Source organism: Pinus tabuliformis, chromosome 8 (assembly GCF_031772625.1).
Source record: "Pinus tabuliformis cultivar Carrire ecotype Pingquan chromosome 8, CPIR1, whole genome shotgun sequence".
NCBI classification, from domain to species: domain Eukaryota; kingdom Viridiplantae; phylum Streptophyta; class Pinopsida; order Pinales; family Pinaceae; genus Pinus; species Pinus tabuliformis.
The window spans coordinates 1,990,642,299-1,990,714,387 of NC_142294.1; the positions used below are offsets into that span (position 1 = coordinate 1,990,642,299).

The 72,089-nt window shown below is 38.6% G+C and overlaps 2 protein-coding genes across 4 annotated transcripts; both read right to left on the minus strand.

Moving 5' to 3' along the window:
- Positions 1 to 9,435: 9,435 nt before the first annotated feature.
- On the minus strand, positions 9,436 to 14,622 carry LOC149244430 (uncharacterized). Of its 2 annotated transcripts, none has more exons than XM_089374855.1 (4): positions 10,375 to 11,203; positions 10,186 to 10,272; positions 10,000 to 10,092; positions 9,436 to 9,827 (listed from the first exon to the last, which is right to left on the minus strand). In XM_089374855.1, the coding sequence occupies exons 1-4, from the start codon at positions 10,495 to 10,497 to the stop codon at positions 9,630 to 9,632; spliced, it is 501 nt and encodes a 166-aa protein (XP_089230981.1). In that variant the 5' UTR covers positions 10,498 to 11,203; the 3' UTR covers positions 9,436 to 9,629. The 2 variants fall into 2 exon arrangements, with proteins under 2 accessions (XP_089230981.1, XP_089230982.1); XM_089374856.1 differs by lacking the exon at positions 10,375 to 11,203 and adding an exon at positions 14,492 to 14,622 and having other exon boundaries at positions 9,515 to 9,827.
- On the minus strand, positions 14,519 to 20,570 carry LOC149244431 (ran-binding protein 1 homolog c-like). 2 transcript variants are annotated; one of them, XM_089374858.1, is made up of 2 exons: positions 20,082 to 20,529; positions 14,519 to 14,651 (listed from the first exon to the last, which is right to left on the minus strand). In XM_089374858.1, the coding sequence occupies exons 1-2, from the start codon at positions 20,255 to 20,257 to the stop codon at positions 14,618 to 14,620; spliced, it is 210 nt and encodes a 69-aa protein (XP_089230984.1). In that variant the 5' UTR covers positions 20,258 to 20,529; the 3' UTR covers positions 14,519 to 14,617. The 2 variants fall into 2 exon arrangements, with proteins under 2 accessions (XP_089230984.1, XP_089230983.1); XM_089374857.1 differs by lacking the exon at positions 14,519 to 14,651 and adding an exon at positions 14,759 to 15,023 and having other exon boundaries at positions 20,082 to 20,570.
- Positions 20,571 to 72,089: the final 51,519 nt, after the last annotated feature.

Consider the following 72,089-nt stretch of genomic DNA (forward strand, 5'->3'; position numbering starts at 1 on the left):
GTTTATAGATTGAACATTTGGTTTCAAATACTAGATCAGTTCCTCTTACCAAATAAGTCTTTAAGAAAGTTTAAATCCCATATCTAAAACCTCTTAAAGAAACTGTTGAAGTTGTATTGTCAACCCATTTACAGAAAAAACCAAAAATATACCTAGAAACCTGGCTTCAGAAAGGATTCATTATACCAGATCTAATCCTGATCCAAATCCACCACCTGTGTTTGAAAATCCTAATCTGATTCCTAGGATTCTTAGGAGACAAGAGAGCCAAGAAAGTTCTGCTAGTTCTCGGCCTCTATACAAATCAAGATCCTGTCCTGTGAAGTGGATTTACCTTGAGGACGAACCTTTTGATGAGTTTTTTGAAACTTCTTTATTTGTAACCTTTTCTGACTCAGGGTTAGCCCACACAGTTCATGATCCAATATTTATTGAAAACTTGCAACTTGAAGTTGTCACTTCACATCTTGACAGACATTTGCAGAACTCCATCCAATCTGAGCTTACCTCTGAAAGAACACCAAACCTTTCTGTGATCACTACAACCTCTCCAAGTTCACCATCAACACCTCAAACTTCCCAACCTCAAGTTACCCCTTCCACCCCTCCATCCACAACTCATATTCCCATTGTTATTCCTACCACACCAGTTGTCACATCTATTCCTGCTGCCATGGCCAATAGGTATACCCCTCTGCACTTACCTGCCAATCCAAGGGCTATGCCCCAAGACTATCAAAGTAAAATCACTCCTTTTGATGGCACTGGCACATACACAACTCAACAACATACCAAAAAAATGACCGACTACTTTGAGATATATGAGGTTGATGCTGATGATGTTAGAATGAGGGTATTTGTTCAAAGTTTGACTGGGGATGTTAGAACTTGGTTTAGAGCCCTCCCTGCAAACAGTATCAATGACCTACAAGCCCTTTATCAGACATTCTTGAATAGATGGGAAAATAAAAATGATCCTCTCCACATTTTATCAGAATATGAAAACCTAAAAAGAGGTACACAAGAAACTGTTCAAGATTATTGCACTAGGTTCAATAATGTTTACAATGCTGTCCCTCTGTTATCACTCAGGATGTCCTTAAGCTCCGGAAAAGGATACGGCCGAGGTAACCACAGACCAACTTTGGACTGCAGATTCTAGCCAACCTGCAATCAGAGAGGTCTCTCTCTTTTAGGTTTAGCTTTGTTTAAAATGATTTTAGGCTAGTTATCGAGTTCAGGGGTTTTTGTTTTGTTTTTGGTGGGAAGGATGATGTTTTCAAGTAGAGAGGCAAAACATAGTCTGGTAAGTTTCAAACCATTGGGCGTGGAGTCAAGGAGTCGGACTGCTGGTGCGTTTTCTTGGTCACAAGAGAAATAAGGAGCAAAGTAGCTGCTCATGAAACAACACTTAAAGCTTAAAAGGATGGAATGAGGGATAAGGAATGAGAGGCAACAAAGAATCTCTCACTATGCTTAAAGGGGGAAGGTGAATGAGCTCTATCTAGGAGCAATTAAGAATTCCTAGACAACTGTCAAAGATGAATGGATTAGGGGAAATATGAGCCGAAGGGAATTCATATTCATGACTGATCCAGAGGAAAACATAAAGAAACAGCAGAAAATGAGCATAGAGGGCAATTAAACCAATTCTAGACTATTGTTTCTTTCTGCTATTTAGACGGTATATCAATGGAAAAAACAGAGATAGGAAAACTTATTGAGTCATGTTGCAGCACATGAATTCCAAATTCACTTCTTCAAACCATTAAACACAGAGCAGACAGTCTTTCCTCCAAGCTTTTCAACAGTCTTTGATTACAGAAAACATATCAGGTATACAGTGCGAGTCTTCACTGAAAAACTATCAACCAACCGACCCTTTAAACAATACAGAGGGTGGCATATATAGGGAAGATTTTTTCCAAAATTTATCTTTTACAGCAGACCTAACAGGTATGACAGAAAACTGATTACTTTAACCTAATCTTATCTAGAAATAAATGCAAGAAAATATCTTTGAGCTATGCTGGGGGCAGCTGTATCAAAATGAGTTAATATCTGTCCTGGTGGCTGTGTGCTGTTCATCTTTCATAACTGTGCATTGGTCTTTGCACCCTTGCTGTTCGGCGGCATTGAATGCTTCTGACTATGATTTGAGAGCTAGGATGGGCTTACTCCTCTTGATTTGACTTTCTGGGGGGCTCATTAATGTTTAAGTGCTTCGAGCCCCTAAAAAATCTTCGGCTGATACTCTTTGGCTCTCCTTCTTCCTCTGATACCCTTTGGCAGTAAATTGATGCTGTTCTGAGGTGCTGTGGGTCTTATTCACAAATAAATGGCCGCTGTTCGGCCTCTGTTTCTTTCAAAACTGTTTTTTGCTCCTTCCGGCAAGCTTCGCGAAGAAAAATGGGTCATTTGGCGCCTTTCGGGCTTGCTAGGGGCCGCATAATGAAAAGATTCCCTGAAGATTCCCTATTTAGGCCCAAAAAATCTAGCGCCTATCAAAAACTGCCTCAGAATCGGATTCTGGGGCTCCGAAGTGCGATTTTTTGCCCTTCGCGCCAAAAAGGTGCTGATGACGTCAGCATGATGTGACATTGTACGGCGGGTGACATCAGCAGGACGACGTGGCAGGATGACTTCAGCATGACGTCATCATGTACGGATGGTGACGTGGCAGGTACGGTGGCAGGGATACGTGGCAGTGACGTGGCAGGAGGCCACGCAGGCAGGTGACTCGACATAGTGACTAGGCAGGGGGGTGACGTCACTGGGCAGGCGGGTGACGCAGGCAGGGGCGGTTTCCGGTTTTGGGCGCACCGCTTATGGACAAAGGTGGTTTCGGGAAAGAGGGCTCCGCCACAGCCCAACGCCTGACGCGTGGCGGGAGGTACGGCAGCAATACCGCCCATCTCCCGGACGCTGAAGCTCGGGCGCTTTGGAGATGGGACGGCCTGCCCACCGTCGATCTGCGGGGCGGACGATCCAACGGTTGGCGGTAGACGCGAGGCGGCGGCGGGTTAGTGGGCGGGGATATTCGTGGGAATATTCCCATTTAAATATAGCGCGCGGTGGGTTTAGACTTAGGAAATGGCGGGTTTATGGGTTTTTTGAGCGCGGGTTAGCAATTTATGCCCAAAACTTGGGGTAAAGGGATAAAAAGTGGGTTTTTGAGGGTTTTAGAGTTAGGGAAGAGGTTATTAGTCTGACCAGGTGTCAGACTAGCTCCTTAATGACTCGGATGGGCTAAAGACAGCCCCAAATGGACTGTGATTTCCCGGACTTAGTAGAATTATGGCTATACTGCCAGGGAGGGGATATTTACATAGGGGAGTTTTATATGCATAGTTTAATAGGGGAATGGGAAAACTGATAGGGATTTATATAATACTATTAGTAGTTAATATGAAGGTGACCAGCAAGCGCTAAGGTCAGGGACCTTAGGCTAAATTTGGAAAAAAGAACTTGTAGAGAACTGAGATCCTTGAGTGAAGCAGATCTTCACCAAGGCAACTGATATGGAGTATGATGGGACTAAGAGGCAAGCAGATCTTGACCTCTTTGGGAAGTTATTAAGTGGCTTTGGGGAATTTAGAAGAAAGGGGAGTTAGTGATGTTCACATTTGATCCCTTTTGCATAAAACTGCCTGCACTGTGATCTGAAAAGATAAAATGCTTTGTACCACAAAACTGATCACAAATTATCATTTTGCAACCACACAGCTACCTACCCAGCCTACTTTTCTAACATTTTTTCTTCTTTTATGGGTGGGTGCATTTAGACTTGCAGACCCAGCTTTACAATTTTTCTTTTTTCAATTTTTCCTATCTAAATCTACACTTATTTCTGCCAGGGCCTAGATTAAACAGTTGGGTCCCTTTGATTCTCTACTTATCTACAAATCTGCCAAGATTTAGCTGTTTGGACAGATACATTCTCTATATTCTACAACAGGAAATTGAAATCTAGGGAGACCAAGATTTAGCTGTTTGGCCTTCCCTTAACTGAAAAACTCATCAAAAATGGAATACAGCAGTGGCATTTGGACCAGCACACTTTCATTGCTTCTTGTGGAAATATGGAACACTGCAGCTTGCAGAGTATGACATATTTGGCATGTAAAAATGTCAATCATGAAAAATGAATACCTGCTGCAGCAGGAGGCTAACAGTGGCTCCACTTGGGGATGGCTTTTCCTTGTGAAAAGCCAAGAACAGCAGATCAGACTGCCTTGTTTTCAATTGCTGTTGTATTCTGCAAAATTTGCTTGGCTGGTTGCCTTGTTAATCCTACCTACCTACCCTAACCAGTACTTACTTTGTCGTTAGGTGAAATGAAACAGCCAATGTAGCCACTTAAGCATTATAAATATGAATGGCCCCTGCTGCTTGTGCTTGTTGTTACCTGAAATGGAGATTTTGCAATCTGATATGGCTTTATTAATCTTTGAGAAGATCAGGAAGCTGCTGACCTTCTTTGCTGAAACAAGAAACTGTACAAAAGGGTCCTGGAGCATATATACATTATTGCTGGACTTACTTGAAGAACTGTACAAAAGTTTGGGATAGCTATCATGCTTTGAAATTGGGGAACCATTAACATCTTGATATTGTCCTTTGCAGCCTTGTAGCGGAGAAGAGCAGTGAGTTACCTCATCACACAGCTTGCCGTCAGATGAATTATGCAAAACATGGGATGGAAGCTGTAATTCTTTGAAAGCCTGCTCAAATGGCACCTGACAGATTTGTGTTGACTGTTCTTTTTCTTCTTCAAATATCTGAGATGGCTACAAACCCAATGGCAGGGAATCCAGTTGGATTATCTGGTCACATGCTGCCACTTCTGAGTCTTCCTCAATCTGACATTCACTGGAACTTTGGGGCTACAAATCTAGTGTTGATGCTTTAGGAGCAGGGCCTGGACTTTCCTCAAGCTAATCAGTAACAGAACACGGTGACACTTGATTATTAATAGCATGATAATTTTCCCTAATAAACTGAAAAGACCTGAAACAAAATGGTAAAGTTCCTTCACTGAAATCAACACATTCTGCGCTTTCTTCCTTTTCTTCATGGCTGAGATGGGCATTCTGATCATTGTGTTCAGGCAGCTGAACCTGAACTATGCTTTCTGCCAAAATAATGTCTGACTCCTCTGTAAGGCTGATTTGGTCGTCAGGCTCATAATCATCATCATACTGATCATATTTGGGCAGACAGTTGAAAGAAGAGAAGCTATTATATTCATACATTATATCAACAGACTGCTCCATCATGTATGGCGGTATGAATATGTCATTTGTTTTGTGATAGGTTTGTTCATGAATATCATTCCTTTCCTTTTGCAAAACAGATCTGTTCTGGTGCTCTAAACGTTCAACTTCTGTTGTGCACATCTGCTTTAATTCCTCTGCTTTCTTTACAAAGATATCAAGTTCATCCCCTTTTTCTGCTTTCAACTTCCCCTCCCTAACTTTCAGATTAACCTCTACATCTACTGCCATGTTCTGCATCTGTTGCATAGTAGAGGGGCTTCTTTCTCTCAGATGGAATTCTATTTCTGGATCAAATGCTGCTGGATAATGTAATAGGGCCAAATCAGGGGGAGGTCTTATATTCAATGGTATAGAATGATAAACTTGATTGAATCGGTCAGAAAATTGCTGAACAGATTCATTTGGAATCCTTTTTAACTGATTATATTCTTCTATGAGCATGAGGAAATTGACTTTGATCATCCATCTATCAAGGAAGAGTTTGAATAACTGCTGGAGATTTGAGATGCTTGCCTCAGGCAATGCTTTAAACCAAGTCCTAACTTCACTTTGCAAAGAAAGGGCAAACAGCCTAACACTAACATCCTCATCTTCTACTTCAAAAATGTTTAAATAATCATCAAAAGCCTGGATATGCTTTTGGGCAGTAACTCCATTCTCTCCATCAAATCTTGGGAGATACATGGGATGATTTTTGGGCAAAGGTTTAAGCACGGGAGGCAAAATGAGTGGCTTATATCTATCAGGGACCTTACGAGGCAGGGGATTGTGTACAGGGGCTAAATGATTGGGTTCGGTGTGAACAGGGATAGGATGATTTGATTTGACAATAGTGTCCCCCTTGACTATAAGGTGAGCATCAGCAGCATTTAGAGGCTGTTGTTCTAATGTGCAAGGAGGGTTTTCTTCAGCATTTTCAAAAGGAAAATCATAAAAGTTGAATTTAAACAATATGTACAGCAAAATTTTATGGAAGAGAAAGAACATGACCTCTTGGATCATAATCCAGGTCAAAAGCCTGATCTGCTCATAAATTTCTTTTGGGTTCATTTCTCCGGTGGAGTCTTTATTATGAGGATGATGTGGAGTCGCCAGGTGGATATATTAACTTTGAGTGCCTGATCTCTGTCCACCATCAAAGATCAGAACTAGACTTGAAAAATGGTTGTGAAGGTTTGGTTCTTCCCAGTGGAGCTTTCCAACTTTCTTTGTGAAACTATCTGAGGAAGATCCCCAGTGGAGTCTCCATTATGTTATCACTCGGGTTGTCCTTAAGCTCCGGAAAAGGATACGGCCGAGGTAACCACAGACCAACTTTGGACTGCAGGTTCTAGCCAACCTGCAATCAGAGAGGGCTCTCTCTTTTAGGTTTAGCTTTGTTTAAAATGATTTTAGGCTAGTTATCGAGTTCAGGGGTTTTTGTTTTGTTTTTGGTGGGAAGGATGATGTTTTGAGGTAGAGAGGCAAAACATAGTCTGGTAAGTTTCAAACCATTGGGCGTGGAGTCAAGGAGTCGGACTGCTGGTGCGTTTTCTTGGTCACAAGAGAAATAAGGAGCAAGGTAGCTGCTCATGAAACAACACTTAAAGCTTAAAAGGATGGAATGAGGGATAAGGAATGAGAGGCAACAAAGAATCTCTCACTATGCTTAAAGGGGGAAGGTGAATGAGCTCTATCTAGGAGCAGTTAAGAATTCCTAGACAACTGTCAAAGATGAATGGATTAGGGGAAATATGAGCCGAAGGGAATTCATATTCATGACTGATCCAGAGGAAAACATAAAGAAACAACAGAAAATGAGCATAGAGGGCAATTAAACCAATTCTAGACTATTCTTTCTTTCTGCTATTTAGACGGTATATCAATGGAAAAAACAGAGATAGGAAAACTTATTGAGTCATGTTGCAGCACATGAATTCCAAATTCACTTCTTCAAACCATTAAACACAGAGCAGACAGTCTTTCCTCCAAGCTTTTCAGCAGTCTTTGATTACAGAAAACATATCAGGTATACAGTGCGAGTCTTCACTGAAAAACTATCAACCAACCGACCCTTTAAACAATACAGAGGGTGGCATATATAGGGAAGATTTTTTCCAAAAATATCTTTTACAGCAGACCTAACAGGTCTGTAAGAAAACTGACTACTTTAACCTAATCTTATCTAGAAATAAATGCCAGAAAATAGCTTTGAGCTATGCTGGGGGCAGCTGTATCAAAATGAGTTAATATCTGTCCTGGTGGCTGTGTGCTATTCATCTTTCATAACTGTGCATTGGTCTTTGCACCCTTGCTGTTCGGCGGCATTGAATGCTTCTGACTGTGATTTGAGAGCTACACTACAACAAAACCAGCGATTTGCACCAGATTTAGCGCCAGATTTTAGTGCATTTTTTTTGTAATTGTGATGAGCAACCTGGCGCTAAATCTGGCTCTATTGTACAATTTTTAAAGCGTCCTTTTTTGCACCTGATTTTGCATCCTTTTTCACGCTAGATTTTGCATAATTTTTTACACCAAACTATGCATCATTTTTTGCGTCAAATTTTGAACCAAGATTTGCATCTTATTTTATGACAGGTTTTGCTTCTAGTTTTGTGTCATTTTTTGCATCTATTTTTCATTCTCTTTTGCTTCCTATTTTGTGTCATTCTTTGCTTCCATTTTTGCACCATCATTTGCATCAAGTTTACACTGTATTTTGAATCCAATTTAACGTCTTTTTATGCATCTATTTTGTGTCAGTTTTTGCATCTAGTCTTACGCCAGGTTTTGTATCTAGTCTTACACTAGTTTTTGCTTCTATTTTTGCACCAGCTTTGGTGCCTATCTTTGCACCATGTGTTGAATTTGATTTAGCACCAAATTTTGCATCCATTTTTGTGCCCATTTTTGCATCTTTTTTTGGACCATTTTTTACATCCACATTTACGTTTGATTTGTCTCCATTTTTCCCATCTCATTTTGCACCATATTTTGCATCATTTGTTTCATCCAATTTTGCATCATTTTTAACACCATCTCTTGCATCTAATGTTACATCATTTTGAGCATCCAAATTTGCATTTATATTTGCATCTTATGTTGAGTCATGTGTTGTGTCCACCTTTGCATCTTATTTTGTGTCTAATGGTACATTCAATTTAGAGCCATTTTTTACGTCTACTTTTGTATTTGTTTTTGCACCAAGTTTTGCATCCAATTTTAAGCTATTTTATGCCCCTTTTTGCACCATTTTTTTGTGTCTACTTGTGTCGAATGTTGCACCATTATTTACACTGACTTTTTCATCCAATTTTGCATTTTTTTGGTGTCTAGTTTTACATCGTTTTCACCATCCAAATTTGCATCTTTTTTTGCCTCATTTTGTGTCCACATTTGCATATAATTTTGTGTTTGAGTTCGAGCCTAAATTTTCATGTGATTAGGAATCATTTTTTACATCCAATATGACATCCTTGGTTTCACCTTTTTCAGCCCCATTTTGCATCTTGTTTTATGTCTTTTCTTACATCTTTTTTTTTCCTTTTTTGCACCCAAGTTTGCATCCCAAATTTGCATCCCAAATTTACACCATTATTTGCATCATCATTTGGCATATTAATTTGTAACGTTTTTTGCTTCTTTTTAACGCTCAACTTTGCATCTTATTTTACATCTAGTTGTTGTCTTTTTTTGCATCTAATTTGGTGCCCATTTATGTGTCCTTGTTTTTGCCCAATTTGATATCCTTTTGTATGCCATGTTTTGTTCCCTTCTTTGTGTCAACTATTGCACAATTTTTCACTTCTAATTTAAAACACTTTGTATGTCAATTGTTTGCATTTTGTATTAATTCCTAGTTTAACATCCAATTTTACTTTCAATTTTGCATCCATGGTTACATCCGCATTTGACTTCTTATATAGAGTATATTTTTCTTTACATATATGACCCCCTTTATAGATTCATAGTGAAATATATGATAGTTTCTAAATATCATTAAAGCAGATATCACAATTCAAAATCATATTTAAAGAAATTTAAGAGAAATTGACAACATCCATCCAAAAAAATAACAATGTGTCATTAACAATTTTCAAAACATGTATAAAATAGCAACATAATACTAATAAAATCAGTATTATTTTTAATCAAAACAAGTAAAATTCAAATATGATTAACAAATCAAAATATTTCATGAATATCGTTATTCTACGATAAATTAACAACATACATAAATCAAACTCATCGTATGATTACAAAATCAAAATGTCTCATTGATATAGGGTAAATTCACAACACCCATCTAAACATAGCAATGTCATTCTACACAATAATTTCTTCATAAAAAACAATGCATGTGCATGCCTAGCTACCACCACCAAGATCATCCTCATGATCATCTTGACCATCCTCATTACTCTGATCCACATCATCACCAACACCGCAACTATCATCATCATCTCCTCCTTCACCACCATCATCCCCATCCTCATCCTCATCATCTCCTGATATATGTTGAACATAATTTGGATCATTGTCTTGGCAATCATTACCTATAGCATTCTGACAAAAAAAATCAATATTACATGTTAGTATTAATTACATAACACAACGCATGTTTTTGTTATACAATGTTAACCATAAAATGAGGTAAGATATAATATCTAATAGTACTAAAAAATAAAATGAAAATATGGTTTAAAAGTATATTGGAAATCCAACTAAGATTACATACCATAGAGTCCATCCAAACAACAAATTCAACCCATCTCTTTTGCTGCAGCACCTCCTTTTCCAAATGATTTGGAGGTCTTCCATATTTTAGTTCCTATCAATCAGTAAATAGGGAGAAATTAGATAACAATGACTTTCTTCTAGTACAAAATTTATTAAAAAAATATCACATGTTTAATATACTTACAAAGGTTGTTATCAGTGCTTTTAAACCTTTCTGGCCACTACGATGAGTGACTTTTGTCTTGGTTAACCTCGCCTTGGATGCCTTGTCCTTAAACATAAACCAATTCAATTTATTTTCACACAAATACATGTCTAAGATACTTATAAGTATTAATACATTCTAAATAATGTTTAATGAAAAATTCAATACCTGAATGCTCTCATTGTCGACTTTTCTTTGTGCATCCAACTTCTCATATGATTTTACAAGTTCTTTCCATACTTTAAAAGGTATGTCAATAGGTCTTTGTTTTAGTCTTTGATCTTGAGGCATTTTTTAAATTTTTCTTGTTTGGTTAAAAAAAACCGAACAAGTAATTCACATCAATGGCATGGGGACTCTATGGATATGTGTAAAAAAATGGCTATAAAGAAAACATCCAAAAAACATATGAGCTCTCCCTTTGATGGTCACTTGGGGCATATGGCTGGAAAGGAACAACTCCATTTTCGAAAATCAAGGACAATCCTTTCTCAAAGTCCTTCCTAATATTTGCTCCAAATGTCTTAAAATGAAAAACAAAATTCAAACGTCATCCTTAAACATCTCCCTTAATTATAACGTTGGACCATAAATTCTTCACTTTTATTGTTATCGGCTCTGGAATGAAATATGTGTGCACTAATGAAAAAACATTGAGTTTCATTTTTCATAATCACAAACAATGAAAAAAGAATCACACGTAACTAGCATCATTTTGGAAATTTTATATTTATTAAAAATCTTTAACATGTTTTCCTCCCATATCTCATAAAAAGGTGTGAAATTTTTTATATACTCTCCAATAAGCACTACAACAAAACCAGCGATTTGGAGGTTTTACACTAAGTTTTTCAACATCGAGCTTACTAGGGCTTGCACCACCAGGGTTATTAGTAAGAATCTCATGAGGTTTGCATAGCCATGATTATTAGAATCAAAATAGTAGGATTTGCACTAAAAAACAGTTCATAGAGCTTTCCTGCTGGGGAGAAAATCACAAGTTCAACTTTTGCAGTGCAGAGCACCGAGAGCTCGTAAGCTTTCTTTAGCAATCCACCTACGTTTCGAAAATGTAGCCTGCCTGCTGACGATGTTCTCAATCCTCTTCCTCTGCATCTTTCCCCTCCCTATTCTTGTATGTCCTCTTTCGTTTTTCCCTCCAAACAAACCCTCTCAAATTGAGAAAGCAGAACAACTCACTCGATGAGAATCCGAATCCAATTATCGCTTCTAACAATAACCCAATACAATACCAGAAGTGATTACACAAAACCTGATTGACTCTTCATTTGTTTGGAAAAGAGCCAAGCATATACTTCTGACGAGGGTTTCCGTCTCAAGTCTGGCTCGCAGGACGTCGCTTAGTCAATTGCGAGAAACGTTTTCCACCAGACTGTCACATACGGTTTGTCACACTATATATTAAAATAAGGTTGATCATACTAACAATAAGGTTGTATAGTTTAAAAGGAGGGCTCTCCTGACTGCATTTGGTTGGTTTATAGAAAAGATTGCTAGAATGTGTAATGTGAATGCTCTGCTAACTGTTTTTTAAGCATTTGGAAGTATTAAAACCCCCTAGGATAATTAATGTAAGACCTGTTAATTAATGTGTAAAGATGGCTATTGTCCTTGGGCTACCTTAGCTGTTCGTGTTTAGTGATCTGTGGTATTATGACTCCTCAAGTCACTATTAAACCATGAGAACCATGCCCAGGCATACTAGTGTGACATTGTGGATGAGAACCAAAACTAGACTCCTATAACCTCCTTTTTCATCCTTTAAATTGCAGAATTAACTGACTGTTCTAGTAATCGTTCTTGAGCACCTGAAGATGTGCACCCTAAATAATAAGAATAATACCCTGTAACATATGAATAGTCCATCCTGTGCATGTAGGATATGCACATGAGGTCCAATAAAATCACTAACCAGAATACCAGGTGTTATTAAAGCCTCTACAGGTTGATATATATGAATGTTACAGTGTGCAGGAGTATGATTCAATTCCATACGAAAATACAAAACATCTGATAGGATTTCCTTATACCTCATAGGCAAACAACCATTGTCCCTTCTATAGATGAGCAGAATAAGTGCTTGGTTCTCTACACTAAATAAAGACAAAGTATAGTACTTATTGCTGACAAAATAGGATTTAAATCGTGGTTCAATTGCTTGACATTCAGCTGGTCACAGAATTGTAGAGTGCATAATCATAAGTGATGTTGCGAGCCAGTAGAAGTGCTCTCCTACAAAAGCCTGATCTAGCATATCTCTTACCTTTATTTAGTTGGGATCAACAAGGTAGTTTTGGGCTAGCATACTGATTTTCACATGAGTTAGTTGAGGCCAACAAGAAGACCTAAACCTGGTTAGGTACAGCTAGGTGATTTCTGTTGTAAAACTGTTTGTAATTTGTGACACTGAGAGAGGTATGCTCCCGTAACTGTGCTCCCTTATCATATCATTAGCCCTGCTTGGGTGTAACAGTCATGTAGGAATGTCTACGGCTGGGAGGTGAATCCATCCTTTGGCAACTTGTTTGACAGCCCTTGTCTTTTAAATGATAGGTATTGCGGTCCGGAGCCCATTTTGCATGTTGCTATGTAATTTATATTATGGTTAGAGATGAACTATATCAATGTGCTTAATCATTTGAGATGTTATAACTGGAATGTAATAGTTGATTTACGCTTCTTATATTCTTTCACGGTTACTAGTCTAGAATTGCATTATTGTTCACGCAATTATTAAGTTGGAACTTGGCACCAAAGCTGCTTATGAGAGCTAAGATTTAGGTCTGTGTTCCAGTTGGGCTGCCAGACCTAGTTAAGTGAATTTGGTTCTGTTATGAAAGTGAAGTTTTCATGAGCCCATTGTGATCTGGTTTTGAGAGTGCATTAGAGTTTGTCTATGTGAGAATCATTAGAAAGTTGTATGTGTATGTGTGTGAGAGCTCAATACGTTATAGAAGAAAGCGACAACTAGTGACTAAGACTTTAGTTGGTGTACGTCAGTCCAGACTGTTGGGTCGTAACCCTTCATAGTCACATGATCCAGAATGTTGGATCAACATGTTATATGTTGTCAGTCATTGTACCCAATGTGCTCAACCAATGAAGTCTATAAAACAAACACCTCAAAATGGCTGACCATAGCATCTGTCTGATTATGACATTCACCCTATATTTTGATCAACCAATTAGGATGCCTTCTATATCGAGCACAGTGTTGAAAAAATTGGCATCGGTAAAAAATCGGCAGAGGGTATAGAAAATATCTTCTCGGAAACATCGGCAAAAAAAATTGGCAAAAATTGGCAAACTGCGGCTCGGATGGTACCGATGAAAAACCAATGATACCAATTTCATATCCCATGACGTTATTCAAGTTTCGATTGGACTCATGTAACAAATATGGGTGTTCCTGACAATCAGAGAACCTAGGGCTGCATGGCCTTGGCAAGCTCAAGATTAGCATGACATCTCCCCCTAAACACAGGGATAAGCGAAGGATGACCTTCTAATTGTTGGTTGGCAAAATGATCCAGCAGCAGTAGATGCACCGAATAAAATTGTGTCTATAAATGTTAAAAGCCATATACTGCAGCAACTACTTGTAACAAATTAACGTCATCAAATAAGGAAGATATTAGGCCATAGAGCAGCATCATTGAAATTGTAACACCACCCAACAACCCAACATGGTCTCAATGGGTGACGCAGATATATAATCTCCTTAAACTATGGATTCTAACTACATCATAGAGGAAGTTATTAGTTTGGTGCAAAAATCGGTAGGGGTCATCAACTCGGAAAGCTCAGGAGAAAATTAGCAAAAACTGGGAAATCATAAACTCGGAAAACCCAGGATAAATCAAAGAGTTTTGCAACTCAGTGAAAAGTTAAAACATTGTACTGTATGCCAATAGACCAACATGATCTGAATGCTGGATATATATACAGTTTACCTCAAAGAACTAAGGAATATAATGACAGAGAAGCCAGATCACCAAATAACTTCTGTTTCCCAAATTTCCACTCAAATCAAGAACTTATACAGCATGAAAATAACCTAGTTTAAACTTTGACCTTTGTATTGAGGTCTTGAGATTCTATGAACTATTTTATTAGCTTCAGTAACTCGTTGAGCTTCTCAGATGTAAGTACCTGCTGGAGAGAGCTGTTCTTAGTTATAGTGTAGTGGACTATCAGATTTCCAAAACTACTAATAAAATAGAGCTGGTACAGACACATGGAAAGCCAAAATATAAGGATGTACCTGATATTGACTCCTCCATTGAAAGCATAGCATACGACATTGTCACGAACCCACATGTCAGCAGCTTCAGAAGACGAACTGAGAGTTTCCAGCAAGTCATTAGTAATGCCGACCATGACTTGAATATCAGAGCCGATCAGAGCCTCCAAGACCTTGGGATCTGCATCAAAGAGCTTCACTTTCATAATGTGATTGGCCTGTAGCAGCTTCACAACAATAGAGGGAGCCAGTCTTTGTGATGACAGAATTCCCCAGTTCACACCAATGTCACCCAACACACCAAAGCTGGATGCCCAGATTATCCATGTGAATGATACCAGTGTTCTTGCATTGTAATAAAACATCTTCATATGCTCTGTATGCCACAATGTCAATGTGCAAACTGCATTTCATGCTGTTTGTGAGGAAGACAGGGTATATGCTATAGCGTAAGATGTTTGGAGAGACCCACATTGCTGTGAATATCAGGTATGATATCCCCATCTGAATGAAACTGACCCACAAGCTTCCATTGGGACTTGGGCATGGTTCACTGTGACCCACAGTAAGCATAGTTTTATTACGTTCTATGATTGAAGGTGAAACTTTACAAACTTCCATGGGATCTGGAAATAGTTTTAAAAATGACACACTAACCATAGATTTATTATTTTTTAACTGTATGATTTAAGGTGATACTTTACACGAGGAACTACATATGTTCATCAATTTGTCAAGAAGCATGGCCTACAATTCAATTGCTCTAAGCCTATCACTTCTTCCACCTGTCAAATAAATTGTTTCCTGTTTGTTTAGTTGACTATGGTTCTAATAAATATACTATTGTTTGATGTAAAAAGACAAAACAAAACAAAAAATATGGAAAGTTGTGACCCCATTTTCTAACTACAAATTGAAATCGGATTACCATAGTGACCACCTCTGCTTATTGGAATCAAAAAGGGGGTGGGTTAACCCAATACGATACCAGAAGTGATTACACAAAACCTCATTGACTCTTCATTTGTTTGGAAAAGAGCCAAGCATATACTTCTGACGAGGGTTTCCGTCTCAAGTCTGGCTCGCAGGACGTCGCTTAGTCAATTGCGAGAAAAGTTTTCCATCTGCCTGTCACATACGGTTTGTCACACTATATATTAAAATAAGGTTGATCATACTAACAATAAGGTTGTATAGTTTAAAAGGAGGGCTCTCCTAACTGCATTTGGTTGGTTTATAGAAAAGATTGCTAGAATGTGTAATGTGAATGCTCTGCTAACTGTTTTTTAAGCATTTGGAAGTATTAAAACCCCCTAGGATAATTAATGTAAGACCTGTTAATTAATGTGTAAAGATGGTTATTGTCCTTGGGCTACCTTAGCTGTTCGTGTTTAGTGATTTGTGGTATTATGACTCCTCAAGTCACTATTAAACCATTAGAACCATGCCCAGGCAGACTAGTGTGACATTGTGGATGAGAACCAAAACTAGACTCCTATAACCTCCTTTTTCATCCTTTAAATTGTAGAATTAACTGATTGTTCTAGTAATCTTTCTTGAGCACCTGAAGATGTGCACCCTAAATAATAAGAATAATACCCTGTAACATATGAATAGTCCATCCTGTGCATGTAGGATATGCACATGAGGTCCAATAAAATCACTAACCAGAATACCAGGTGTTATTAAAGCCTCTACAGGTTGATATATATGAATGTTACAGTGTGCAGGAGTATGATTCAATTCCATACGAAAATACAAAACATCTGATAGGATTTCCTTATACCTCATAGGCAAACAACCATTGTCCTTTCTATAGATGAGCAGAATAAGTGCTTGGTTCTCTACACTAAATAAAGACAAAGTATAGTACTTATTGCTGACAAAATAGGATTTAAATCGCGGTTCAATTGCTTGACATTCAGCTGGTCACAGAATTGTAGAGTGCATAATCATAAGTGATGTTGCGAGCCTCATTGCTCAAAGTCTAAGGGTCTTGCGAGCCATAATCACAGCCATGTATGGCATATCTTGTGATTATGGCATTTTATGAGGTCAATTCTTGTGAAGACATTTCAGTTTATAATAAATTTTGAACCTCAACAGAGTTTTGGCAAGACCTGGTTGAGCTAGGACATCAACAACACAGCTGATATGAATGACATAATCTAGCCTCAAGAGGGAGCCTCTTTTGTTTCATCACTCTAACAATCTATGAAGTGGTGGAAAGCATAACAACTTCCCCTTGAATATGACACCTAAACTGAGTACAAATCCTAAATGATGCAGCCCTGGGGTGCATGTCTCTCAAAGTATCGATATTTCAAATGTTGAAAGCTCTTGTGCCCATTTGATATGCATTCGATTGCAGTTCCCCTGAAGAAAGAATCTTATAAAGGTGAGGCCATGGCCAATATGTTAGCCATATCCATTGGAGTTGCCATTGCTTGACAACTTATCAGTCCCACCATGATTCACATGGGCTTCTACTCAACACTGGTTGTTGCTATTGTAAGAGTCTTCAAGCTCGTTGAACCCATAGTATTGATAAGTGTATTCTTTGGGTCTCTGGTTTTCAAATTCTGCCTATGTTTTCCTCTCAGTATCATTATTTCAAATGCTGAAAGCTCTAATTCCCATTGCTGTGTATTTGATTGTGGTTTCCCTGAAGAAAGAAGCTTATAAAGGTGAGCCCAAGGCCAATATGTTGGCCATATCCATTGGAGTTACTATTTCAGATTATGGGGAGGCCAAGATGAATGCATGGGAGGTGATTCTCCAGTTAAGTGCAGTTGCATGTGAGACTACCCAATTGGTTCTCATACAAATTCCACGAACATCAAAAGGGATTAAGTTGAATCCCATCACATCTTTGTTGCTCCTTGTTGCCTTGTTTTTCTCAGCACCCCCTGGGCCTTAGTAGAATACCCATTTCTGATAATCAGGGCCTCTTCCTTTGATTTGGATTACATGACATTTCTGCTTGTGCCTTGGCTCTTAATCTTGCAGTGTTTCTTCTGATAGGAAAGACTTCAGCCTTGACTATGAATGTTGCTGGTCTTGTCAAGGACTGGATGCTCATAACATAATCTTTGTCTGTAATAAATGAAAAGGTTACAGTCATAAACTTGAGTGGGTGTGGACTGGCTTTTCTGGCTGTCTGTTACTATAATCATTTGAAACTTCAAGCTCTCAAGTCCAATGACAACCAACCAAAGTACCTCAGTAGTGCAGCTGATGCCAATGATGAAGGAGAAGGTTTGATAATGACGAGTGGGAGATTCTCAATCAGAGATTCAAAACCAGTAGAGAAAAATCAAACTCAAGCTTCAGGATTAGGTATTTAGATCATTAATATTGTCTTGTGCTAGAGATTACAGTTCTTGGATTGGCTCCTCTATGCCCAGATCTATTTGCAGGGAACAGGCCAGTCATTCACAGTGAAGAAGATAATGACAAGATTAGTGTATAATGATGGACAGGATGGTGCCATGGTGTCAACCTAAATCTCAAGTAAGGAGACATCTGTTCATCAATTTGTCAAGAAGCATGGCCTACAATTCAATTGCTCTAAGCCTATCACTTCTTCCACCTGTCAAATAAATTGTTTCCTGTTTGTTTAGTTGACTATGGTTCTAATAAATATACTATTGTTTGATGTAAAAAGACAAAACAAAACAAAAAATATGGAAAGTTGTGACCCCATTTTCTAACTACAAATTGAAATCGGATTACCATAGTGACCACCTCTGCTTATTGGAATCAAAAAGGGGGTGGGTTATGCACAATCCTCCGTATCATTTGCTATTACCAGAGATAATTAAAGCCACCCTAAACTCAAGTCTTAACTACGCTGATAGGGTGTTTGGGGAGGGGGATCCCTTACCAACCCACTATAATCTGCACAAAAGCATCCTAAGAACATATGCAAAATCAACCCTTCAATGAAATGATCCAAGAATATAGGTACTCAAACATTGATTTTATCAAAGAAAAATACAAGACAGAAAGAAAAGATCATAACAAGGATTAGAAGAGTCTAAGAACAGTGCTCACTGTCTACAGAGCCAAGACGAATGCAGAAGAGTTCTTCCTTCAGTTCCCCATCTGAGAAATCAGTTGCATGCCAGACCCAAGTTTTATCACTACCTGCGTGCTCCTGAAGTGACATTGGGGAATGAACTGCAAGGCAAAAAAAAACAATATAATCCAGATAATAAGGATCAACACAAATTCTCAGCACAGAAAGCCTCTTAAAACTTGGACGTAAGATAAGCTATTACAATCTCAAGGGGGAAATTACACAAAAAAAAAACAAACAAACAAATTTACATACTTAAATGGTTTGCACATATTTTCAATGTCTTGGATTGCCTCATGACCAGCCGAACCTTTGTAGTATCCTTGTGCTTAAGAAACTTTACTGTTCCTACACCATGCTCCTTCCATTGATTCCCATCCTTGTCAAACCTGTACAGCTTCGCCTTCCTGCAGGGTCAAACATATAAAAAAGAATGGGAATATTAATAAACAATGAAACTGCATTAGGATCATTTTAAGAGCCCATGGCATCCATTAGAAGTAACGTCCGCAATATCCCACCATATCAAATGCATTCAAAGATAAATTACCAACGACCTATTAAAAACACAAGAGATATTCCTTAACATTACCAAGAAGGATCCCACAAAAAAGCTCAATAATAACATCAAACATGTAAGAATACAAATCATCAACTATTTAATAACAAAAGAATGCTCATCCCATACATCCCCATAAAGTACAGAAATGATCAACAGCCTGTTCAAAACATCATAGAAAGTCAACGAAAACAGTTGACAGAAGACCAAAACAGACATATGCCTGAATCATACCACCTCACAACATAAAAAGACAAATCACCCTAATGCCAATAACCAAAAGACAGATTATCAAATAGGCCCAATTCAGTATTTAATGGCTAATCCAAAAACCAAAAAATACGAAACCCCGTATGCTTAACAATAACAAATGACCATCACACCCCCCACTAAACCAGAATAACAGAGAAACCATCATAGATTCTTCAAAGACATTGAAAAAAGGATGGCCTATAGTTCAACAAAATATAAAAATACTCGTCAAAATACAAAACCCCCAATGATAACAAATAAACCATCAAATGCATCCCCGAAAAAATCTTCATCGGCAGCCTATCAACATAGGAAAACAATTATTACAGACCATAATGAGATCAAAAAATGCTGATCAAAATATCAATGGGACATCAAAACAACAAGAAACTCACAAAATACACAGAAAAGCAAAACCCTAATTACCCGATAAAACAAACCATAGCCCGCTAAATGCATCTACCATAGAGTTTCTTCAGCACCCCATTGAAATGACAAATCCGATCATCATCAACAGGCGAACAAAACATCGAGAACCCGATAAAAACAGATCTTACTAAAAAGGAGAAAAATTAGAAGTAAATAACTGCCCAAATGCATCTTCCTTATAGTCAAGGTCCCATTTATGTGCACAGGAAAAGGGCCACCGAAGAGGCCATGAAAACAAATTTCAACTGAGAAAACAAAATCATGAAATAGCCATGGATTAAGAAATTTACATGTCAAGAAGGACATCCTCCTCTTCTTCGCTCGTGGTGACAGTAACCTCCTCAAGCTTAACAATGGGTGCAACCTGAGCTCCAGTGTCCTCTTCCTTTCCGGCATCATCCTCGTTCTCTCTCGAATCGTCATCTACTGCCCGTGTAAGAACAGGATCCTCCTGAGTTCCAGCCATCCCAATACCATATAGTGCACAGAGGGAGGGCTCGAATGAAATCGATGGATCCAAAATATGCCAGAAACTCGCCCAATATCAGACACGAATGCGAAACCCCGAGGATTTTGGACAAAGGATTTAACTGTGCAAAAATGCTTCGAAGGCAAAGGGCAAAGAGGTCGACGGAGAGAAAACACTCTATATAAGGGTTTTTGAGGTCGATGGAGAGAAAACACTCTATATAAGGGTTTTGAAGAGGGAAGGCCGGTAGCTGTTAAAGATTGAGAGTAAAAGTAGCATCGTTAAAGATAATATAATAAATTATTACAGGGATGGTTGGGGGGTTTCAAAGGGAGAGAAGGCCATGGAATAACCCCTAAATCATCTCCAACATGAGAGGCCTACTTCATTCATGTTGTCATGTTGGGACCAGAGGTTGTTGTGCGTTTTTTGTTTTCGCAATTTTGAACTCTTTCCTCGGTGATATATTATTGTGTTTATTGTAATAATAATGGGATGGGGTTGAGGGGTTTGTAAATGAGATAAATATGGAAAAGTAATTAGAAATATTGGTTTTAAATTATTATAATAAGTATTGTTGTGGTTGATCCATGATAAGTTGTAGGGTAGTTGGTTTGTATGGGGTTTAGTTGTTACGAGGTCTTAAGTTCAAATGTCATGGGGAGGGGTTGAGAATGGAAGTCATTTTGGGGGCATCAAAACTATTCTAAGGGGCATCTTCCACTGAGCTTTACACAATCCTCGATGTTGAGGATGAAAATAATATGAATATGCCAAGCTCACTCTACAGCCTAGTATGGTTACAGCCATGTTTGTCCATCATTCCAAGGGGCATCTTCCACTGAGCTTTACACAATCCTCAATGTTGAGGATGAAAATAATATGAATATGCCAAGCTCACTCTACAGCCTAGTATGGTTACAGCGATGTTTGTCCATCATCAAAGTTGAAATTTTGCTAGTGTCGGCCAAAATAAATTTAAAAAAAAAAAAAATTAAAAAAAAAAAATACAAAACATTTAAATAATGTTTGCTCATAAAAAATAATTGCCAATGAAGAAATTGGATCCCTCTCCGCTCATATTATATCTATATTTAAGATGGGTCTATGCTAGTGGATAACACAAAAATCACAAAGTGAAGAAGAGTTTAAATCAAGTCAAAGCAAAACTTTGGGACTAGCGCAATTCATCTAACTTCTATTCAAATGCGGTATTTATACGTGTAATGTGATCTATATATATATATATATATATATATATATATATAGTGTAATTGCTATTATGTTGTTAAATGGTTGTTTAATTAATGTTGGTTATTCGATGGCAAGATGGTTTTGTAACTCTTAATGATGTAATTGTTCATCTTCTTGGTTGTAGTGTGCCATGTTGTTGACATACAAATATTGTAATGGAGCCAAAAGAAAATGACAGTAAAGCATAGTTGGAAGTTATAAGTTTATCCTCCTGGAAAAGCAAAATTGTGGAGTTAAAGAACCACTTCTAGGAAATCAATTTCCATCACATCCATAGGGAGCTAAATACAACTGTAGATTCTCTCTAAAAAAGAATTATTTGTCTGGAGACAGGTTACATATATTATGATGAATTAGTTGGCAACCCAGTTCAAAGTTCTCATTCGATGCCCATATACTAATATGGATCAGCTTTAAGTCAAATTTTCAATTAGTTATCAACTAGCTTACTATAAATTTCAAGTGAGTCTACATTCAGCTTTCAATTAGCCTCAAATACAATGTCTTTCTTTTTCTCTTGACAGGGGCCTCTTCATGGTTGTATAATACACTTTCGGGAATTTTTTGTTACAGGCTAATGTCATTTCTAGTCACTGTCTTCATTTTTCTCATAGTAGGGCCCTCTTCGTGGTTGTATAATACACTTTCTACATTTTTTGGTTGCATGCTATTGTCATTTCTAGTCAGTCTTATAATTTGCAGAAGAAAAAAAAATTGTAAAACCCTGGTTTTACAACAACTTCTTTTTCTCTTCTTCTGGGTCGTGATGCCTTGTCTTCTGGCAACCCATTGTAATGACAGAAGTTACAATCTTTTTGTCAATGTTTGTGCTTTTTTTCTTCCTCGTGAATAACAAAAGGGTCCTTTTTTTCTATAGTAATAAGAAGAAGAAGAATAAGAAGAAAGATATTGTAATGGTTATGTCATGGTTGGCATTCCTAAATATAAGCAGATATAGGATAAGCATGCATGCATATTAGAACTTGGTGCGCATGGATGGAATTCAATGTGCCAAATGATGTAGATGTTTCACAAGCATGGGGTGTGACATTTCAACCCTAGTTATCAATAGTGATGAGAGGCCACCAAGGACAATACCCCTTGGACCCTATGATAAGTGTTGCACATTTTGGTGTTAGGAGTGGAAGGGTAAGCTTGGTTCGAGGAGGTTGGTTATGGGATGTTTTTTGGTGCACATGAGGTTGTGCATCAACTACCATGGCTACACTTGAATTAGTGGGTCTTTACAAAAATAAAGTGGGAGAGTTAAGTTTTGTGAACAAAAGTAGCCTATGGGTGATATTTGCATTGATCACTTGTGTTAGGAACCTTTTTAGGCAAGTTAACTAATACTTGGAAGGTGTGAACCATGTAATTGAAATAATTCAATAGTGTCCTCCTTCCTTCAAATGAAGCAACAAAGCCAAGAACGTGACTATCAAATAAATATTAGCCCCCTATTGAGCCCTTTTTGCACATTTACAAATTGCTCAGACATTGATGTCATGGTGTTTCACACTAAGTATATCTAAGATTACATGTGATAGTATATGCCTCATTTTAGTACTAACAACTTCATTAGTTTTGTTCTTATATATTACATACTTTTTTTATTTGTGGTTGTTATGTATGTGATGTTTATAATAATTACAAAACTAACTATGTGAAAGCATCCCTAACATAAATTTTCATTTGGCACTAATAATATTTTCCTTACAACCCCCTTCCTTCATTGGCGGTGGGAAGGAAGTTGATCCTTCCTTCCCCCCACACCCCCCTTCCTTCCTTTGGAAAGAGAGGTAAGAGCAAGAGTTGGAAATATGCCGGAAAGAATGCCTACCTTTGGTAGTTGTGTTGTCGTATCGAGAGAAAGAGAGTCAGTTACCTGTCGTCCTCCCTTCGGTAGATGAATGCCTACCTTTGGTAGTTACCTTCGGTAGGAGAGAAAGAAAGTCGGTTACCTACGCTTCGCTTCGGTTGCCGTATCGAGAGAAAGAAAGTCGGTTACCTACGCTTTGCTTCGGTTCGGTAGGAGAGAAAGTCGGTATGAGTACTTTGGGTGTTGTTGGTTGTTCTTTTTTTTCGAACAACTGTTACTTGTTTGAAGAAAGAAGTCTATCTTACTCTGAAATAGGTAAGGGGCGGCACCGCAGGAGAACGGAACGCTCTCCGGAGGAGCCATCAAAGGTACGAGTTCAAGAAAAAAGATAAGCGGTAAGCGATCATAGGGCGAGGATAGGGGAAGGCACGCTTGAGGGCCGTCCGGGCGAGGGTGGGGTACGGGTAGGGAGAGGGGGGAAAGGACAGGGGAATAAGAGAAAGGAGAAAAGAAAAAAGAATAAGAGAGAGGAAATAAGGGAAAGGAGAAAGCAATCGACATTAAATTCAACAACTAAAAAGAGGCTCTTTGAGCCATGGCTAGCTCTCAGAGAATTTCATTCTCTTCGAGCTCTATACATATTATACTCGTCTAGACATATGATACTCGCATCTCTACGTTTCACTTCTTTACTCTCTTCTCTACCGAGATAAAGATCTAGATCTAGTATAACTTAGCCATTCCAATAGCCAATAGTCTTTAGTCCTATTTAGTACCCTTCTAGTAGTCCCCTTGGCATAGTAGGTAGATATTGATTCCTTGCCCATGCATGAAGTTCCATAGCAAGAGATTAGACCCACTTCACCATTGACCTTAGCATATGGAAGGATATGGTTTCCATTAGCGGTGTCTCGCTTTTATGGATCTTTTTATCCATTTGCGTAGGCTTATCTCATAAAAGCTCACCTTTCTCTCCCATGAGGATTTTCCTCATAGAAGATTGCCTTTCTCTCCCGCACAACTTTTATGTTTTTCTCAATGGATATTTATCTCCAATCCATCCAACTTATCTAGAATTAAATCGAGAAGCTTTACCATGAAAGAATTATCCTTTCCCATTCACCAATGTGATTTGACAAGAATCTCATCTCTTGGTGTCTCGCTTTTCCAAGTGATTAATTTATTAATAATGTATTTACTTTTTATATTACACATCATACCTAACTTTTCTCAGCTTAGGTTTGCAAAGTTTGACACACAAGGGAGGGGTGTTACATTTTGGATCACTCTCTTTCCTTAAGATCCCTCCAACTGCAGCTAGAGTTCTTAGATGACTGTAAGGAGGAAGCCCCTATTGGAAAGGGACAGACAGTTTGAAGGTGTCTATCTTGTTGGTAATTCCTATATCGAAAAGTTGTATTTTCATAGTCCAGGGGTTGGGAATACACAATTCCCATCCACTTGAGCTCAATTTTATCTCGCAAAACTTCATTGGGATCTACCTAAACACATATGCAAACATAGGTGAAAATGCCTTTCAAAAGTCTTTCCCTGTCTACTTTGACGAATCTTCCAATAAAATTGCCCACTTTTTCTAAGAGATCTAGATGGGTAAAGTGAATGGGAAAACTGGGAATCTTACCCATACTAGAGTAGTCATCGGCAACATAGTGAGAGGATTGAAGTTGGGAAACCATGGCTTCACTAGAAGACCAACTCATCCCCAAAACCATGGACCTTGGTCTAGGATTTTTTTCTTATCCTCAAGACATTTGAAGATCACCACAAAAAAACATGGGTCTACATCCACCCAAACCGGCGTTCATCCAATCCTATCATAATCGAACAGAAAAACGCTACTTTTTCAATAGAAAATGGGGAATAAAAGTATCACCCAAGGATAATGACCATCGCATCAAGCGCTCAATCATAAGGGAGGAGCAATAATTTGACAATCACACGTCCTTGATTTCTGTTGATTTAACTCTGAACACTCACGTAATATTCTCTTGCTTGGCGAATTAAACACCACTGCATGGAATGGACGAGGATTGAGCCGAACCCTGGATGAAGCCCACTTCATTCTCATCTAAACACAAAACTATATATACATCAAAGCTATTACAATAGATTCTGACTGTCAACACCTCGAGGTTCTGTTTATATGTGGCTACCTTTTATGGTTACTATTGAATGTGTGATTGGCAATAGTAATGGCAACTTAGGGCTGCCAAATTTCCTTCGATTCCCTCCCTACATCCTAACGCAAATAGTTGTTCAATGCCTTGGTTGTCTTTCAAAACTGGTAGGCAGCGTCTTCTTTGATATTTCTCGATGGTTTTAATTCCACTACAATCACAACTTTCATTTACATAAACTTCGTGTTTTCGCACGAGCGACGATTGTTCCAAGGTGAAATGTCACTTGGATGGTTTCAATGTTGTTGACCCATCATAACTAACTAACGAATATGCCCATTACAATTTTATACCACCCCATTATCAATATCAATTATGCATGGGAACCAATTAAAGCAACTTTTCACATTAATTTTATATGAGCATGAGAACATGTGTTAACAAGCAGCCCATAAAGCCTCATTTTGAATGCCATAGTCACTTAGAAGGAATTCCTCTTGTAGTAGCATCCTCCCTACTAAACTTTGCTAGTGCTAACATTAGAACCACCATTACAACAAGATATCTTTCTAGTGTTGACAACACCATTATAGTAAGATACCTCAAGAGAGACAGAAAATTTAAAAAGTATGATAGTAATACGTATCCAGAAGATGGTATTGAAACTAGTAATTGTTCACGAATCCATAAGATTGTAAGGTCATTCTCATTATCATAATCATTGTCATCATCATCACCATCATCCTTGTCATTGTTATTGCCATCATTACATTATCATCATAATCACCATTCATGCCATCATCATCATCATTATGGACATTGTTTGCAATTGTTCATAATTGTAGATGTTGTAAGAAATATCATCAACCCAAAAAATGTGATCAGTGCTAGAAAAGGGTTGTTTAGGACACATTGATATACGTAAGAGAAATAACAACTCTATTTTTGACAGATGATCGATGATGATCATCATCACCACCATTATCATCGTCATTGTCATTTTTATCATCCCCATCATCATCATTAATGTAATTTCTATCGACATTGTTGTAATCATGCATCATCATCATTCATGCCATTATTGTTTTTGATGATGACCTAGATGAAAATGATGATCATGACACCAAAGATAATGCTTATGATTATGACAATGACAACATCTAAAATTGGGAAGATTCGCCAATGTCATTAGCATCGTCATCATCATAATCATTGCCATCATCATCATTGTCATTGTAACCACTATCGTCTTTATCATCATAATCACAATTCATATCATCGCCATCATATTCATTTTCATCATTGTCAATATTATTGACATTGTCATCAATTGTTCATAATTGTCAATGCCATAAGGAATATCATCAATGCAGAAAATATGATGAGTGTTGGAAAAGGGATGCAAAAGCGAACATAGAAATGGGGGCAACAATAGAAATAAAATTGGATGAAAAGTGGATACAACATAAGTAGATGCACAACAACATGAAAAACCTGACACAAAAGTGGATGCAAAAGTAGATGCAGTTGTCAATGCAAACTTGGATGCAAACATGAAGGCAAAATTGGAAGCAAACATGGGTCCAATGGTAGGTGTAAAACTTGGCACAAATTGTGGTGAAACAAATGTGGATGCATCAACGGAAACAAAAGTATATGCAAAAATGGATGAAACAAAAGTGGATGCAATAGGGGATGCAAACGTGGAAGCAAATGTGGTTGCAATGGTAGGCGCAAGATATGGTGCAACAAAAGTGGATGTAACAATAGACAAAAAATATGCAAAATAAGATGCAAAAATGGATGTAAAAGTGGAAGCAAACATTGATGCAACAGGCAAAACAAAATTGGATGCAAAAAATGGATATAATGTAAGTAGATGCAAAAGTAGATACAAAACGAGATGCAAAACCCAATGCATAAACCTGACATAAAAGTGGATGCAAAAATAGATGCAATATTTGATGCAAAAGAGGATGTGAACATGGATGCAAAATTGGAAGCAAACGTGGATACAACAGTGAGTGCAAAACATGGTGCAAATTGTGGCATAACAAAAGTGGATGTAATGATAGATGCAAAAAAAGAATCAAATTATGATGCAAATGAAGATGTAAAAAGGGATGCAAAAAGTGAAATTTAAAATGGGTGCAACAGTGGATGCAAAATTGTGTGCAAAAGTGGATGCAATAGAAGTCGATGCAAAAGTAGATGCAAAACGAGACACAAAACCCGATGCAAATCCCGGTCCAAAATTGGATACAAAAAGGGATGCAAAAATAGATGTAGTAGTTGATGAAAACCTAGACGCAAATGAGGATGCAAACGTGGATGCAAAATTATAATCAAAAGTGGGTGCAAAAGGAGGTGCCAAACTAGGCGCTAATTGTGGCACAAAAATATTAGATGCAATAGTGGGTACAATAATAGATGCAAAAGAGGATGTAAATATGGATGCCAAACAAGAGGGCAAAGTGGATCCAACAAAAGTAGATGCAAAATTTTATGCAAAACTAGACACAAAACACGATGTAAAACTTGGCGCAAAAGGGATGCACAAATGGATGAAAAAATGGATGCAAAAAATGATTTAAAAAAGGATGCAAAAAAGGATGCGAAAGTCGATGCAAAAGTTGATGCAAGTGTAGGTGCAAAAAGTGGATGCAAATGAGGATGCAAAAGTATGTCAAACAAAATTAGGTGCCAAACTTGATGCAAAACCTGGAACAAAACCTGGTGTAAAGGATGACACAAAACTTGGCATAAAATTTGGTGCAAAACGTGGTGCAAAACCTATTGCAATACCTGGTGCTAAACTTGGTGTAAGATTTGGTGCAAAACTTGATGCAAATTTTGTGTCAAGTTTTGCACCATATTTGATAAATGGATGCAAATAGCACCAAAAATGGGCTCTAGATGCAAAAAAAGAAGTAAAAAGGGACGCTAATCGCTGGTTTTGTTGTAGTGCTAGGATGGGCTTACTCCTCTTGATTTGACTTTCTGGGGGGGCTCATCAATGTTTAAGTGCTTCGAGCCCCTAAAAAATCTTCGGCTGATACTCTTTGGCTCTCCTTCTTCCTCTGATACCCTTTGGCAGTAAATTGATGTTGTTCTGAGGTGTTGTGGGTCTTATTCACAAATAAATGGTCGCTGTTCGGCCTCTGTTTCTTTCAAAACTGTTTTCTGCTCCTTCCGGCAAGCTTTGCGAAGAAAAATGGGTCATTCGGCGCCTTTCGGGCTTGCTAGGGGCCGCAGAATGAAAAGATTCCCTGAAGATTCCCTATTTAGGCCCAAAAAATCTAGCGCCTATCAAAAACTGCCTCAGAATCGGATTCTGGGGCTCCGAAGTGCGATTTTTTGCCCTTCGCGCCAAAAAGGTGCTGATGACGTCAGCATGATGTGACATTGTACGGCGGGGGACATCAGCAGGACAACGTGGCGGGATGACTTCAGCATGACGTCATCATGTACGGATGGTGACGTGGCAGGGATACGTGGCAGTGACGTGGCAGGAGGCCACGCAGGCAGGTGACTCGACATAGTGACTAGGCGGGGGGGTGACATCACTGGGCAGGCGGGTGACACAGGCAGGGGCGGTTTCCGGTTTTGGGCGCACCGCTTATGGACAAAGGTGGTTTCGGGGAAGAGGGCTCCGCCACAGCCCAACGCCTGACGCGTGGCGGGAGGTACGGCGGCAATACCGCCCATCTCCCGGACGCTAAAGCTCGGGCGCTTTGGAGATGGGACGGCCCGCCCACCGTCAATCTGCGGGGCGGACGATCCAACTGTTGGCGGTAGACGCGAGGCGGCGGTGGGTTAGTGGGCGGGGATATTCGTGGGAATATTCCCATTTAAATATAGCGTGCGGTGGGTTTAGACTTAGGAAATGGCGGGTTTATGGGTTTTTTGAGCGTGGGTTAGCAATTTATGCCCAAAACTTGGGGTAAAGGGATAAAAAGTGGGTTTTTGAGGGTTTTAGAGTTAGGGAAGAGGTTATTAGTCTGACCAGGTGTCAGACTAGCTCCTTAATGACTCGGATGGGCTAAAGACAGCCCCAGATGGACTGTGATTTCCCGGACTTAGTAGAATTATGGCTATACTGCCAGGGAGGGGATATTTACATAGGGGAGTTTTATATGCATAGTTTAATAGGGGAATGGGAAAACTGATAGGGATTTATATAATACTGTTAGTAGTTAATATGAAGGTGACCAGCAAGCGCTAAGGTCAGGGACCTTAGGCTAAATTTGGGAAAAAGAACTTGTAGAGAACTGAGATCCTTGAGTGAAGCAGATCTTCACCAAGGCAACTGATATGGAGTATGATGAGACTAAGAGGCAAGCAGATCTTGACCTCTTTGGGAAGTTAGTAAGTGGCTTTGGGGAATTTAGAAGAAAGGGGAGTTAGTGATGTTCACCTTTGAGCCCTTTTGCATAAAACTGCCTGCACTGTGATCTGAAAAGATAAAATACTTTGTACCACAAAACTGATCACAAATTATCATTTTGCAACCACACAGCTACCTACCCAGCCTACTTTTCTAACATTTTTTCTTCTTTTATGGGTGGGTGCATTTAGACTTGCAGACCCAGCTTTACAATTTTTCTTTTTTCAATTTTTCCTATCTAAATCTACACTTATTTCTGCCAGGGCCCAGATTAAACAGTTGGGTCCCTTTGATTCTCTACTTATCTACAAATCTGCCAAGATTTAGCTGTTTGGACAGATACATTCTCTATATTCTACAACAGGAAATTGAAATCTAGGGAGACCAAGATTTAGCTGTTTGGCCTTCCCTTAACTAAAAAACTCATCAAAAATGGAATACAGCAGTGGCATTTGGACCAGCACACTTTCATTGCTTCTTGTGGAAATATGGAACAATGCAGCTTGCAGAGTATGACATATTTGGCATGTAAAAATGTCAATCATGAAAAATGAATACCTGCTGCAACAGGAGGCTAACACCCTCAAAATCTTAGACCTCCTCCAGATTTGGCATTGATCAAATTCCCTGATGGATTTGATTCTGATATGGCATACCAACTTAGGGAAAGAGCTCCTCGAACCTTAGAAGAGATGCAAAGTATAGCTGTCAGTGTTGAAGCCAACCTGATATCTAAACGAGCTAGAGCCAGAGCTGAAAGGAGGATACCTTTGAAAGAAGAACCTTCGGCCTTTGAACAGAAATTAGATGCTATTATTAAAGGAATGGATAGGCTTGGAGATAGAGTAGAAACAATCGAGAGAAAATCCCCTTGGGATGGTCAACCAAGCAATACTAGGAGAAATCCAAATTTCAAGAAGAACCAAAACCCTAATACTGGAAAGACTGGGCCTGACCAAAATATTAGGCCCCCATTCCAGGAAAATTATGTTGAAGCCTCAACTTTTGATGAACCAACAGAAGACACTCAAATCAATTTAATGGGACTCAACAATGAACAACAAGTTTTCTTGACCCAAGAGGATCAAGAAGCTCACATGCTTAAATAATTTCAAACTCAGTCAAGTGAATCATTTGACTTTAGGGAGGGATATGATACAACCATTTATGAAGTCCATAAACAATATAACCTGAGGAGTAGAAGAATTGATGTTCCTGAAACCAACAGACAGAAAGATACAAAGCAGCCTAACAAAGGTAAGATCAATACCCCCCCTGTACATATTCTTTCCAGAACAGATCCTAATCCAAATAACCCAATTATTGAAGATGTATCCGATAATCAACCAAATAACAGACAATCTTCCACTTCTATTCCTTCTAAAGGAAACGTGGAAGAACCTCCAGAAGTTGATTTGGAAACAACTTCAGCCCATAACCCCACTCCTGAAAAGGAGAAAAACACAGAGAATACAATGGAAAAAGAGAATCCAGCTGTCCGAAATACAAGAACTCAGACTGAAAAACCTTTTAATCTTGAGGCTGAAGTAGGCAAATTAAAAATAGTTGTTCCATTGTCTGAATTAGCTAAACATGATGTCTACAGAAGCCAAATTAATAAATCACTCAAAATTTCTGTGAATGAAGATTCAGTAAATGTTTTTGATGACCAGCCTGAATTGATTTTTGGCCCTGAAGTAAATGGAAAATCAGTAGATGGAGGAGTCCCTCCTTTCTATGTAAGTTTGAACATACATGATAAAATACTTCATAATGCCATGTTTGATTCTAGTGCTTCTCATAACTTAATGCCTAAATCTGTAATGGAGAAACTAGACCTAGACATCACCAGGCCATATAAAGACCTCTTTTCTTTTGATTCAAGTCAGGTCAGGTGTTTAGGTTTAATCAAAGACTTATGTGTATCACTCGTTCAATACCCTGCCAAAACCATCTTAATGGACATAGTAGTAGCTGATATTCCACCAAAGTATGGCATGCTATTATCTAGATCTTGGGGTGCAAAGCTCCAAGGATCTCTACAATTGGACATGTCTTATGCTACTATTTCAGTGTTTGGTCAACCTAAGAAACTATACAGAGAAACCTTAATGAAATATGTGGTAAGTAGTCAGGAGAAACCCCAAAATTTCCCTATCTACTCATTACATTCAGATATGGATTCTTTCATTCTCTACAATGCTGAAATTGATCCCTCAACTGAATTAAATGTTTTAGCAGATGAACCAGAAGAAATTACAAATGAAAAGTCTAGTGTTCAAATCCAGGAAATTTCTGAAAACAATGATACATCAGATACTCAAGAGAAACCAGAAGAAATTAAAAAACCAGATCTCCCTATTAAACAGATTCCTGAGACTCCTGATACCAATTATGAACATGAAATTCTTTGGTACTTAGAATTTGATGGCTCAGTTAACAAATTAGGAGCAGGAGCAGGAATTTGGGTGCACAATCTTGAAAATGATCATGCTGAAGGCCATGCCTACAGATTAAACTTTAGATGCACCAATAATATGGCAGAATATGAAGCCCTATTGCTAGGTCTTAAACTTGTTAAGAAATTAGGGGCAATTAGGGTATCTGTCTTAGGAGATTCTGATTTAATCATTCAACAGATCAAAGGGAAGTTTCTAACAAATGATCCCAGATTGAGATATTACAGAGGAACAGTGATAGAGATTCTCAATACATTTTTAGAAACTCAGCTTGCTAAAATCCCAAGAAAACATAACTTGCAAGCTCATAGTCTGGCAACATTTGCCAGCACCTGCAAATTACCATTTGAACCTAATCATCAGTTCACAGCTGAGATTAGACACAGACCAGCCATACCTGACAATGTGAAGAACTGGCAAGTGTTTGATAGTGATAAGCAGATTAACAATTTTTTAACCCTAGAAGAAGAATTTTCTAGCATTAACATAGATGTAGATACAGTTAGTGAGTTTGATCAAACAAATAAGATAGAAACAGACATTTCAGCAGAAAGTGCAACTCAAATGCTTCACCCAACAAAATTTACCAACAAAGAAATGCATGATCTTAAAGAAATGGATATTGATGAAATTATTGAAGGAGAATCTGAAGTTATCAATTTAAAAGACAATCATTTGCCTAAAGGATTAACTCCTTTGGAAGATCTCTTTGATTTCAATGATATTCCAAAGAAACCCAAAATGGAACCCTTAAAAGCAGACCTTGAAGACCATAACTTGGGAACTGAAGAAAAACCGAAAATGGTGAAATTATCTAAATCTTTGCCCCCTGACCAAAAACTCAAATATGTTGAACTAATGAAGGAATTCCAGGATGTCTTTGCCTGGAGTTATGAAGACCTGAAATCATATGATACCTCTATAATTCAGCATACAATACCTCTGAAGGAAGATCAAAAACCATTTAAACAAAAGCTTAGAAGAATTAACCCTGTTCTGCTTCCTTTAATTGAAAAAGAAATCAAATGAATGTATGAAGCAGGGATAATTGCTCCTATCAGGTTTTCAGAGTGGGTGTCTAATTTGGTACCTACTAGGAAGAAAACTGGAGAAATCAGATTATGTGTTGATTTAAGAAATGTAAATAAGGTTTCTTTGAAGGACAATTACCCTTTACCTAAGATGGATCATATTTTACAAAGGGTAGTAGGTGCTTCTAGGATTTCACTTTTAGATGGTTTCTCAGGCTATAACCAGATTCTGGTTCATCCTGATGACCAAGAAAAAACTGTTTTTACAACACCATGGGGTTCATTCAAATATGTCAAAATGCCATTTGGACTTAGGAATGCAGGAGCAACCTTACAAATAGCAATGGACATAGCATTTGCAAAAGAAATTCATGATTTCTTGGTTATATATCTAGATGACTTAACTATTTTTTCTAAATCAGATCAGCAACATTTGGGTCATCTAAAACAAGTATTTTTGAAATGCAGAAAATATGGAATTTATTTAAATCCTAAAAAGTCCTTGTTTGGTCTAGAGGAAGGCAAACTCTTGGGCCATATCATCTCCAAAGATGGAATCAGAATTGATCCTGCTAGAATAGAAGCTATTCTGCAAATACCCCACCCTAGAAATGTCAGAGAACTTCAAGCTTTCCTAGGAAAGATTAATTTTTTGAGAAGATTCATATCTAATTTAGCTGAATTGATTAGATTGCTTAATAATATGTTGAGAAAGGATGAAAGTATTAAATGGACAGTTGAAGCCAAGCAAGCCTTTGAAGAAATTAAAATGGCTTTGACTAGAACACCAGTCCTAACAAGTCCAAAGTTTGATAGAGACTTCATAATATTTTCATTTGCATCAGAACACACCATAGCAGTTGTTTTACTACAGAAGGATGATCAAGGATATGAAAGACCCATAGCCTTTTTTAGTAAAGCACTGAGGGATGCACCACTAAAATACAAAATCATGGAAAAACAAGCTTTTGCACTTGTGAAAGTTATTAAAGACTTTAGAGTCTACATATTGTACTCCCATGTAATAGCCTATGTGACAAATGCTATTGTTACAGACATCTTAACCCAGGATGGAATTGAAGGCAAACGAGGTAAATGGATTGCTACTATATTGGAGTATGATATTGAAATAAAACCTACAAAGCTTATAAAAGGACAGGGATTGGCCAAACTCATGACTGAAACAAATTGTCAAGCCCTGGATATTAATGAACTGGATAATGAACAGGAGATGGCGACTCCACAAATCAACCAGGCCTTCTTAGATTCACATTGGTATGCTGATATAATTTATGTACTATTAAACTTGCAGGCTCCTCTAGGGTTATCCAAAACAAAGAAAAGGTTTTTAAAGATGAAAGCTTCAAAATTTTGTATTTTAGATAATGTTCTCTTTTGGAAAAATCATGAAGGTATTCTATTGAATTGTTTAGTAAAAGAAGAAGCTGACAAGGTTCTCAAAGAATTTCATGCAGGAGACTGTGGTGGACACCTTTACTGGAAATCAACTGCAGACAAAATCCTAAGGGCTGGATTTTATTGGCCAACCTTGTTCGCTGATGTAAATAAATTTGTCACTACTTGCTATAAATGTCAAATTTTTGAAGGCAAGAGAAAATTATTACCTTTACCCTTGAGGCCTATTTCCACTGAAAAACCCTTCCAACAATGGGACCTGGACTTCATTGGAGAAATCCATCCTCCTTCTTCTGGCCAACATAAATGGATTCTAACTGCCACAAACTATTTCACCAAATGGATAGAATCCATTCCCTCCAGACAAGCCAATGACACAGTGATAATAGGATTCCTTGAAACCAACATATTGTCTAGATTCGGCTGTCCTGAAAAGATCATAACTGATAATGCTGCTGCCTTCAAATCCCAGAAAATGATAAGTTTCTGTAATAAATACCATATCACTTTAGGCCATTCCATAGCCTATTACCCTCAAGGTAATGGTCTAGCTAAGTCCTCCAACAAGAGTCTAATTAATATTATTAAGAAATTATTGGAAGAGAACAAGAAAAATTGGCACAAGAAACTTACTAATTCACTATGGGCAGACAGAGTCACTACCAATAAATCTATTGGAACTAGTCCTTATGAATTAGTCTATGGCATGGAGGTTGTATTTCCTTCATCTTTAGGAGTTCCTGTGGTGAAATTGCTTCAAGAATCTCAAGTGGAACCCAATGATATTCAAAGGAGGATTAACCAAACCATCCATCTGCAGCAGACCAAAGAAGAAGTGTATCAAAGATCCCAAGTATTACAAGAGAAGCTTAAGAAAATATTTGATAAAAGAACCAAGGCGAAAGATTTCTACCCTGGAGACAAAGTTTTAAGATGGGATTCCAGGAGAGAGGATAAGGGAAAACATGGGAAGTTTGACTTCCTATGGAAAGGACCTTTTATTATCCAGGCCTTGCAAGGGAATAATACTTACTATCTGAAGAACTTGGATGGTACAAAAACAGAAGAAGGGCCAGTTAATGGTCGAATGCTGAAACATTACTTTGATCCAACTTTTTAATGTACTCTTACTTTAACATGTATATATTATATCCTTGGTAATGTCACAGTTTGGATTGGATGGTAACTTGCTGGAGTTGAAGCCCGAAGAGAAGGCCCTAAGCTTCACAAGTGGTACTGTCATACATACAATAAAGCAACCAGCAGAAGGAGATTTCAAAGCACAGTCAAAGTCATTCAGAAGGCCATCTGACCTGCTGTTCTTGACTTTCCACCAGGAAAAGCCATCCCCAAGTGGAGCCAGTGTTATGCTCCTATACCAATAGGTGTCATATTTCATGATTGACTTGATGAGCTCTGTAATATGTTCATACCTTTTCATGTTGCAAAGGTTTTCCATATTGTCAAAAAATCAAAAAATTTAAAAAAATGTAAAGAGGGTATACCCTAAAAGAAAAATCAAAGGGTGAAAAGAATAAGATGGTCAAAAAAGTGAAAGAAATGAACCCCAAACAAAAATAGACCAGGAAAGTGTGCAAGTCTAAATGCCACTACTTTTTACTCTTGTACAATAAATAATTGTGTGCAGCTTGTTAAAATTTTTCCACAATTTATGAAGAGTCAAACTGTATAAACTTGACTCGTTCATTTTTCAATTTCAAGCTGTAGAATAGAGAATAAATATATGACCAAACAATGTAAACTTCGCAGATAAGTAGATAAGTAGAGTAAATAAAAAGGAGCTCAACCGTTTAATCTGAGCCCTTGGATGTAATAAGTGCAGACTTAGGTAGGCTTGCCATGTAAAGAAAAGAAAATTGATAAGGGTTTGCCAGTCTAAGTGCACCCAAATAAAGAAGGAAAAAATGTCAGGCTAAAGTAGGTAGGGTAGGTAGATGGTGTTGCAGAATGATACTTGTGATGGATCATGTTTCTAAATGTGTTAACTTTTACTTTTATCACAAGTGCAAGGCAGACATTATACTTGATGCAGCTTAAGCAAGACAAGGTCAAATAATTAACTTCCATTCACATTTTTCCCTAAAGATTTCACTAATTGCCCCTTAAAGTATTAAGGTCTTTGAAAATTAAAGGGGCTCAGAGCATTTCTCTGACTTTTGGAGGGACCGGACCCTCGGCCCAATGATTTAAGAGCCTAAGTACTTAGAATCATCCATAAACCATTCATTTGATTTCATAAACTCATTTCCTAAGTAAAAATCCTATTTTACTTAGGAAAATACATAATATCACCTAAAAACCCCTTTTCCACTTTAAAGCCTAAGTTTAAATGTAAATCTATAACGTTTACTTAGCGCTCATTCTCATTTTTTACCATATTAACTTTTAACCTATATTATATTAATCCCGGAAAAACATTAAACCATTCCCGTATTATGTAAACTATATAAAACCCTAATATTTTATATATCCCGCCCCGGTTGAATACAACCATAATCATTGTTCAAAAGGGATTAATGAATTTATTTGAAATTCATTAACAGCCTAACCACCCCTCAACCAATCGCATTGGCCCCGATACGATTAAAATATTATTAAATACATCGGGCCCACCGCAAATAAAGTTCTGCCAAACTCCACTCCCGTCCGCCGTCCGATCGCTCCCCTTTCATCCAACGGTCGACGCTAATATCACAGCCCCCCTGGTGACCGCGCTTTAACTCACGATCACCAGGCAGTTTTCCGCCCGTACTTCCGCCATGTGTCGCGCAGTCTATATGCTCGCTCGCCCCTAGCCCAAAACCACCCAGCCCCAAAAGCGGTGCGATCGCTTACCGCTTACCACCCTCCACAAACGACAAAATGTCACATCGCTGCTTGCGTCATCCGCCCGATAAATCCAAAAAAAACCCGCCAACCTCAATTTTGTTAAATAAAACGAACAAAACGTCATTTTCACTGTCATACGCTGCAAACCGTGCTCCCATGCAAAACAATGTCCAAGTCAACTATTCGAGCTTTCAAACCACCACCTGGTTAAGAAACTTGCAGCGACGCCGCCCAGAACCTGTCATCCTTCCATCTTGGCACTGTTCACTGCCTTGATACAGGTATTTATCCAAGCTGCACTGAAACCCTGTAATTTTGGTTTTCTACTTAAAATTCTACAAGAAAGGGCCAAATTCAGGTCTATTCCACGTTTGTGTTGGCCATACAAAGCTCCCAACCTACTGTCTTGCCTATTTTTCACAGAATTTCCCCCCAATTCCATCTTTGAATCCACAAGAACCAAAGATGGAAACCCCTATAGCCCTGAATGTCGCACCCATGAACGCTCCTCACAAAGACTTAGATTATCTACCTCTGGCCGATAAAGATTTTCAGATAAAAGACCTATCTGGTGATAGAAACCATCTTCAGGCCTTCTGCAAAGTCAGAGATAGTTATCTGAATAAGTCTGACATTTTTGGACTGTGGGAATCTAACCTTCCCATGTATTTCCTCCCCTCAGTCCATGTTTTCCCAGAGATAATTCATCATTGTTGTGCTAATTATGATCCCAACCATAGAGTTGTCATGTCCCCATACCAAACTGTCATTTTTCCCATAACTGCTAAATCCATCAATGAAATGTTGCAATTCCACTCCAGTCAGCCCCTCACTCCTATTTCCATGGGATATTTACTTGAAAAAGCATCTCAGTTGTCCCAATCAGAAGTGAGCTGTATTTGTCAAACCTTCATGTTACCAAAACACCAGCCCAAAAGTCCTCCTCCTTATCTGCAGACTTTCTTCACTGAAACTGGAAGACTCATTATTGATATGATCTCCTTGATTATGGGATTTAACACTAGTGAATATGTTGATGACATTACCTTAGTGTTACTATCAATCTTTACTCCAGGATAGCCCCCTGCTGTCAGATATGACTATGCCACCTATATTGCCAACAAAATCCATGATCAATTCCTGAATTTGGATAGGGAATGAGTATTCAAATACACATTTTTCATATACCATCTCATGTTATATTATCAATCGGATAACTTTCCATTCCCTATCAAGAAACTTGACACCAAAGGAAATCCAAGGTCAGTTATCTTTTGGAGTCCAATCTTTCATAATACCTGTGAGTCCCCTTACACTTATAGTGAGTTCATTGACCTATTTGTACATCCAGCAACCACTCTGTTGATAGGAGTTTCCCCTCCTAGGATCAATGGTGACATGAAAAAGATTTTCCAGCTCTCTAAGCAGTACAGGATAGGTGACTGGTACTTATATAAGGATCACACAGAAATTATGATGTATGGATGTGAACTTTGCCCTTTTAAGCTACCCAAGTATGTTCCCATGAGATTATTTTCATTGGAGTATTTCAGACAGATCATAAATGCAGATTTAGTCCATTTTTATGGTGCCAAGAAGAAAGCTCAGCTAAGTATTAAGAACCAGCTAGGCCCTTTTGTCATCAACTCTAGAGATGCATGGCAAGAAGCTGAAAAGATTTTAGAAGACCACCTTAGATTAAGAAAGAGTTTTAGATGGGTACCATATGACCTCAACAGTTTTATATGTGATAGAAGGATAAAGAATAGGTTATCCCCCTATATTCATCATAGGATCCCAGAAATTAAGCAATTTGCAAACTTGGATGAATGGATAGAGAGGACCCTAGTAGAAGAGGTTAGTGAGCAGGTCAATATGGAAAATGCTATGAGAGATCTTGAGAAAACCCTTGATTTGGATTCTTTTGGGCAGGTATCATTCAAGTTATCAACAACTAATACATCCACTGCTGGAACTTCTCAACAGCCTCCACAGGAAGTCAACATACCAGCCACAGGAACATCCAAGGGTAAGGAAATAGAGACCATAGAACAGCCTACAATGACAGATCAGCCTGGAATTTCCAAAGAACAGGGTCAAGTGCCAACTCCTCCAGCTCAAACCAGAGTAGCAGAAAGTCCTATTTTGCAAACTCTTCTAAATGAGAAAAGAAATAAAAAGAGGGATAGGGAAACCACTACCCCCACTAGTGGACCTACAGGACAGCCTGGAACAAAGAGGCAAAGACTGAATCCTCTTTCAGAAGAGGAAATGATTGAAGAAACAACAGATAGTCAAAGAGTAGAAAGGGTAGTTAGCTAACAAACTTCCCCATTGGGAGGAACACCCACTAGCTCGCAAAGGCAGGAGCTAGAAAGACAACACAGTGTAGAAGTATCATCCACCAGACCACCAAGTAAAGAAGCCTCGAATATCAAGAAGACATTCACAGAAATAAAGGCCAGAAATGATCCAGTAAGACTTCAAATTTACAATCAGTATTTGAAAATGGCCCCCACAAACTAGCAGAGATTAATGTCAGCCTATGACATAAAAGAGGGCAAAATGATAATGAGTTACTTCAAGCCAAAGGTGTAACAACCCCAATCAGCAGTAGATTACATCAGAACAAACTTGGAGGTCTTAGCCAAAGATATTCATCCTATGGACCAGATTGAACTTCACAAGAAAACTGAAGAAATGGTCTATTCCACACTGGCTGATAAAGCAATGATGGCCAACAAGCTACAAAATTCCTTGGACAATACAACTGCTCAACTAAACCTGGAGAAAGCCTCCTCCCTAGCCAAGGATAACATAATAAAATCATTAGAAGAAATCATCATTGGATTGGGACATGATCCCAAAGATGTAAAAGGTGTAGAAGTGATAATCAATAAGAAAGAAAAAGACATTGCTACCCTGAGGAAACAGCTGAAGCTACCTCCTTCAAGGCATCCACATACTACTGAGGTTATAAAGCAGAAATCTGATGAAGAGATGATGGATCTCCTCTTGAAACTCAATGAAATATTAAATGACACAGAGCAGGCATTAGAAAAAGCACTGAAGGACAGGCAAGGAGAGGCGACCTCTCAGCCTCCTGATGTAATTCCCATAGTATCAACAACAATGCCTTCTACACTTGGAACAACATTAGTCCCAAACATCCCAGCAGCCACATCAGAGGTGGTCACAGGTACATCAACAACAGGAACAGCACAAGGTAGCAAAGCCAATTTGAGCACAGAAGAACTAATAAAGGCAATGGAAGACATGAGGCTACAAGTGTCAGAATTAAAACAGGTAAAAGAACAATTGGCTAAAGTAAAAAGAAATTATGATATTTCCAAAATAAGTGTTGCGGAAAAAACAAGGGAGATTAAAGCATTAGAGAATAAAGTGAAAACATTAGAAAAGGATCTCACCTTTGATAAGCCTCTGGCAGAGATCAAGAAAATTCTTTGGGCCAACATCACTCAATCCATTAATGATGTTTGGCCATCCATCCAAGTGATCTATGAGCAGATTGACTTAGTGAAAGCAGCACAGGGAGAAATTCAAAAGACAAGAGCTTTGTTAGGACAAATGCCAGATGAAGCCAACCGGCTTATACATTTTTTGAATAACAGGAATAAGGAACAACTGGAAGAACTTGGCATCTCAGACAGGACAGACACTATTTTGGAAATCAAAAGGGTGCTAACCAAGAAAACTTTGATGCAAAATCTAGAGATAAGATGTCAGGATATGCAGGTGGAAATCAATTCTTTTATGGAGAAGTTCACTATTTTGCAGAATAAAGGGCTGCCAAGTCCTTTGGTGATTAATGACCGGTTAATGAACCACATAGATTATGTAGATAAATTGAATAAGTATGCTGGAAATCAAGCTAGTTCATCAACAAGTGCATCAGGAATAAAAGCACTCCCCACAGGCCGAGTTCTCTATGACAACTTAGAGAACTTATTCTATGTTGAGCATGAGATAAAGCACTTGTTCCCAATCCTCCCTACCTTTTTCAGATATACAGAAACTCATGAGACCCTAAGGAAACTTCAGAAACACAGATTGCCAGAGAAAAAATGGTGGGAAGGCATGTTGGAAATTTTGTAAATTTATCCTTGGTAAAATGTAAACTTTGGGCTATTTACCATAGTAAGATGAGCAGAGGTGAACAAAGGCCAAACAGGTCGAAGTGTATCAGAACAGGTAAAGAGTATCAGGTAAAACAGAGCAGCCAGCACAGAGTTACTGAAGAAGCCAACAGCAAGCCAAATAAAAGGGCCTGCCTCCAACACACTCATCGAAAAAGGGAACAGTACAACATCAGTTTACCTTTCTCCTATCTTCGAGACTAGTTGTCTCTATTTTCTTGTAAAATATGATTAGTCACTCTAGAATCTATCTCACTCTGTTATGAGATTTTTTTGTAAAATTTTTGTATAAATACCCCCTTAATTGGAGTATTGAGGGTGGATTCTTAGACATTGCTGTAATATTGATTATTTTGGAATAAAGCGCTGATTGGACCAACTTTGTATGGCTTGCTGGATGAAGAATTGAAGCAAAGGACTTTCCACAGAATTCTTGAATCAAACACCGGATCAATAAGTCCTCTATATCTTGTGTTTTAAAGTTTTCCTTGTGTCTTATATCATCTATGTTTCATACCTGAATGATAAACGAAAAAGATTAATTCAGAATATGCTTGATTGCACTCTGTTTTCAATCGTTATTATTCTCTATGTTTTCTTCTGAATTAGAATAAACAGTGAAATCTTAATTGCTCCTGTTTCCTAGTTCTTTCATTTTGATTATTTATTAAAGAATACTTAACTGCTCTTTAGTAGTAATCATCCAAGTTCCCTCTTTAAATAGGTTGAAGGATTCTTAATTGCCCTTCACCCATTTTGAAACCATTCCATCTATTCCAAGTTTTTATTTGTTCCCTGTTTGACCATCTTGCTCTGTGAAACCATCCTTTGTCAAGAAACCAAGTCCAGTTAAGCCATCTTCTTTGACTCCATTTTCCCAATGGCCTAAACTACTCAGTCTTACCCCTCTGCTATTGAATCTCACCACCCAAACTCAAACAAAACTCCTAAACTTCACAACTAGCCTAATATCTTTCAAAACAAAGCTAAATCATAAAGAGAGAGCCCTCTCTGGATACAGATTGGCTAGATTTTGTATCTAAAAGATTGGTTTGTGGTTACCTCGGACCCCTTTCTTCTTCCCAACAATCAAGGAAAATTTGAGTGATAACAGGGTCAACGATGGCTCCAGAGGCCGCAAAAAAATCAGATAGAATGGTCTTGAAAGCGGAAGCTTCTATGATAGTCAGGAGCCCCATGAGCAGGGTGTCATCCATGAATTTGTTGTGCATGGAGGATGGAGCAGAAGCATGAGGCTGGAGACCTGAGAGCTTGTTAGCATGCAAAGCAGCAGTAATTGAGCAGCTTAGCCCTTCAGCCATGATGAAAAAGAGAAAAAGAGAAAGGGAGAAATATGATCCCCTTGCCTGATACCCCTGGAAGGGTGGCAAAGGGGAACCATTCACGAGGATGAAGAAAAACACACCTGACACCATTGCCATGATCCATTTGATATTATCTTTGAGGAAGCCAAACGCAGCCAAAACTTGTCTCATGTAATCCCAACTAATCTTGTCAAAGGATTTGGACATGTCTAATTGAATCATCATACGAGGTTTCTTTTGGATTTTGAGAGAGTGGATGAGCTCGTGAGAAAGGATGATACTATCCACAATTTTCCTGCCTTCCACGTAACTGGATTGGTGATGAGAGATAAGGAGAGGCAAGATGGATTTCAACCGATTGGCAAGGACTTTGGAGATAATTTTGTAAATGACATTGCAAAGGGATATAAGCTGAAAATTGTTTGGGGAGTCAGCTGATTTTCCATTAGGAATCAAGGTAAAGAATGTGGAGTTGAGGGTTATTAGGACAGAATTATGAATGCGGGATTCTTCCACAAGGGCATGGACTTCCAATTTAAACACAATTTGGAATTTTACATCTACGGATAAACACAATTTCCCTAGGTGGGTAGGTACACCTAGAACAACAGATTTAAAGTGCTTAACCTTTTTCTATAGAAGATAAATAAGACAAGGGACCTACTTGTTATCTTTCGCTTTCCCTTTGTCTCCTTTGTTTGGCTCCCTTTGCTCCTTCTCAAACTTAATCCGCTCGACAAGTGCCTACAATCATAAACAGAGGACAAAACCAATCAAATCAAGAGATATATCTACTATAAGAAAATGGAATCGAAAGCATTTACACATATAATCATCACATATAAAGACAAGAATATGGGAAAAGGTGTAAACAACTTTATTAAGTAGAAGGAAGAATTACAACCATGAAGTCCAATCCATTGTCACTCTTCCAGCTTGGTGTAGTGCCCACTCTAGTTTCTTGACCCTAATATGACATTATCTTAGATACTTTATTCTTTTAGGACCTCAGGTTGAGGATCTAGACACATGACTCTATTATTAGTGATTGTGATATTAGTGGTTGTGATGTTTATGTATGTTCTCCATTGACAATATGATGATGATAGTATTAATGGTTAGGTAAGTTCTCTATTAGTATTATGATGATTGTAACATTAATGGTTATGCATGTTCTCTGCTGATATTATGATGATTGTGGCATAAATGGTCATGTTTGTGCTCTATTGAATTTATAATGATGATAGCACTAAAGGATATGTATGCTCTCTATTGATATCATGATGATGATAGCTTTGATGGATGTGTCCCCTATGTTACCTACTTGCATCAGTTCTGGTTCACAATGAACAATGATGCGAATGACTAGGTGATGGCAATGATGTTATTATGACAATGGCTAACACTAAGAAACCTTGTTACTAATGATTATTGAGTATGGCAGGAAACCACCAGAGGCACTCGCATATGACGAGTTGACGACACCTAGTTTGATGAAAATTTATATTATTTTATCTTTGAAATTCTAAGTCAATTTTGAAACCTGCTAGATATGTCTATCTATATTCTGATAATAAGTTAGTGGTTGTAGGCACAGGTTAGTTGCTTGGCCGAATGACTCACATATGGGTGATGGGGTTGTACAAGTGGATGGAACTACATGGGAGGGGTGGGACAGTGTCCCTGATCTCACCCACTAGCACTCCTGTCGTGACTTGGGCTGGAAAGGTTGAAACACCTTCGCCTTGAAGATCATGATGCCATGAGGGCAGGTCCCAAAGTTGGGTCGCTCATGAGGATTTTACCAGGGGGCGTGCATCAAGGCGGATTCCTTGATCCCCGACACCATTAGTCTCACTATAGTAGGCAACATAAGAGATGATAGTGGTCTATGACGTTGCACCTATACTTTCCCCTCGTAGTCACTGAATGCTTGAAGGGTAATTGGTGTGGCACCCTTGGAACTTCAAGGGAAGTTCTTAAAGGGCATGACCAAACTTAGCACCCTTGGCATCACAAATAAATTGTTAGGCGTGGCACCCTTGGAACTTCAAGGGAAGTTCTTGAAGGGCACGACCAAACTTGGCACCCTTGGAATCACAAATAAATTTTTAGGCGTGGCACCCTTGGAACTTCAAGGGAAGTTCTTGAAGGGCACAACCAAACTTGGCACGCTTGGAATCATTAAAATAAATAAATTAATAAATATAATGAAGAGATGGAAACTAGGTAAATTTAAATCAAGGGTAAATGATGTTAGAAACCGAGGTAATTAAAGGAAAAATAAAACTTGCGTTAAGAGGATCATAAGAAGAAATAAAATAGGTTACCTTAAAAACTCTACCCTTCCCATGTTGGAAAATAGTAGGTAGATTATGTGGTTTAATTAGGTAAAAGGGGAAAGAGGGACATAATTGTAAGGATAAATATTAATCCCAAAATGGTTAAACCTAATTAAGAGAAGAGGAGGGTGAATTAAAATAAGATTAATAAATTAAATTTTAGAGAAATGTAGAGAACCTCCATGTGGCAACAACCAACATAAGAATATCCATCTAAGAGATAACTTAAGTTAAATTAGGGAGTAGATAGGGGATCAAATCTTGACTCATTAATTGAATTTAGTAATGAACACAAATTAAAGAGTAAAAAGGGGGATCAAGAGGAAACTAGGAGAAGAAATAAGAATCTTGTTGAGGTGAGGAAAATATTAGTTTTAAATAAAAATTAAGTAAATAATTTTGGAGACCCTTGATGAGAGAGTGACACATGGGTGGGTGAATAATCAAAATATAGAATAATAAAAAAATAATTAATTATGCATGGCATGCCAAGTGTCACCTATGAGGACTCCTATAAAAGAAGGGGCAAGCCATGGGAGAGGGGAGTTTTTTTGAACCCTATGGTTGGATGGATGAGACTATGTCAGAGCAATGATTATGAAACTATAGTGAGTTTGGTGAGGTAGAGGATTTTAGAGAGGGGACTCTTGAGCCAAGGAGTGCTCTCTTCTACCACCTATTGCATTCCTCCATTGTACAACCTCATTGTAGCTCGGGGATCCACGGGGAAGAAGAGTACCCAAGGAGTAGGCTGGGAGGTTAACCAGTGGGTCATCGCATTCGGATCAAGTACGTCGTCATTCACTCTCAGAGGTGACCAGCAACAAGGGAAAATAAGCATGACAAATCAAGTGGAGTCTCGTCTTCTGGTGAACGGTACATGTGTGTTGCAGTATTATTTTGTATGTTTTCTTTATGGCCTTAGTTAAATGTATGTCAAATTTTATAATATGTTCAATGAAATGAAATTTAGGAATGTGTTAGACAGTTGCCGAATAAATTTGAATTCCCAATGTTTTTCTCTTCTAGTTGTATTTTATTGTGATTTATTTTTAAAAATATATATACATATAGTATAGAACTGGTCCTTACACTTGGTATCAGAGCTATGTTGAACCCTTGAGACCTATGGGCCCATGCATGCATGACTAGTTTTGTTAGATATGATCTGGAGCTCAACAAGCGGTATACGAGGGCAACTTAGACTCACATATGAAACTGTTCTGAAGCAATGACATTAGCAACTTTCTCCTATAGTAATTATGAGGCATCTAGCTTGAATCTACTTTTCTCTTACAAGTACTACTGTGTTATGAAACCAGCTCAAGAAAAGATAGAAAAGAAAGATCAACGCCTTAGAATTCAGCCTCTTCGAGGGGGAAACCTCCTTTACATTACATAAATGAACAATTCTTGGATGATACAAATGACAAAACCTCCTTTCTATATATAGGAGTCTAAGGAGTCACAATATAATCCAGCCGACCTAACAATAATAATATAAAGCCACAAAAATAACAATAGAGGGATTCTAAGGGGCACATAACTAACAATATGGGGGTAATAGGGGCACAACAATATAAATAAGGGGTATAACTACAATAGTAATGGGGTAATCACTAGTATTATAGGGACCCAACATGCCCCTCTCCTTCAAAAAAGTGTTGTCCTCAACGCTTGAGCAGTTCTGGATACTTCTGCATAAAATTCTCATCCTCCCATGTGGAATCTTCAGCGGATAAGTTCTTCCACTTGATAAGGTACTCTGAAATTGATCGATTTCGTAGCTGTCAAGTTCTTGTTTTTGTGACTGCTTCCGGTTCCAATATAATTTTTCCTTCCTCGTCAAGTTCTAGCAATATTGTTTGAACTGGGAGCTTGTCGCCTATAACCTTCTTTAAACATGAAACATGGAAAACTGGGTGCAATCGAGAAGCTGCAGGAAGCTCCAATTTGTATGCCATAGTACCAATATTTTCCAACACCTTGTACGGACCATAATACTTTGGTGATAATTTATTATCCTTCTTAGCTTGCTTTAGGGACATTTGCTTATATGGTTGTAGCCGTAGGAATACCCAATCACCTACATCAAAACTTCTTTCACTGCGATGTTGATCTGCCTGTTGTTTCATTCTATTTTGTGCCAACACGAGGTTATCCTTTAAGAGTTGGAGGACTTGTTGTTGATGTTCGATGTGATGTTCCACTGCCTGAACCTTAGAATTTTCTCTTAAATATGATGTGATTGATGGTGGTTGGTACCCATAAAGTGCCATAAATGGGGTCATTTTTGTTGTTGTATGGAAGGAAGTGTTATACCACCATTCAGCCAGAGGCAACCATTTGACCCATTGTGTCTGTTTATCAGATACAAAGCAACGAAGATATCCTTCCAAACATTTGTTTACTATCTCAGTTTGCCCATGAGATTGAGGATGATAAGATGAGCTATGAGCTAACTGAGTACCAAGACAAGAAAATAATTCTGTCCAAAAATTTCCAGTGAAAATGGGATCTTTGTCACTTACAATAATCTTTGGATTTCCATGTAGCTTTTGAACTGTTTCCATAAATGCAGTAGAAACTGTACTGGCTTTAAATGGATGTGATAATGCACAAAAGTGTGCATACTTGGTAAGTCTGTCAACTATCACCATGATGACACTCTTTCCCTCATACTTGGGTAAACCTGTGATAAAATCCATTGAAACCTCCTCCCAACGTTGGCTTGGAATGGATAAAGGTTGTAATAGACCCGGTGTCTTAATTGTTTCAACTTTATTTTGTTGGCAAACCAAACATTCCGCCACAAACTTTTGAATATCTGATTTAAGGCCATCCCAAAAAAATTCCTTCTTAACCCTGTGGTAAGTTTTTAAAAATCCTGAGTGCCCTCCTAAGGGAGAAGTGTGCAATTCCATAAGAATCTTTTGTTTTAGCTGGGAATTCTTACAGAGGTATAAGCGATCTTTGTACCATAGCGAATCATTTTGCCAGCTAAATGTATCAGAAGTATTGGAATCTTGTTGTAGCTTTCGAATAAGTGCCCACACTTCTTCGTCATTCTTCCATTCCTCCTTTGCTTCGTTTATCCAATCTGGTTGGATAATAGAAATGGCACACAACAATGCTTCCATATCCTCATCCTTTCTTGAGAGTGCATCTGCCACCACATTTTGCTTCCCTTTTTTGTAGATGATTTCAAAGTCATAACCCAACATCTTTGTGACCCACTTTTGTTGCTCTTCAGAGGATAATCTTTGTTCTAAAAAGTATTTAAGGCTATCATGATCCGTTTTTACCTTGAAGTGTCTTCCCATTAGGTAGGGTCGCCATTTCTTAAGTGCATGGAGTATTGCCAACATTTCCTTCTCATAAATAGCTTTGCTTAAAAACTTTCCCTTGATTGGACGACTTTCAAAAGCAATGGGTCTTTCATCTTGCATTAGAACAGCACCAATTCCATTTCCCGAAGCATCACATTCCACAATAAAGGTTTTTGTGAAGTCCGGTGTAGCTAAGACCGGTGCTTGGCACATTGCCTCTTTAAGATGTTTAAAGGCCTTTGTTGCTTCCGGAGTCCATGAAAATGAATCTTTCTTCAATAATGTTGTTAGAGGTGCTGCTATTCTCCCATAATTCTTAACGAACTTGCGATAATACCCTGTCAACCCAAGAAATCCTCGCAGATGCTTTATGGATGTGGGGATTTTCCATTCCTTAATGGCTTTAATTTTGCTAGGGTCGACCTTAACTCCTTCATGAGATACAATATGACCCAAATATTCCACCTCCTGGACTCCAAAGAAACATTTGGATCTTTTTGCATATAATTGTTTCTCCTCCAATAGTTGTAGCACCTTGTCAACATGTTCAACATGATCCTTCCAAGACTTGTTGTAGATTAGTATATCATCAAAAAATACCAACACAAATTTTCTAAGGAATGGTTTGAAAATTGAATTCATCAAACCTTGAAATGTTGAAGGTGCATTGGTAAGGCCAAAAGGCATGACCAAAAATTCATAATGACCCTCATGAGTTCTAAATGCCGTTTTCGGAATGTCTTCAATCTTCATTCTGATTTGATGATATCCCGAACGAAGATCCAACTTGGTGAAGTAAATTGATCCATGCAATTCATCCAGTAATTCATCAATGACAGGAATGGGGAACTTATCTTTAATAGTGAGCTTGTTGAGCTCCCTATAATCTGGACACATGCGCCATGATCCATCCTTCTTGTGCACCAATACTACTGGAGCTGAGAAAGAACTTTGACTCGGTTGAATTATACCAGCCTCTAGCATTTCTGCAACCATACATTCAATTTCACTTTTTTGGACATATGGATATCTGTACGGCCTGATGTTTGGAGGAACACTTCCTGGAATCAGATGAATAGCATGATCATGATCACGCATAGGTGGGAGGCCTTTGGGAGTCTCAAATACCTTGGAATGATTGTCCAAGACTTTTTGGAGATCTGGAGAAATAGATGATTCCAATGTGGAAACATCTAGCGAACATAATTGTGCAATTACACCTCTTTGCTCCTTTTTTAGAAGCTTTGTCATGCCATTAGAGCTGATTATCTTTCCTGGTTTCCCTGCAATACCCCTTAATTCAACTTCCTTTCCTTCCACAGAAAATTTCATGAAAAGTTCTTGAAAATTAAAAGCTATTGTACCCAAGGATTGTAGCCATTGGACTCCTAGTACAACATCAGCACCTCCCATTGGAATGGAAAGCATTGGGCTAGTCAATACATATTCTCCCATGGATAGCTTGATATTATGGCACTTTCCAGAACAATTTATTGTTCCTCCATTTGCAATCATCACTTGACATTCTGGTGCTGGATATAGGAAGCAATTCAATTCTTTTGCTACCCTACAATGAATAAAATTGTGGGTGCTTCCTGAATCAATCAACACTATTACCTTTTTCTTCTTGATTTGTCCTTCTATCTTGATGGTTTGAGGAGTGGTAATTCCCGCCAATGCATTACAAGATATGGTCGGATTTATTTGTTCTTCATCTAGGCTTTGTTCCTGGAATATATCCTCTTATTTTGACCTTTCTTGCTCCTTTTCTTCTTCCTCGTCACAATCTATGTAGAATAATTTCTTCTCAGCACACTTATGACCTTTTGTGTATTTGCTATCACAATTGTAACAAAGCCCTTTTGCTCTTTTTTCTTCCAATTGTTGTGGTGTCAACCTTGTAGGTTGTGGAAGACTATGGGCAACAACACTTCCGTCTTTATAGTTGTGAATGGTATGCTTCCTAGTTGCCATAATTTTGCTTTCCATTTTTCTTGCTAACCTGAATGTCTTCTCTAATGAATCAGGTTCCCAAAGGCGCACATCATGTTGGATATTATCCTTTAAAGACCCTATGAACACATCAATCCTATGCTCCTCTGGAATATCTTTTACCCTTATGTTCAATTTTTGGAACTCCTCAATGTGCTCCATTATTGAACCCTTTTGTTTTAGACTTATCAATTGGCTAAAAAAAGTGTTGCTTTTTGTATCCTCATAATGTGCTATCAATTCTTCCGTAAAAATTGCCCAAGTGATAAATTGTTTACGAGAGCAAAGCCATTGATACCATACAAACTGATTTGGTTCCAAATATAAAGTTGCCATACGTACCTTTTGTGTGTTTTGCACATTATTGAGATCGAAGAACTGCTCCATCTGTAATATCCATGTGGCGGGATCCTTGCCATCAAACTTCCTCATATCGATTTTTGGAATATGGTGGGTCTTCGATCCAACATTAGAGTCTATGGAATCATGATTAACATTTCTTTTGTTCACATCATGAGTTTCCTTTACAACCTTTTCACCATTAGTAAGTATTTCTTGTAGAAAATTTGTCAAATCTGTCTTCAAATCTGCCATGTCTGTCTTCAAATCTGTCCTCAAATCTGTCTTCATATCATCGATCTTAGCTTCCATGCCCTTTATCTTAGATTCCACGCCATTTATCTTAGATTCCACGCCATTTATCTTAGCATCTGTTAGCTTTTGTGAGCGTGACATTTGTTGCACTTGTTCTTGTAATTTTGATATATCATGTAGCATTTCTTCCTCTTCTTCATGAGTCATGCTAGAGCTTTCAGGTTCCTTACTAGGTGTTTGAATTTTCTTTCCTCGGGGCATCAGTTACCGATAATAATGCTTTACTATGCCCTTTGAATTCCTTCAAACCAAGCTTATGCAAAAATTAAAAAAAAAAAACTACACACCTTTTTTTTACTTTGTAGAAGCCTGATATTGAATCTGATGTATCTCTGTAATTTCGAATCATCCAGTTCTGAAATTGTGACCTATACTAGCCTTCTATGTCCTCTTTCCAATGCCACTAGTCTGATCCAAATTGGATTCTCCAAGAAAGAGTTATGCACAATCTCCCGCAGTGACCCGATTATAGACTAGTTCAGTAGAGCGAACTTGTATGAAGTGCCACGTGTCACTGTTCCAACCTTTCACTCTGAAAAATATATACAAGAAAACTACAGTCCGTCCTCTTTCTGTACCTTCTTACGAAATTTCAATCCGATGCTCAGAAAGAAAGTTATGACGATTTTCCCCAGGTCACCAGTTTTGAATGTAATTCAGGAGTCTGCAAAAAGACCAACTTCCTCAGATCATATCTCCGAAAATATCACGCGAAAAGCTCTGAAATTCGGACCCAAGGTTCAGCGCGATGTCTTCTCAAATGGGTTTTTTTTGAGACTTCTGAAACATCACAGAAAAAAAGTTATAGCGAAAATGCCACGATGACCGGTTTGGAGCAGCGAAACCCTAGAATCCAAAGCTCTGATACCAAATGTTATGAAACCAGCTCAAGAAAAGATAGAAAAGAAAGATCAACGCCTTAGAATTCAACCTATTCGAGGGGGCAACCTCCTTTACATTACATAAATGAACAATTCTTGGATGATACAAATGACAAAACCTCCTTTCTATATATAGGAGTCTAAGGAGTCACAATATAATCCAGCCGACCTAACAATAATAATATAAAGCCACAAAAATAACAATAGAGGGATTCTAAGGGGCACAGAAATAACAATATGGGGGTAATAGGGGCACAACAATATAAATAAGGGGTATAACTACAATAGTAATGGGGTAATCACTAGTATTATAGGGACCCAACATACTGTTTTAATTCTCTACAAAGACGTGCCCTCCTAAAGAAGTAACCTCCAAATCTCATAGACCATTTGGCCTATGAAATCTGTTGTATTCTCTTCTACTCTTCTTTGGCAAGAAGACAACAAATCACAACAATGCAATCTAAACTGTGTAGAAAGATATACCAAATACTCGTGAGCTGGCTTTCCATTCTTTGTTGATGACAAGAAGGAAACATATGATTACAATATACCAAATACTCGTTAGCTGACTTTCCTTCTTTGTTGCTGACAAGAAGCAGACTTTATGATTACAAAAGCTATAAAATGTCATGTAACCATTGGCATCCAAGATCACTGGATAAAGAATTACACATTTTATGGAAGGCTGGGAAGTATCCATTAGTAGTTAAGTTGCAGGCTGTGCACCATTCCATGGATCCTCGTTTGTTTTTTTGTTTCCGTTTATCTTTATGTATGCAATTGCTGACCAAACTCTCCTAAGAATTAAAATTGCAACAAAAACTATACTTACAAGAGTGCACACCACCTGGGAACAAAGCGCAAGTTAGAATAGCAAATAAAGTGAACAGCCAAAAGAACTTCAATATGTATTAAAGTTTTCTTTCTCGTTTATGACAACAATATTTTGCACTTGAAATATGATAGATAGATGATCTGAGAGGGCCATTAAGAGTGCTTTAGATCCACACTAGTCATAGTAAGAATGTGGTAAATCTAAGTTCATCACTTTACCAAACAAAAAAACAAAAAACAAAAAGCAAAAAAATGGAATTGGTCGCTGGCCAAGAACTAGTCAAGGAGGGAAAGCCTAGCGGACACGCAAGGGCACTGATCTATCTTGGGAACTAGAGCATGCAATTCACAGGGGATTGAATATAAATCTTAACTTTCCAGTGCTTCTAATGCCCATGGGCCATGGATCACCAACTTCTTTCTCATCATTAATAGATGATGCACTCAAGAAAAGATTTGCACATGCCTTCCACCCATTCAGCAATATTGGATACCAATCAGATCACAATCCACAGATTAAGCAACTGACCACCACATTCTGATCAATTCATTTCTTTGAGAAACACCATCCTTACACCATAACCCAACAATACGTGAAGCATTTGAATTTTGCATCTACCCAACACCTATATAGAATTACCCACTTGAACCTGTTAGGCCAGCGCTCATTGGGTAATTACTGCTGCAATTTTTTTGCACAGGAACCATTTTGACCTGAGTGGGATAAAATCTCTTGGAAATTCTCAAGTAAAGGCCAGACAAGAATGCGTTGAGAATCGAAGCTATTGGATGATTGCTGCTGCATTCAATTTTTCCCTTTTACAGCAAGTATTTTGATCTGAGTGGGATCAAAACACCTATGGAATCTCACGTAGACTCTATATAATAATGTACTGAGAATCAAATATAAGCGAGTTGTTATAAACTCTCACCACTAACCTACCATTGGATCACAGCCCAATCGTAGCAGACTCATCGCTACGAAGCAAAGCTGTAATCTACCTCATAATCATATGTTCCATGCAGGTATGTACAAACTTGGAAATTATTTCAATAGGAAACTGATTGTGAGAGCTTTTTCTTGCTCGATGCGTGTTTTCTTCCTTTTCATGTCGAAATAGAGACTAATGGTGAGTGTTACACATTTTCTTCTTGTTTTCTCTTGTTTGCGTGTTTGTTGTCTCGAAATCGAGGCTTAGGCAATGAAACTACGCTGGACTGGTGCCATAATGACCTCCACGCTTCTTCACGGCGACATAATGACTCCCGTCCCACTCTAGTGCCACACCCTTATACTTCCACCTGCATCTGTAAAAACTGCAGCTTGTAGCCTTACCATTACACGCTTTCTTGCATTGAGGGCACAGGAAACGGGATGGCATCTTCTTTTTCATATTAAAAGTGTCGAACCCTAATCCACCATTTTCCACTTGAAAGGTCGCACAACTCCCAAATACTAAACATTCCTCATTGTTACAAACACCGTATATGTTCATTCCCTCCCTCGGCTGCCAGTATGCCCTCCCAAATTTCATTAATGGAGGTGAATTAGCTGCTACGTATTTCTCGCCCGTCATGTTTAAGAATCTGAAAGCATCTCACTTCTTAAAGCCTCCTGCACCAACAATAGGTCAAATAACATTTCTGAACAAATTACCCATAACAACAACAACAAAAGGGCATGTAATTGAGATTCTTTTTTCACCTTTCTCATTCAACCATTTTTCTGGTAGAAAGTATTTGGCAAGGTTTTAGCTGCTGCTTCCCGCATGTTCACAGATCTAATTCTACTGGAAAATCTTGAGTCGCCAAGAAAACTAAGGTGTGTTGTGCAAAATTAATACATGCCGAAGCTCGAAAATCGAAAATCAAAAATTGCAGCTGACATGATTAGTGCTGCTGCTGCTGCACCGAATTGAAGAAAACGAGTAGGTTCGAAATGGATGGGATTTGCGAAAAATGCATTGAGCACGTAATTTAAATTGTGCTATGCATATGTTTCCCTTACCAAACTGTACTGGGCATTCTCCATGCATATTTAATTTCGAATATCTTTCTGGCTATGCAGATTTATTTTGAATATCTCCTCTTAGCGCCACGCTCCTTTAGCCAACTTTACAGTGTGTGGATCCAGGTTTCCTCTAGTATAACCCACGTCGAATCGACACGTGTAACCGTTGTGTGCCATACTTCTATTTGTTCTTTAAATAAGAAACAGTACCCAGATTCGATTTTCTTGAAACAAATTCTAATTCTAATTCTAATTCTTCGAGGACTCTGCACAGTTCTAAGCCGTTAATTAAATAGAATAAAATTTCAATAACTTGCAAGATTTGACATATTTCAATAAATATTGGCCCTAAAAAAAAAATCAAATGCATGTAATCTGGAAACATGTGACATGGCGAGAGCCTAGATCTGAGACATGACACCACCAGAGTTCTGGATCTGGCAATACGTGGTTTTTCCTTCCGAACCATCCATCCAAAACATCAATGATATGCACAAACAGCTGAGAGTGAAGTCTGATGGTAAGCATCATTAGCATTCTGGAGTGTGCTATGGTAGGGATGGTGGCGATGGGAAATTGCAGTCCGCGGCTGATAATAAGAGCAAGCAATGAACCTGAATTGGAAGTGAAGTTGTTGAGATTTGCGGCCTTCGTGACCGCTTTTGTTATGGTTAGCACATTGAACTCCTTTGCAGTAGATGTTTGGCCTGCAAATGATGATATGGATTCATATCATTATTATACTATTTTTCCCTTTAAATTTACCAGTCCTTCAGTTGTCTTCAAGAGCTACGTATTTCTTCCTATTGTTGCTACTGGAATTCATTGCCTACTGTGAAATCGCGTTGAACTCTTTTCTTGTAGATACTTGACTTACAAATGCTGATAATTTATTCTTGTTGTGCTATATTTCATTTATTATATGACGGCCATTCAATTGTCTTAAAAAAAAATTTATCTCTTGTTGTTTTTGCTACTAGATTTCATTGGTTTCTTTGAAACATATCATATCTGCAATCGGGTCAGTATCTCGCCTGAACATCATGCTCTGTTTTAGTGATGGTGGAGCATGTTTTCTTTTGTATTATTTTATTTTTCTTGAAAATGATTCTTTATTTAGAGTCAGAGGGAATGCAAACTCTACAGTAGAAGACGGTAAACTCATGTTCAAAATATAAGTTTGCGTTTGTTTTGTTTTGGAGGAATGTTGTATTCTTTACAGTTTTTCAGCATACCTATTGAAGTAACATTTAGCCGTAACTACTGACATGACATTTAGTTTGAAAGCGTAGTGTGATTCATGCAATATTTTGCTCTAGTGTGGAAAACTTGCACTATGGACATAGTTCCCATAAAACCCAACACTGGGATGATATAAAACCAGCATTGAAAGGTTTTGCAAAACATTTAACCAGCGCAGCTTCTTTCATCAAAAGGAACTTGTCTTGTTAATTTCTTTTACCTAGAAGGTCAAGTGTGTTTGATATATGGCAGCTTTGTAGCAGAGATTACCGCACTATGGTACCAGACTAGCTTTGATATAGATCCCCTGATGCCAATCTTGGAGGACAATTCAAAACTAGTTGACATTGATTTTGCAAAAAGGGCCATGTGTTGCTTGTTAAAATAAATATGCCTCACAATACAGTTGAACTGGGACATGGGAAACACCATCAGAGAATAACATATTTTAATTTATACCAGAAATGAATGTTGTATAGAAGTTTTATTTTCTTCTAAAAGGTACCTGAATTTATAAATTATCACATGTATAGATCAAAATCACTGACCAATGATTAGGCTTTCTCAAAAGAACCATCCCTCCATTGAACTGACAACACGTGGCTGTATCCCCGAAAACTGAACCTACATCTCGCGATGTAGTTGAAGTAGATTTTAATGTTTAGTGGATAACAAAAATTAAATAAATAGGACGTAAGGTTAACCAGGTCTCTGCAATATAATTGTGAGATTGAATGTTTTTTGAAAAACGGGTGTCTGTCTTGTTGGAGAACTCGGCGAACTGGCCATAGGAATGAGCAAATGGTTTCTATGGCCATCACTGCTGCCCAAATTATGCCCCATTTATTTTCCATGGAATGAGTTATTCATAACTGTACAATGTGTACAATGATTTGTGATTTGTATAAAGCATTTTTTTCATGGTTTTTTGAAACAATATTAGTAGTAACAATTTTATTTTTTTAAGTTCACAGCTGAAGGGTTGTGTACTTTGATAACATGAGGTGTATGCGAAAATGTGGAGAATGATTTTGGCGGATAAATTTGGTCAAATATTCAGACATCGGATTTGTAAGAGTGAATCATCTAAGAAGGGATTCTCTTGGCACAATTTTGTACAGGAGCTTCAGATTATGATTGTTAAGTTTTGTTGCTCAGTTCATATTCAGGCCTCGGTATGCTCTAGAATTATTTTATTACTGGGAAAAGATATCTTATTGCAAATTCCCCTTACTTTTATTGAAGTATTCAGAAATAATTTGGCCAAATATTCAGTAGATAGTGATCAATAAGTCTTACACCAGTAAATAAATTAAATTAAGCAACTATTTCACGCAGTTGATGACTGGATTGCTGCAAGAGTACCTTCTATCATCAGTAAGAATTGAACTTGAGACCTGTGTCCCATAAGTTCTCCACTTTGGAAAATTTAGGTGAAAGCATAAAATTGGTGAAATATACAACCACGCAAGAGCTTATTTTAAGGGTCTCATACATTGCTCGAGTGAGTTTTGATACTCAAGAAATACCACTATATATTATCAATACCGTATATTAGCTTGAAAAGAGACTTTTCTTTTCAATCTTGAAATAGGATTGGAAGTTCATTCGCAACTGTTAAAAAAAAAAAAAAAAATCTCAAAGACTCATTGAAATAATTTGTATGCTCTTTTCTTCTATGACAATATTATTGCAACATCTATGACAATGAACTTTAACATATGCAATGATGAGCATACAAATCACTTTTTGTTACATATTGTCCCCGACATTGTCACTTATAGGGTCATATAGACGTAGTTTGAAATGAACTACTATAATTGGAAGCTACAGGAGTACAGTGTGTGAATGACTTTACTTGGTTGAATGCATCATATATTAATTGTACCATGAGATGAATATTGATTGTGATTGTCCTACTTCTTGTTTTGTTGTTTCTTAATACATAAATAATTGTGGGTTGCAATGATCACCAGACATAGTCCTTTAGTTTATAATGGAATCCATGGTATAGATACCTTGCGAAATTCTAACCTGGCCACTAGAAGGTAAATCAATTTGGATATTCACTTACTAAAGAGTCATTATTTCTTGGAATAACCCATATTCAGATTCCAAGTCAAACTAAAATGGTAGATAACTATATGACGTCAAGCAATGTGAGCTTAGATTGGAGGGATTGCGTACCTACTATTAATTTCGTTGAGAAATGGCCAACAAGAGTGAAGAAAATGGGGAGTAAACTTTTGATGGAAAAAAAAAAAAAAAAAAAAAAAAGGACTTCCATTATGAGCATAGTATGAAGGATGATCATAACAAGGACAATTTTTGGACATTACATCTCAAGCTCATGTTCGAAGGAACTATACTAGAAAGACATTCTTGAATATTCAAGAGGTTAAAGGAATGAAAATGAGAAGCATTAGATTTTATGACAATGTTTCATGAGGGCCTAATAGAACTAATTAGGTAAAAATAATAAAAATAATAATAATAATAAATAAATAAATTTGTTGAGAAAATTACTTAATCCAAAAGATGAAAATGATTTTGTTGATTGATTTTAATTCATTAGCGAAAATTTGCTTAATTTAAAAATCAGAGATACCTGTTACCAGAAGGTTAGCAAGAGTTTCAGGAAGGGTTCCTAGGATATGTGTCGTCATTTTTCCTTTATGTTCTAAGGACTTCGGGACGAAGTCCATTGTTAAGAGGGGGTGTATGTAGTGCCCACTCTAGTTTCCTGACCCTAATATGACATTATCTTAGATACTTTATTCTTTGAGGACCTTAGGTTGAGGATCCAGACACATGACTCTATTATTAGTGATTGTGATATTAGTGGTTGTAATGTTTATGTATATTCTCCATTTAAAGTATGATGATGATAGTATTAATGGTTAGGTATGTTCTCTATTAGTATTATGATGATTGTAACATTAATGGTTATGCATGTTCTCCGCTGATATTATGATGATTGTGGCATAAATGGTCATGTTTGTGCTCTACTGAGTTTATGATGATGATAGCACTAAAGGATATGTATGCTTTCTATTGATATCATGATGATGATAGCTTTGATGGATGTGTCCCCTATGTTACCTACTTGCATCAGTTCTGGTTCACAATGAACAATGATGCGAATGACTAGGTGATGGCAATGATGTTATTATGACAATGGCTAACATTGAGAAACCTTGTTACTAATGATTATTGAGTATGGCAGGAAACCACCAGAGGCACTCGCATATGACGAGTTGACGACACCTAGTTTGATGAAAATTTATATTATTTTATCTTTGAAATTCTAAGTCAATTTTGAAACCTGCTAGATATGTTTATCTATATTCTGATAATATGTTAGTGGTTGCAGGCACAGATTAGTTGCTTGGCCGAATGACTCACATATGGGTGATGGGGTTGTACAAGTGGATGGAACTACATGGGAGGGGTGGGACAGTGTCCCTGATCTCACCCACTAGCACTCCCGTCGTGACTTGGGCTGGAAAGGTTGAAACACCTTCGCCTTGAAGATCATGATGCCATGAGGGCAGGTCCCAAAGTTGGGTCACTCATGAGGATTTTACCGGGGGGTGTGCATCAAGGCAGATTCCTTGATCCCCGACACCATTAGTCTCACTATAGTAGGAAACATAAGAGATGATAGTGGTCTATGACGTTGCACCTATACTTTCCCCTCGTAGTCACTGAATGCTTGAAGGGCAAGTGGTGTGGCACCCTTGGAACTTCAAGGGAAGTTCTTGAAGGGCACGACCAAACTTGGCACCCTTGGCATCACAAATAAACTGTTAGGTGTGGCACCCTTGGAACTTCAAGGGAAGTTCTTGAAGGGCATGACCAAACTTGGCACCCTTGGCATCACAAATAAATTGTTAGGCGTGGCACCCTTGGAACTTCAAGGGAAGTTCTTGAAGGGCACGACCAAACTTGGCACCCTTGGAATCATTAAAAATAAATAAATTAATAAATATAATCAAGAGATGGAAACTAGGTAAATTTAAATCAAGGGTAAATGATGTTAGAAACCGAGGTAATTAAAGAAAAAATAAAACTTGGGTTAAGAGGATCATAAGAAGAAATAAAATAGGTTACCTTAAAAACTCTACCCTTCCCATGTTGGAAAATAGTAGGTAGATTATGTAGTTTAATTAGGTAAAAGGGGAAAGAGGGACATAATTGTAAGGATAAAGATTAATCCCAAAATGGTTAAACCTAATTAAGAGAAGAGGAGGATGAATTAAAATAAGATTAATAAATTAAATTTTAGAGAAATGTAGAGAACCTCCATGTGGCAACAACCAACATAAGAATATCCATCTAAGAGATAACTTGAGTTAAATTAGGGAGTAGATAGGGGATCAAATCTTGACTCATTAATTGACTTTAGTAATGAACACAAATTAAGGAGTAAAAAGGGGGATCAAGAGGCAACTAGGAGAAGAAATAAGAATCTTGTTGAGGTGAGGAAAATATTAGTTTTAAATTAAAATTAAGTAAATAATTTTGGAGACCCTTGATGAGAGAGTGACACATGGGTGGGTGAATAATCAAAATATAGAATTATAAAAAAATAATTAATTATGCATGACATGCCAAGTGTCACCTATGAGGACTCCTATAAAAGAAGGGGCAAGCCATGGGAGAGGGGACTTTTTTGGAACCCTATGGTTGGATGGATGAGACTATGTCAGAGTAGTGATTACGAAACTATAGTGAGTTTGGTGAGGTAGAGGATTTTAGAGAGGGGACTCTTGAGCCAAGGAGTGCTCTCCTCTACCAGCTATTGCATTCCTCCATTGTACAACCTCATTGCAGCTTGGGGGTCCGCGGGGAAGAAGAGTACCCAAGGAGTAGGCTGGGAGGTTAACCGGTGGGTCATCACATTCGGATCAAGTACGTCGTCATTCACTCTCGGAGGTGACCGGCAACAAGGGAAAACAAGTCACGGCAAATCAAGTGGAGTCTCGTCTTCTGGTGAATGGTACATGTGTGTTGCAATATTATTTTGTATGTTTTCTTTATGGCCTTAGTTAAATGTATGTAAAATTTTATGATATGTTCAGTGAAATGACATTTAGGAATGTGTGAGACAGTTGCCGAATAAATTTGGATTCCCATTGTTTTTCTCTTCTGGTTGTATTTTATTGTGATTTATTTTTAAAAATATATATACATATAGTATAGAACTGGTCCTTACACTTTGGTTCCAACCAACATCACATCAAAAGCACAACACTATGGTAGCATAACAATACTTTTTTACAATCTCAAACCTCACACCAATAATATCTCCTTACAAATTCTCAAAGTCCAGCCCCTAATCACTTAGATGAGTGCTCAATTTATAGGAAAATGATGGTGGTTTGGTCATAAATGAGGGTATTGAATGGCCTTCCAAACTTAGAGTTGGTTTCTATGGAGGAAGGGATGAGAGGATAGGAGGTTACCTAATTCATTCTCTATCCAATTTTGAGCTCATAGGAGATGATAAGTGTGGGAATCTTTTAGATGGCTCTAGAAGATAAGAATATTCCCATAATCCTATGATGATTTCGCTCAATCTCGCCCAACACAAGTCAAAGTGGGTCTAAGTGCTCTGGAAAGCACCCTGACATGGGCCTACCTGCATTAAAGTGCACTTACCCCTAACCAAGGCTGCCCTAATCCCTCAAGGTGGCATTTCTGGAGGGCTTCAGGCCAAGAAACTCTCAGGGAAGGAGGCATTCAAAGTGATGACTTGTCTAGGGCATGTAGCAACTAAATTAGGGTTTGATGAGCCCTAATAGTATTGATCTGAATGATGGGAGCGATGTGCCCAAATGGATCTATAATAGATGCCCCCTAAAGCATGAAGTCAAAAATGTTAATTTCGAGTGATATGATTTACGATGTGATGAGGAGGTTTCGAAGTGGATGATGACCTGCATCAATTGCAATACATAATATCATGATATTTTGGTTTTTTCTCATGAATTTTTTAGGGAAGGCATACCCATGTTCAACATATAAACTTTCATTACAAGTACATAGATAGTCATCTACATATATAGACCCATGATAGGATAACCATCAATGTAAATCCATTGTACGGATGATTTGGTACATTTCCTGAAATCACAGCCCGAATGGATGAAACTAGATCCCACTTCCAATTCCTTCTCGTCCTTGGGAAAGTGTTTCTATGGATTTTGTTGGGGGATTACCAAAGTCTAGGAAAGGTCATGATTATTTGTATGTTGTTGTGGATAGGTTCAGTAAAATGTGTATTTTAATACCATGTAACAAGCAGGTTACAGCTGAACAAACAGCAAAGTTGTTCTTTTAGAATGAATGGGTTCATTTTGGGTTACCCACTTCTATTGTATCTGATCGAGATTCTCGATTTGTTGGGATGTTTTGGTCAAATCTATGGGAGTTGATGGACACCATGTTGAAGAAGAGCACAACATTTCATCCACAAACAGATGGTCAAACAGAAGTGGTTAACAGGACAGTGATCCAGTTGCTCAGAGGCTATTGCAGCAAGAACCCCAAGCTTTGGGATGAGCATTTGTGTTATGTGCAGCATGCTTACAACTGTGCCAAGCACTCTTCTACTTAGAGATCTCCTTTTGAGACTTGTTTTGGTTTTATACCAAAGTCTCCCTTGGATTTTGTCTTTGGTAAAGACATAGCAGTTGATGGACACAGTCATGTGGAAAAAGCAACCAAGTTCATTGAACAAATCCAAGAAATTCACCAGGCAGTACAGGAATAGCTGGAAAGAAGTCAAGCCAAGTACAAGGCAAGACATGACAAGCATCGAGTTGAGCATAGTTTCCAAGTTGGTGATCAATTATGGCTGTACATCAACAAAGACAGAATGCAGGGTGAAGGTAAGAAGCTAAAAACAATAAGGTAAGGACCTTTCAAGATACTTGATAAAATTGGTGAAAATGCTTTTCGCCTTGATTTGCCAGCTTATATGCAGATCTATTCAATCGTTAATGCAGAAAACTTGAGATTGTATGAACCTTCATTGATTGAGGACCCTGAAGAGCAAAGTCAGTTGCCTTCTATTAAGGAATTGTTGCCTAAATATCTCAATGAGTTACAGGAGGACACAGTTCTGGACAGGAAGGTAAGAACTACGCGTCAAGGGGATGTTAAGTACCTGAGAGTGGAACTCAAAGGTTCAAATCCAAGCAAAGTAAGATGGATAGAAATTGGACAAGTGAAGGAACTATATCCTCACTTGATCGATGCCTAAAAACCAACTTTTGGTGGTCCAAAATCTTTTCAGTGGGAAGGCATGATCCAAAATGGATCTTTTATCAAACCTCTAAGTCTAAGTATTCATATATATCGACTATTGGAAAACACTAAAGAATGGCGGAAACCCAAGTAAAGCGAATATTGAAGTTATGTTGCACCGGAGCCGTTAGATCGGCCATATCAACGACCCGGATTAAATCAGCAATATCGCATCGGCGGAGGCCAGCGGAGGATATCGGAGGCGGCCCTAAGGGAAATACGACTGTGATCAGCAATAACGTGGACCGTTGATCAAGCACGCAGATCAATGGCGGAGATCACAGTATCGTATCGCAGATTCCAAAGGACCAAACTGTGGACCCGAAGGAATTATGAAATAAAACAGCGAAGGATTGAGTTCCGTGGTAAGCTGTATTTCGGGCAAGCTTCAGGTGGTAAGCGGTATTGGAGAGGCTCCACCTGATTCCATACATTGGCCGACGCATGGCATGCTGCAGGAGAGAGAAAACTGCTTTTTCAAGCTGGTAATCTTTGTGCAAGTAGGCCACCTGAAATGGTTGTCAGCCGTTGGATCGGAGATCTTGGATCAACGGTGGAGATTGAGTGGACTACTTGGCGTTTTGGGTTGGATGCGAACCGTCAGATTGAAGGCAGATAAACGGTGGACATGTGATTGCGATCAAGGCAGACTCGAGAGGATTATAGATGCGGCACTATAAAATTTAAAATCTGGCTTTAGCGTTTTTGTTGGATTTTCTATGTTTTCTGTGTATTTCCTTTGGGAACTAAAATTATGTTGTTTTGAAGATTTGTGCCAGGGGAAGGCCAAACGGTTGGTTCCACCCATACTCGCCTGTATTGCCGCTTGTTAGCTGACTTGTGCCTCAATGCCTTAAGCGTTTTACAATGATTGTTTAAACGCTCAGCAGGGAGATGAAAGGAGTCACAAACCCTCCTTTCTATATATAGGAATCTAAGGAGTCACAATATAATCCAGCCGACCTAACAATAATAATATAAAGCCACAAAAATAACAATAGAGGGATTCTATGGGGCACAGAAATAACAATATGGGGGTAATAGGGGCACAATAATATAAATAAGGGGTATAACTACAATAGTAATGGGGTAATCACTAGTATTATAGGGACCCAACAGATTTACCCAGTCCTGATTTCGCGTAGTTATTTTGTAAACATAATCCAAGTCATCCTCACTTCTATCGTCGCGTACAGGTTCAATGTAGCGCGCTCCTTTGGCTGGATCTAGTGGAATAACTACGCGGAGGGACTTCTTCTCAAATATCATCTTCCGCTTCTTTAAGTTGATGACTCCATTCATATCTGTGGCCCAATCTATTCCTAGCAACGCAGGGTAAGGGTTGCTATCATCCACAATTTCTATTACCTTAAATTTTGTTTGTGTGCTCGCGCCTCCTATATCCATTGTTACTCCTTGCAATCTCCCCATGGGCAAGATCTTTTGTTGGTTCGCCATCCGTAGTTGAATAGGAGACCACTGTAATGTAGGTCGGCCCATGCGTTCCCATGTCTATTTAGGTAGCACATTTGCATCCGAGCCCAAGTCCAGGATGACCTGATCCATTTCAAAGTCTCCAATCTGCGCTGTCAATCACATTTCCCGCCCAGTGCACAAAGCATGCCTTCCGAGTTTGCGGACCACACGTGGTTCACCTATCCCTGCACACCTAGTTATCAGCTCTTGTAATCCCTTAACCACCTTATTGTCACGTAGCAGCTTTATACATGTCTCTAAAAAGGTAGTTAGCATAGAGGGATCCATTTCCAGCCCGGGTTGATCCTTACTACCTGGAGTAGAGACCTCTGTGAAGCTCTTCTTAGCTTCCATAAATGTTTCCTTCACGCGTTCCAAGTCGAACTCAGGTTGCTTTGTAGGGGCCTTGCGCACCCATGTATTTTCTTCAGGTTGTTTCCCTTTATCTTCCCCTGTGGCTATGCCACTTCTGAGCATCATGTTCACATTGGGGTCTTCTTCGCGCAGTTCAGACCTCATCATTTGGATGTTCTGCGTTGGCGTAGGTTGTGCTACCCTTTTCTCGCGTATCTGTGCTATCAGCGTGGGACAATCTATCATTTCGTGATCGAACTGCTCACAGTATGAACACGATATCCTAGTTGGGTTGGTACAGTCATGCGCGTAGTGCCCAGGTCCTCCACAATTGTAGCAGATTAACTGTCCATGGCCTCGTCCAGGTCCCATTCCTCCTCGTCCTCGTCCTCGCCCTTGGAACCCACCACGCGCTATTGCTGCGGCTAGATCCTGACCTCACGCCTCAGTCTGCATCCTGTAGGCAGGTGTTTGATCCATCAACAGTTCATAACTCTGACAGTCTCGTTCATCGTGGCCCACCGATCTACAAAAATTACAAAATAGCTGCTGGGGGGTCTGTGTAAACTTCTGTAATAGATGACAGTTGTCTGTTTGTGCTTTCCTCCCACCTGACAAATTGCGCACCAGAGCGCGGGCACCGCACTTGGTCCGGCCTGTGCCTCTGGTCTCAACGGCATTGGCCCTCCTACCAAATAGTTCACAAATACCGGACAATGATCCTTATCGTGGCCCTGGCTTCTACATTTTATGCACCACACTTCTTCTCGCGCTTCTGGCCGGGGCGCCCTATCCTGTTTCAAGCTCTGCATCTCTAAGCATAGGTTTTGTAGTTGCGCGTGGATTTTTTGAACTCCCAACCCCGGATCTTGTATTGGAGTTTCATGCAACCTCATCGTTATCTCTAATGCTTCAGCCTGGGTTGATATCTTCTATTGTGACAGCACCGTCCTTAGATGCGGTGTCAAAGATGCCACAAACCACGCGCGGTGCTGCGCATCTGTCAGCGTCATGTTAGCTTCACGGATCGTGCTCTTCAAGCGTTGATCCAGATCCCATGGAGTCTCGCCTGGAAGCATCACAATTTCCTTAAATCCGATGATTGACTGAGTTTCTGATTTCGGGCGGCTAAACTCTTTGTTCAATGCATCCTGGATCTCCGCTATTCCAGCATTGGGATGATTGCTAGAGTGCTTAATATACCACGTCAACGCGTGATCCTGCAGCGTGCTCACCAAAGTAGCCTTTTTAATGTTATCATCTGTAACACCTTGAGCTTCCCATACTGCCTTTACCATGAACTAGAACTGGTCTGGTTCCTCATTTCCTACGCCTCTAAATACGGGCAACTTGATCACACTCGCCATGTTAAATTTCTGGTTTGGCGGAGGTGGTGTGCGCATGCATGCTAAGGCCAACCACAAACTCGTACATCTTCTAATCCACCCAATTTTCAATCTCTTTCTTCGTAGGTTTCCAGCGTTCCGATATCAGACATCCTTTAGGAAGATCTCGATCCCAGCAACGGAACCATTTGTTGGCTTGATGGGGCCTGACCCAGGTTCGGAATTGTTTTAGCCAAATAAATCCCGCACTACTGGGCCTTTCAGCAACAGTCCACGGAGCACAGACTGAAGTCTCACCCGAGGTAGTAAGGGAGGGTGCTGGAACCAGGTTTCTGCACCCTAGGGATGTCTTGAAGAGGACTTGGAAGGTTCACGAACCGACCTGTACACTCGAGCTGCTCTACTTAGTTGTCCGTCCTTCGCGTAGATCTGCAATAGAGCGCTTCTTGGATTCTTATTATTAATGGGTTTATTATAGATCTGATCTAATTCTTAAGGTCTTATTCAAGCATTCAATAGTAATAACCAGTGTGCGCCATCATAATTCTTAAAGACAGGCATAAAATCATAGATCATAACAGATGCATAAACCAGAATATAAACAGATCCGCAATATTTTAGAATCAACTTATCTTTATTAATGTCTTTGTTTCAGTACAATCCACTTCCTGCCCTATGCACATAGCTGCAAGGGTCCGCGCACACAGCTGCGGACTCTACCAAGCCTCCACACACACAGTTGCGGAGCCTCTATCTCCTACTACCACCCAAGACTCGGACTTCCAGACTCAAAGCAATCTTGCCTTCACAAACCCATAATACATCAGATCTTTTTCCCAAAAAGCTACCTTCTACCCTTAGAGCCTTGCTCTATTTATACATTCCCATGGTCCGCAGACCATGGGCAGGCCGACTCACTTTCTATTATTTTACATTATTTTCGGGCGGACAACCCTTTGACTCGACCTATTATAGTTCGCGCTCCGTGCACTTCGCGGAGCTTTTACAATATCATTACCCTAAGTTATGGGCTTTAAGCCCCAAAACCGTTACGCAGGGCCTCCGCTACCCAACAAGGGGACTATATCTATAATTAGGTTAAGTGGGGAAGCTAGAGTAATATGTACGATGAATCAATACTTATTGAAAAACAGAGCCCTGCACAAATGATTATACCAAGGCAGAGAAGATGGAGTTCTACCAATGTGTCGCCAAGTATTGTCGTTGTGACAAACAACCTCCAAAATTTAGCCTACACTTAAATTTTGGAGCCTACTGTGGATCTAGTAATTGTTAATTCCATAGTCACTTTATGTTCAATCGATGCTTTGTAAAGTGTTCTAGCCCTCTTCTCAATTGTAAGTGTCCAAGGCACCTACTCGCCATGCTTAGTCTGCAACAAGTTCATGGGTGCACTTTTTTTATGCAAGCTTTAACATGCATAGCACAAGTCCATTAATACATTTCTTGTGCAATGTTCAACCAATGTCAATAGTCAATGCACACTTTCATTGACAGTCTATCACTTTTAGTTGCTATTTTTCTTCTATTTCGGTGAGTATTTCCGATTGTCGCTTTTGAAAGTTTCACTTTAATGTTTACAACTATCATTTTTACTTGTTTTCACTTTATTAAGTGTCTTTTTCATGCTATCTTAGTTTTGGCATGTATTTCTTTCAATGTCGTTCGCATTTTGCAGTGTCATTTGCACTTTCCTCTTTCTATCGCAAGTGTCTTCTTTTGGCATGGAAAGCATCTCATATCATATTAATGGAGCTTTGGTTCATTTCAAGGGGTAATCTTGGTGTTAATGAGTCATACTTATCATGAAGACATGTATCTCACTCATTCCCAAAGTTTCAATCATTGTCGCACAAGTATCATCATTGTCATCGCAAAGTGTACCTTTAGTGTCGCACTTGGGGAAAGTCATCACAATGTCATCGCATTGAGGGAAGTATTTTGTTCATGTGTTCTGAGTGATCAATTTTGTGTCATCAACTATTTTAAGTGTATGATCATGCTCAAGTTTTGTCATTGTTCACTTTGGCCTCATTGATCCCACACTTAGCGAAATTCATAAAAGTGCCTTCCCGAGCAAATTGACCTCACTTAGCCTTCTTGAACTGCGCACTACGCGGTTTCAGTCCTCAGGCTTCAATGTTGCCTCTTAGCACTGTGAAATGTGTAGTCCCTGACTTCCAGAATTGCGCATTGTCCAATCTTAGTGGTCAGCATCAACCCTTGAGCTCTAGAATTGAACAACCCCTGCCTCTAATCATCCTCTTTTGTGCATTGTGTAGTCTCAAGCAACAAGTCTTATCCTTGACCTCTTGAATTGCGTAATTACACAAACCCTTGGCCTTTGTCCCTTTGGAACAACGCAGTGGGAAACCTCAAGCCTCAAGCCTTCAACCTGACCCCTTGAGCCCCCCAACTACGTAGTTGTCTAGCCCTGGCCTGCATGAACTGCACATTACGTAGTCTCAAGGATCAATCCTGGCCCCTGACCTCTTGAGTTGTGCAATGGTGAAATACACAAGACATATCTACCATCCTATCACCCGGTTGCAGCTTAGTCAGTAGTTATCATGAAGCATGTTAGACTAGGGGTTTATCGAACTGATGTCATATTGTCATGGGTGGATTTTAGTTGTAGGTGTCAAATCTTGTTACGACAGGATGATGGTGAAGGAGATGAAGGAGGAGACCTTGCTTGAAGACACCTTTGTAACTGAAAAGGTAAGTTGATTAATCAAGAAAAACAAAGGGATACCGAATTGCGACAACATCTGGAAATCAAGATCACAATGAGGACTCCCTACCTTCAAGCCTTACGGAGGAGGAATAAGAAAAACATGTTCCATCTTTCAAGAAGACACAAAGAAAGCAACATCAAGAGTGCTTTGGCATTGCCATATCATCACGCAATCCATGTCATCAATGGCATGCCATGTGTTGTCACGAGTCATCATTTTCCACATCATTTGTGGATTATGTAAATTCAAATATAAGAGAAATGTAATGTAAAGTGGAAGTCCAAGAGTCATCCATAGAATGTGAAAAGTCATGAAGGAGTCAAAGAGTTATAGAGAATTCAAGCAGTCATGAGAGTAGTCCAAGAGTCACAAGGGAGATGAATGGTCACGCTATTTTTTATATATACACCCTCATAGCTCATGCAAAGGACTTTTCACCTTGGCCCTCCTACTAGACATTAGAGAGGAAAATAGTTCCTTTGGAGGAGCAAGTGGTTGCTCTAACGCTCCATTGTTGGGGCTAGTGGTGTTCATTGTACCGATGTATCTTAGAAATTTTGCTTAATTTTGAAACTCATTAAGCCAACACACTTTCATGCGTATGTCATGAATAGTGTAAGACTATTCTTTAAATGTTTGCAATGTATGTTGTTTTCATATGTACTAAGAAAATTGAACTATTTCGGTAGATTTGGTACTTATCTTGTTGAAGGTGTGTTGTATGTGTCTTAACAATCATTGCTTCTATGTGAGCTATTTCGCTAGTTGTCCAACGATTCATTCATAGGTATATGCTTGTGTGTCTTTGCTAGATTAGTATTATTACTTGTCTTTTAAAGGCTAACTTTTCTCTCCCCTTTCGATAGAAGAACTTTTCTGCAACTGAACATTCCATAAGGCATACTCACTTGTTCATATGAAATTACATGTGCATTACTCTCTTATGCTGACCACAATAAGGCATATCCTTGATAACATGCAACAACCATGCCTAATTTCTGGAAGGGCTCCTACACCAAACGGTGTGAAGTCTAATTGGGACTTTTCATCAAGGAGACCCCCTTGGTTGATGGATTTCTAGCACCGTCAGCAATGACCTTTGGATCTTTCCATCCATGAATCTTCTTCTTAACATCCAGGTGGGGATGGGGCACTTGAGAAAGAGGGTAGACATATTAAAGATTACCAGGATGTTGACAAATCCTACAATGGAAAGTGGTGTTTTCATAGTCCACTAGATGCAAATAAACCTTGCACCTCCAATTGAGAAGGATTTTACTAGGCGAACCTTTGTTGAGGTCCACTTTGACACATATGCAGGTGAAAGTGACAATTCCTTTCACAAGCCTCTCTGTGTCAATTTTAATAGCAGCCTAGTAGGTTTCCCACATCAACCAAGATGTTTGGTTTTATTTGTAGGCCCAAAGGTCACATAGAGAAGGGGAGGTGAATCAATGTGAGATCAATTTACCATTTCATAATTTTTCATAATCATACAACCATATAACAATGAACCATAAGAAATACATCATCAACTATAAAAACACATCGTCACATTAGTAACATATCAAGAAGCTATCAACAACACAAGAAGCCATCACATCACAAGGAGACACAAGTTTTTTAGGTGGAAACCCATACGAGAGAAAACCACCAATCTTCTTCTTCTTTATCTTCAATTAATTTACATCAATTTGCAAGCTCTGACCTATTAGAGGCAACAACCCCCAAGAAATTCAAGCTGCTACTTGCAGTAGGCTACAACATGATTGAGGCACCAAGCTTGAAAAAAGCAAGCAAATTCTCATTATAGTATATGATATGATTCAGGCTACAGCCTCGATAATGAGCAGGATCTAACTTTCTCTAGGCTCCAACTTGATTTAGGCTCCAACCTTGATAATGAGCGGGCTCCAACCTGCTCTAGGCTCCAACCTAATTGAAGCTCCAACGTTCTTCTTCAACTCCATTGTGGACCTCCATTTCATATCATTTTCAAACTAGATCCATTGATATCACATGTCAATTAATCTGCATATAAAGGAACTACCACAAACTACAAATATAAACTCCAAACTCTGTCAATATTAGGCCACACAACCCACAATCACTACACTGCCACATAACCTGCAAACACTGCCAATCTCACAAACACTATCACCGCAACTTGAAAACATTGTTGCTAATAGACATAATCATATCATTCACTATCATATTGCTTTCATGCTTTGCTCCAACAAGTTCATCAATTGGTTACTCAAATTCCTTGTCAAAACTTGTTTTCACTGTGTATCAAAAACCACTAAATCTTTCTCATAAACCCCTAAAATATGATTAAGAGGTTTTGGCCATCAAATGAGCATAAAAAACACATCACATAACTTTGGTTACATTCTTCTCTAATTCTTGATCATACGACTTCTTTTGGACACAAATGTGGACCAATATTGATCCCA

Bases quoted from the DNA above. Each gene is read 5' to 3' on its own strand.
- LOC149244430 (XM_089374855.1), bottom strand. From the start codon at position 10,497: ATGCCTCAAGATCAAAGACTAAAACAAAGACCTATTGACATACCTTTT. The intron at 10,273-10,374 runs GTATTGAATTTT...TTTATGTTTAAG, and splicing joins TCGACAATGAGAGCATTCAG to GACAAGGCATCCAAGGCGAG. The intron at 9,828-9,999 runs GTATGTAATCTT...TTTTTTTGTCAG, and splicing joins TTGTTTGGATGGACTCTATG to AATGCTATAGGTAATGATTG.
- LOC149244431 (XM_089374857.1), bottom strand. From the start codon at position 20,257: ATGGCTGGAACTCAGGAGGATCCTGTTCTTACACGGGCAGTAGATGAC. The intron at 15,024-20,081 runs GTAAATTTCTTA...TGTGGGTCACAG, and splicing joins GAGGATGTCCTTCTTGACAT to TGAACCATGCCCAAGTCCCA.